This window comes from Astatotilapia calliptera, chromosome 7 (assembly GCF_964374335.1).
Source record: "Astatotilapia calliptera chromosome 7, fAstCal68.1, whole genome shotgun sequence".
NCBI classification, from domain to species: domain Eukaryota; kingdom Metazoa; phylum Chordata; class Actinopteri; order Cichliformes; family Cichlidae; genus Astatotilapia; species Astatotilapia calliptera.
This window is the reverse complement of record NC_137428.1, coordinates 10184441-10244497: the sequence shown is the minus strand read 5'-3', so window position 1 is coordinate 10244497 and position 60057 is coordinate 10184441. Positions and strand designations below refer to the sequence as shown.

The window sequence follows — 60057 nt, the reverse complement described above, 5'->3', positions numbered from 1 at the left end:
AAGGTCTCAGTTAGACTAGAAAACTGCTATATAAGAACCAGTTCATTTACTAGTGTGTTTTTAGCTGTCACTGTACAGGGATGTAAAAATACAACAATACTGTTGACCAAAATATCCTATTAGAGTGAGTAATAGACTCCAGTTTGTGCATGTAAATGGAGAGTCCTCTTCACACACTGAGGTTAATTATGGAGTTCCACGTGGTTCAGTGCTAGGACCAATTCTGTTTACATTATACATGCTTGCCTTAGGCAGTATCAACAGAAGGCATTGTGTACATTTTCACTCCTATGCAGATGACACACAGCTTTATCTATCCATGAAGCCAGATAACACACACCAATTAGTTAAACTGCAGGAATGTCTTAAAGACATAAAGACCTGGATGGCCTCTAAATGTTCTGCTTCTAAATTTAGATAAAACAGAGGTTATTGTACTCGGCCCTGAAAATCTTAGAAATATGGTATCTAACTGGATTTTTACTCTGGATGGCATTACCTTGGCCTCCAGTAATGCTTGGAGTCATTTCTGACCAGGATATGTCCAGTGCACATATTAAACAAAGATTTACGACTACTTCTTCCATTTGTTCCATATCCACACTGAGAAACTAGTTCCCATTGTATCTTAATGACCTTGTAGTACCATATCACCACATTAGAGCACTTCACTCTCACACCGCAGGCTTACTTGTTGTTCCTGGAGTATTTAAAAGTAGAATGGGAGGCAGAGCCTTCAGTTTTCAGGCCCCTCTTCTGTGGAACCAGCTTCCAGTTTGGATTCGGGAGACAGACACCATCTTTACTTTTAAGATTAGGCTTAAAACTTTCCTTTTTGCTAAAGCATATAGTTGGAGCTGGATCAGGTCACCCTGAATCCTCCCTTAGTTATGCTGCAATGGGTTTTTTGCTCTGCTGGAGGATACATTTAGTATTTCTTCATCATTCACCCTTCTCACTCAAAATGTGTTGATAGACTCCTCTGCATTGAATCATGCTTGTTATTAATCTCTGGCTCTCTTGCAAAGCATGTCTTTTATCCCATCTTCCTTCTCTCACCCCAACTGGTTGCAGCAGATGGCTCCGCCCCTCCCTGAGCCGGGTTCTGCTGGAAGTTTCTTCCTGTTAAAAGGGAGTTTTTCCTTCCCACTGTCGCTGAAGTGCTTGCTCATAGAGGGGTCTTATGATTGTTGTTTTTTCTCTCTGTATGTATTATTGTAAGGTCTACCTTACAATATAAAGCACCTCAAGGTGACTGCTTTTGTGATTTGGCGCTGTATAAATAAAACTGAATTGAATTAATCAGAGTGTAGCTTCAAGTCAATTAAACTTCTTGGTTATTTAGCTGGTCAGTTAAGGTGCAGAAGGGGTTGTTATTCAGTTTCAGCTGTTTTGATGTTAATGAAATTAACAATAGGTGCACTACAGGTAGAACAATGAAACAACCCCCAAAACAGGAATGGTGTTACAGGCCACTGACTTTTTACCTCTTTTCTGTTTTTCACTAGTTTTGCTTTTGTGTAGAAGTCCAGAGTCCGGGTCACTACTTGTAGCATGAGGCGAGACTTGGACCCTACAGGTTGCAAAGGTAGTTCAACTCCTCTAAGATTCCTCTAAGTTTGACTCCTCTCCTGGCTGTAGCTCAGGAGGTAGAGCAGGTCATCTACTGATCGAAGGTTAGTGGTTTGATGCTTCAATAAGATACCAGTGTGCTTTCTGATGCATCCATCGAAGCAAATATTAGCTAGGAAGCACTGAAAAGCATAGAAGAAAGTGCTGAATGGGTGAGTGTGGCATGTTGTATAAAGTGCTTTGAGTGCTCCAGGAGAGTAGAAAAGCGCTATATAGGAATCAGTCCATTTACCATAGCAACATGTGCCACTGCAATAAGGTTTGCTGAGATTAGTTACCCTGGGACCCTGTTTACTAGAAGGTTTTAAAATTTCTGTACTTTTAGGTGACAGGAGACATGTGGCCTGGTCAAAACACAGAGAGCTGCACTCTAAAAGATCTTTAAACATAGTAAACATACCTTGTGTGCCACAGACTGCTCCCAAACACGAGGGGACAAGTGATACCTCTAAAACACTTAAGTTGGCTTTATTAAACATTAGATCTCTAGCTGGGAAAACATTTTTAATTAATGATTTAATCACTGAGCACAGCCTTGATTTTATGTTTTTAACTGAAACTTGGTTGGACCAAAGTAACAGTGGAGCTGTTCTCATCGAGACGACCCCTCCTAACTACAGTTTTATCAGTGAGGTCAGGGCGAGCAGGAGAGGAGGAGGGGTTGCTGTCTTATTTAATGAATCATTTCAATGTAAGCAGCTATCTCCTGGAAGTTTTCAGTCTTTTGAATATGTGGCTTTACAGCTGAAGGCCCCATCCAAAGTTGTGTTTCTTAATGTTTACAGGCCTCCCAAATACTGCACAGACTTTTTTAATGACCTCAGTGAACTGCTGTCTGTGATCTGTGTTGATTTCGACTGTGTAATTATTGTTGGGGATTTTAACATTCATGTGGACAACCCTCAGGACAAAGGGACTAAAGACCTGAGTAACACTCTGGGCAACTGTGGGCTGACTCAGCATGTAACAGAGGCCACACATAATAGAGGACACACTCTTGACCTACTGATCTCCAAAGGCCTGAGCATTTCAAAGGTTACTGTGTCTGATGTGGGCCTGTCTGATCATTACTGTGTTTTCTTTGAAAGTAAAATCTCAGCCCACACAAATATATCAACAACAGTGATCACAAAACGGTGTATAACTGAACACAGTAGTGCAATTTTTAACCAGGTCTTCCCATTAACACCTGACCTGCCCAGAGGGTCAGTCAATGAGCTCGTCAATAGCTTCAATGCTAACATGTTAAATGTAATGGACACTATTGCTCCCATTAAGGTGAAGGTTATCTCTGGAAGGAAAAAGTCTCCATGGAGAAACTCCACACTGGTGAAAAATGAAAAAAGAGAGTGTAGGAAAGCTGAGCGCAGATGGAGAAAAACAAACCTCCAGGTTCATTATGACATTTATAAAGAGAAACTTCACAATTATAATTTACAACTGAGGAGTGCAAGAAGGTCCTACTTCTCTGACATCATCACTAAAAACAGCCATAATGCTCGGGTCTTATTTTCTACAGTTGACAGGCTAACAAACCCTCCTGTGTCAGTGGCAGCTGAACTTCATTCGACCATGGCCTGCAATGACTTTGCCAAATTCTTCACTGAAAAAATCCAAAAAATTAGACAAGCAATTGGTACATCAATAGCAGATCCAGGATATGTACTGTGTCCACCAAAAAACTGTTTAAACACCATGAAACAGTTTCAACCTATTAACAGCAAAGACCTGGAGGACATCTTAGGTCAACTGAACTCCTCCTCCTGCTGTTTAGATGTCCTGCCAACAAGTTTTTTCAAAAAGGTCTCAAAGACTTTAGAGTCAGACCTGTTACAGATCGTCAACTTTTCTTTATTATCAGGTGTGTTTCCAGAATCACTAAAAACTGCTGTAATCAAACCTATACTGAAAAAGGACAATCTTGACAAGACACAAATGAACAACTACAGGCCGATCTCAAATCTCCCGTTTTTAAGTAAGATCATTGAAAAAGCAGTTTCTCAACAGCTCAGTTACTTCTTAAAACAGAATAATTGCTACGATGCCTTCCAGTCAGGTTTTAGACAGAACCACAGCACTGAAACCGCTCTGACCAAAGTGTTTAATGACATATGTCTGAATACAGACAGTGGAAAAATGTCAGTCCTAGTTTTACTGGATCTCAGTGCAGCATTTGATACAGTTGACCACAACATATTACTCAAACGACTGGAGAACTGGACAGGTCTTTCAGGAACTGTACTAAACTGGTTCAAAACATACGTAGAAAACAGGAAATACTTTGTATCAATAGGTAACTTCACATCTGAGCAGACAAGTATCACATGTGGAGTTCCCCAAGGTTCCATCTTGGGACCCCTTCTGTTTAACATCTACATGCTCCCACTGGCACAGATTATAAACAACAACAAAATAAACTATCACAGCTATGCAGATGACACACAAATATATATCACAATGTCACCAGGAGACCGAGGCCCTGTACAGGCTCTTGGTAAATGCATTGAGGAAATCAATGACTGGTTGTGCCACAATTTTCTCCAGCTAAACAAAAACAAAACTGAGGTAATAGTCTTTGGCGCCAAAGAAAAACGATTACAGGTCACCAGAGAACTTCAATCTATACATCTAAAAACCACAAACCAGGCGAGAAATTTGGGTGTAGTGATGGATGCAGACCTAAACTTAGAAAAACACATTAAGACAATAACAAAGTCAGCTTACTATCACCTCAAGAATATATCAAGGATAAAAGATCTGATGTCTCAACAGGACCTGGAAAAACTAGTCCATGCATTCATCTTTAGTAGGCTTGATTACTGTAACAGCATCTTTACAGGTCTACCTAAAAAATCAGTCAGACAACTACAGCTCATTCAGAACTCTGCTGCTCGAGTCCTCACTAAGACCAAAAAAGTGGACCACATCAGTCCAGCTCTGAGGTCCTTACACTGGCTGCCTGTCCGTCAGAGGATAGACTTTAAAGTTCTGATGCTGGCCTATAAAGCTCTGAATGGTTTAGGACCAAAATACATCAATGACCTCCTGACCCAGTATGAACCTTCCAGATCCCTCAGGTCATCTGGATCCGGTCTTTTATCAGTTCCCAGAGTCAGAACCAGACACGGAGAAGCTGCATTCAGCTTTTATGCTCCTTATATCTGGAACAAACTCCCAGAAAGCCTCAGATCAGCTGAAACACTCAGTTTATTTAAATCCAGGTTGAAGACTCACCTGTTCTCAGCTGCATTTGAATAAAGCACCAAATCCACACTTTTAAGCTTAAATTTCAAAACTTACATTTAACTACTGATTTTATCTACTGTTCTGATTTTATCTGTTTTGATTTTATATACTGTTTTGTTTGTTTGTTTGTTAATTAGTTAGTTAGTTTATTTGCTTGTTTTAATCAATTTTAAATCATGCTTTTTATTTGTTCTTGTTTCTAATGTCTCTGTAAAGCACTTTGAATCACCTTGTTGTTGAATTGTGCTATACAAATAAACTTGCCTTGCCTTGCCTTGCCTAAGAGTAGTGGACTGGGCTATAGAAGGTCCTTGTATAGAATACTAGAACTGGCAAGTCCTACAGCAGTGATGGATGCGAGAAGCTGTGGAGAACATTATGCTGCGTAACATCACTCATATTACATGACTGACCCACTGGTGGTGGGTTAGTAATGTTCTGGGGGAGAAATGAACAGACTTCTACAGGCCAGGCAATGGGACACTAACTGGATATCAGGATGAAGTCCTTGGATCCAGTGCTAGACCAACACTGGTGCAGTGGTACCTGACTTCCTCCTGGTGCACCAGAATTGACACCATTGACTTCCCCCACACCTGACTTAAGTCCAACAGAACACATCTGGGATATATCACGTCTTGGTCCATCTGACGCCACCAAGCTCAGAGATGCTCTGATCCAGGTCTGGGAGGTGATCCCCCAGGAAACCATCTGATATGTCGTTAGGAGCGTGCTCCAGTGTTGTTAGGCTTACATAAAAGTATATGGGGTCCATACTGAGTACCAGTTTAAGTTTATACAACGAAATTCCAGCAAAATGGACTAGTCTGCCGCATAATTTTTTTCATTCTTTGGGTTTCAGGTTGTATTTAAATTCAGCTATGTGTAGTTTGGTAATTTAAATTTCCATCAGTCACCATGACAGGCATCCATTCCTAAAGCAGTATTCAGTCCATAGCAACATAGATATTAAGCAATTTTCCCCCCTATTGAGATTTGATATTTTCAAAGTGTTCATTTATTTTTTTGAGCAACGTCTTGTAATAGTGTGTTCCAAAAAAGGTTAACTTGTGGCAAAACCAAAAATGTAACACACTGTTGAGGTGGTAGGAGGGAGTACAGTGATTGATTTTAATGGCTTCATAAACAACTATATAAAACAGTCCATAAAAATTCATGCATTTTCAGTGTAAATTCTTTTGGAAATATAGAGAAAATTTATCTACAACAGAGCGAACTGTAACAGTGACTTCATTCAGTTGGGTGGTTCACCACAAATATACTTGGCTGCATAGAAAGATTATTATTGCCTACAAATAAACTATGAAAGGTAAAGAAAAAAAAAGTCATGTAAAAAGCATATTTTATTTAACATCTAACAGATGCTTCTATTTTCCAGACTGTGACAAGTCAGTTCCTGCCAACTCACTCATTTCACGACAGAGATCAAAGAACTAAGCACTAGTGAATGAACACTGGGTATGCTTAAAAGACCTTTCCCTTTACCAAAAGTTACATTCTTAAAGAAATATACAGAAACTCATTTATAGAATGACAAAAAGCCTGAGTTGATGGGGTAAGCCAAGTCATAATAAATTCAAAGAGCCTGAGGAAAAAGACCATCGATTTACTATTTTACAAAAAATTTACAATAGTAGTATTTAAGGAAAACAAACATGATAGCTAAAAAAAAAAAAAGGGAAAAAAAGCATCCATGTGTTTTTTGTTTGTTTGTTTTTTTACAGCTAAGATGTGTTATTAAATAATGCATGCCTTATGTGGGGGAATTACAAAAACACACACACAAAAAGAAAACTGCTGAGGAAATGACAAATGCTGTAAATGAGGTACTTCAGGTGGTGAGCCTGAGTCCAGACACCTTAAAAATCACCTTATAACATTATTCATGTGACAACCAACTTCTTGTTCAGTTAACACTTAAATAAGGTAGATAATCACATTAAGAATGATTGAGACACAGAGACAACTAACAGTCAAATACAGGATCCAGTGTCATAGGTTGGTGACATATGAGGCAGCACTCAGGGTCAATTGTGTCCATTTGTGTAAAAAAAACGTTTTATAAAAATAACAAAAATTGTGGCGCATGCTGTTGAGCATACACGACACTACAGCTTTAAACTCTTAAATACAAAAATAAGCTTTGATTTATTTATTTTTCTAATCTGTTGCCTGCTTTGAGCCGCTCCCTGCCGGGTTCCCGAGATGAGCTGCTGCTGAAGCGAGGAGATGACAGTCATGCTGAACTGACTGATACGCAGTGCTTCAAACAGCTTCAGGTTGGAGTCCACAGTCTGTGTAAGGCATTTGCTGTGTTTCCGAGTTTATGGCTGCTACTTGCAGACCTGGGCAACTCCTGTTATGTTTTGCGGCTGCTCCAAATCTGCTCTGGTGTGCTCTTGTGGTCTGATGAGTAGTCAAAAGGTGAGCGGTGCCCCAGTGGTGACCGGGAGTCGTAGGGTGAGCGCTGCCCACTGGCTGAGCCTCGCTGCTCTGTCTGCCATTCTGAGTGGTAGCGGTAGGAAGAGCGGTGGTCTGAGTGATGATCCTTCATGTCCAGCCGGTGGTCTCGGCTACTGCGGAATTCCTCTAACTTCCTGTGCTTGCTGTCGTCATAGTATCTGCGCATACATACACATTAGTGTCAGTATGGCTAAACAACACAAACGGCCACTTCTTTCACTATGACCTTAACTTCAGTCTAATTCCAATACAAATCAAAGCATTTTAGTGGTGTTTTCCACCTGGCTCTCTTCCTCCCTGAATATGAAGGTCTTGCAAAAGCAATTCTGAATTCTTTAAAACCTACTTGTGGAGCATTTCATGTTTGGGCCTTAAAGAACTTGTGTAGCCTGTAAAAATCAACTGAGGACATTTCTATCTCTGGAAGAAGAACTTTGAGCAGTTCTCATCCCTCACCTGTCCTGTTTGTCTCTATCCCTGCTGTCTGGTCTGTAGTGGTCTCTGTGGTCTTTTCCATTGCTGAAAGAGGAATACGGTCTTTTTCGGGACTCTCCAGCTGTGGATTTCCTGTGGGAGTCAGAGCTGTGTCTCTCCTTACTGGTGCTGCTCTCAAAGTGTCTTCCTGAAGGCTGATGCCTGTCAGAGCTGTAGCTGTCCCTGCTGCTCTCGTCCTGGTGAGAGCTGTCCTTCAGCCTTTCAATATCTGAAGACAAAGAAGGGAAAAAGTGACAGCAGTGTCAACCTTTTCATCCTATTCTGTGTGTGTGTGTGTGTGTGTGTGTGTGTGTGTGTGTGTGTGCGTGAGACAATAGACTATACCTGCATGTCTGTAGCCATGGGTGTTTATACTTCTAGTGTTCTGCTCCAATGCCTAAGAAAAATCATCACCATCATCACTGTGGATCTCTAACGTCAGTAGAGATTATAATTATAAGAAATGACAGTGCTTTTACATACCTGGGCATTCTCTTGCCTTTTCTTTACTGCATGCTTATAAAGTTTGTGTAGTTTTCTTGCATCAAACTCAGTGAATTTGGAAACAAATATCCACAAGTTTCTGGAATAAAAACAAAAAACATTTCCATCTGCTTAGCAAATATAAATTACTCAAATAACACTTGTGTGAGACATTGAGTGTAACAGTGTTTATGACAGTCTTAAAATGTACAAAGATGCCTCATTTATTTAAAAAAGAAGAAACACGTCCACATCTATTCAAAGCTACAAATCTACCATGCGGGCATGTTACTTAGTGAACAGACCCACATGGTACATTCATGACAAAGTGTCCAAGGTTCAAATGGCATTAGTCAGCTGCTTAACTTGACATGTTAATCAAGACTTTAACTAGAAGAGGCCACGTAAACTAACTTTCTCCACTGTTTGATCAGGTCCGGATTTGAATACTCCTTCAAACACTCGGTTATGTGGTCTCCTATCTTTATGAGGCACTGCCGTGTGTGTTCGAGCTGCTCGCGCTCCGACAGCCCTTTCTCCGGTCTGTCCAGCTGCTTCAGAGCTGCTTTTACTGGGCGCATCCTCTCTTTACACTGCAACACAAAAGCAAATATGCACCTCAGGAAGTGAAATCCATGTTGTTGCTGGAATTGAATTATGCTCATCTGTTAATCCATGACATTAATCATGAAACTATTTTCTATTTAGAGATTTGATTATTAGCCCAACATACCACACTAAAGGTCCTCTGATCCAGTTCCTCAGAATCTTCAGCTGCTTGCACATTCTCTCCACTAGCCGTTATGTGGACCGGCGTGTCATAAGTTTTCTTTGTCCGTTCTCGTACCTCATTTTTGGCTTCATTCTGATTTAAAAAGGTTCTGAGAGTTAATTCTTGACTAAATTACAATTCTATTCTTAGTATAATTATCAATCAATAAAATATAAATCACCTTTTCTTTGCTTTCCTCTTGTTTATGTACAACCTCAAGAGGTTTTGTTTCTTTTTTCTCTTTTAGCTCCTTTGTGTCCTTAATCTCAAAGCTTTCCTCCTTCTTCTCCTTTTTGATTTCTTTTTTTATCTCCCTCTCTTTGACTTCCTGCTCCCCTGATGAGGAAGCTTCCTGCTCGCATTCCTCATCATAGTTCTCTTCCTCGTCGTCTTCCTCGTCATCCTCCTCTTTAACCACCAACCTGTCTGCTCGGCTTCGTCGGTTTGGTAGCTTCATAGGTGCCAGATCCTGATCATTAGAGCATGTTAGCAACTTATTTTCAAACTGAAAATTCAATATATTCATCTTAGGCACAGCGCACAAAAAAAAGCAAAATAGATAAATTAATAAATGTACCTTGTCTGTCTCCATTTCATCCTCATCATCTGACCTCTTGTCTGATGGGAGATCTGAGGATGGGCTCTTAACCATCTCATCTGTCTTTGTTGACTTTTGAGTTTTGCTCTTTTTACTTCTGGGTTTCCTCTTTCGTGAGCTGGCCTAAATACAAAGAAGCATTATAGATTCTGGAAAACTTAATTGTCCTTCCATCCATCCTGAGGGGTTGGGGGGCCTTGAGCCCATCCCAGCTGCCATAGGGCAAGGTACACTCTGGACAGGTGCACTAATTTAGAATCACCAACTGCCCTGATCCAAGTTAACATGTCTTTGGACTGTGTGAGAAATTCAGACTACTTAGAGATAGATATAATTAATCTATAAAACAATTACAAAAAAATAAATAAATATCAAGATACACAGATGACATGTAAAGTTATATGAAGACTTACATTTCCTGCTTGTTTCTGTGCTTCTTTTTTGGCCAAGTCCTTGCTCAGTAACTTGATGAGGTAGTCTGCTCTGGTCTGTAACTGTTTGGCTTGTGGTTTCTTGTCAGGGTCATCTGGCAGGAGCTGTTCAACAATGGACACAGTGAAATATCCCCAGTGAAAACTGCACACTGTTCATGTTGTCACACTTTTTAAACACATGCTCCTTCTAAATATGTTTGTATTGCAGGTCTGTTTTTAGAAGCAAATGTGGGTGAAACACTTTGCACATTGCAAAGCTGTGTATTAAATGAAGCATCGAAGCAAATACACGTATTCCTGAGCATCTATGTATTCATAAATAATTATATACATGAGATTAGACATTTATTGTGCATGGACTGACCTTGTGTGTGAGATTAAGGTCTGGGTCCATCTTAATCATCTCCCAGCTGCCATAACCATACTCGTAGATTCCTATGAGGAGGCTGGAGTCGTCTTCCTTCCCCCACTCAATGTCAAAATGTGCTGCCTTTGAGTGACATGGAATGACATACCTATTCAAAAATATAAAATTAATATCACAGAAACAGAAATATACAAATTCATACAAATATACAGTTAGTCACCTCTAGGGGCACGGTTGGTGTATGCAGAAAAACCTGTTAGAGAATTTGTGTGTTACTGATTTATTTTTGATGTTTAAAAGACCAACAGCTTAGACAGCAAATCAGACTGAGTCATACTTCTGGTTTGACAGTAAAACTGCCTAAATGTGCAACGTGGAGATTTTCCCCCCCCTGTGGACATGCAGATGGTTGTCAGAATTTTCGCATTTAACTGTTTCAGTAAGAAACAGAAACTTAACTGTTTCAGTAAGAAACAGTTATGTTTGTGGTGTGATGTGCATGTAGTACTGTGATGTTGTAAACTGTTTGGTTGTGCTTAGGAAACAAGAGACTGTTTTATTGAAATGGCACCGATTGCATTCTGCAAGCATCGGCTCTGCCAGCTGATTGCGTGGCTCGGTACAATCAGCCAGATGAGGAAAATCCGGAGTGTAAGACTCGTTGGTCATTGTTCTCTTTTATAAAGTGCTTTACGTATGCAAACATACAGTTATTACTATTAATACAGTTATTAAATAAAGAAAATAGAAATATTTAACTTATTTTTTGAAATCCATAAGTATGTAGATCTTTTAAATGGAACCTTTTATAAAAAGAAAGATACAGCCAGTTTGTATCTAGTTGGATTGGTTAAGTGAACTGTAATGTGACATTAGAGATCTGAAAGATTTAAACCTGTTTTTATTTTTAGAAAAACAACGTGATTTTGGCAGCACTATTGTTGTAATAAATCCATTTCTTTATGGGTCATTCACCCATAGAGTGGTGGCTAGTAGGGGTGGGGGAAAAAAATCGATACTGTGTAGTATCGTGATATTTTGCTTGCTAATAATGTGTCGATACAGGGACAGCAGAAATCGATATTTTGTTACAAAAAAAGGTTTTTGTGCTCTGACTTCAGAGCATGTTGATCCTTTTTCTGAGCAAGAATCCTGACATTCCTTCACTGTCCAAATGTGTTTAACTGTTTTTTGGCAGCAATAAACATGACAGTTTACTTATTTTAATTTAAGACATGTTTTATTTTAATTAAGTTTAAAACTTTTTTTATTTAATGTAAAATTATATTTTGTTTTAATTTACTTTCAAATTCTTCAGTTGCTGAAGGGGCTGCATAGTTTTCATAAATAGCTATAATTGTACCAGATGGTTGCATTCAATTAAGTTGGACTAGACTGTAATACAAACCGTTCAGTTTGTCAACAGTAAAACTGACTGAAATGAGAGAAAGATTCAGTGCAGACTTTGATATTAGATAAAATGAATATTGATAAAGTTTACCTTTATGTACAGAATCTGAATATTGCAAAATATTTTAAAAAATTGCAATAATATCGTATTGTGCGTTAAGTATTGTGATAATATCGTATCGTGGGATGTATGGTGATTCCCACCTCTAGTGGCTAGGGCTCTGTTTTTTGCTGTGGCCTGTTGAGGAGAAGGTGTCTACACAAAAGACAAGAACAGCGTGGACGAACTTATGAAGAAGGCAGAATTATCAAGGTGATGGAGAGAAGAATGCTCTGAAAACTAAAATCAGTTATGATCAATCCTGCTGATCATAGTTGATTTCAATTATGTATTAATCACATCTTAATGCTGATGCTCTGGAGGTTAATACCTTTAACATTTTCAGTTGAAGACTGACTGCATACTGCACTGACTCCACACTGGACAATAATACATACTGATATGTGACACATACGTACACACTTTGCAGCAAATGATTTTTTCTAAGCTTAGCTGCCTGCTCCTCCAGTCATCTTGATTATGACTTCTCTAGTGGACGAAGCCTTGCAGACTTGATCAGCTAATTGGACGGGTAATGACTGAAGCCCTGGTCCTCCAGTCCATATATGAAATGTTTTTGGGAAAGATACTGAGCCCCAAGGTTCTGAACCCTGATGTTTGCATCAGGAGTGAGCGTGACAGAAAATGGTTAAAAGATACAGTGAGCAAAAAATTACTAAATAAAATTAAATAAATAATCAGTCTTACTTCTTTCTCTCCTCTGGGTCAGCAGGAATAGCCTTGTGCAGTGGAGCCAGCTCTTCCTCATGCGAGATCACAAGCTTTGCATTCACCTGGACTCCAGAGATCCTGAACGTAGGGCCTTTCACCTTCCCTCTTCTGCCCCCTGATAATCAAAGAAGCGGAACAGAAACTATTTCATCATTTCTTCATCTAATCCTGTGTGATGCCATGTAATTTCAATGACAAGAAGTTAAACTGTGGCTAAACAAAATAATAACTTGTACTGAAATCCTAGCATAGCAATTTCAAAATAACTTGTCAAATACAAAAATATCTGAAAGATCCCGCATAGCCCAGCAACGAATATTGTGCAAATTTAATCTGAATGCAAATATTTTCTTAAATTATTAGAGCACATCTGTAATTTAAAACCACAACACAACTCCCAAGATTAGTACTGACACTTGACACAGACTTCAAATTATAACCTTATTGCTTGGAACAAACTGAAATTTCAACAAATGACTGGAAATTAATAGAAACGCGGCCATGTTATCATTACAATAAAAATATACCACACATATATGCATTAAATGCACAGATTAGGGATGTGCGCGATTAATCAACTAAATGATGCTGATGTTGCTAGTTGGCACAACCCGCACTAGTCAATGAATGTAGTTGTTGAGAGTGAAGTATTGCGTTCTAAATGTCATGCAGCCATCTACTACTAGATGGAGTGGCAGTCCAGGAAACAGCAGAATAAACTGGCATATAACCACTCAACAGACATGTGGATGTTAATTTGCATGGAAAGAAGACTTCTGATGCTAATGTTAGCCACCTCAGAAAACCAGTATGACATCATTTACCCAAAGGTGCTATGATCCCGCTCAGTTTAGAACAAACAAACAAACAAACAACAACAACAAACAAAAAAAAACAAACAGCTCATGACAGCAATGCAGAAGATATTTCAGTTTTGCTCAAGGCAGAAATATATATATTGAGCCTGAATACACGATTCCAGGGCTCAAAATGACCACATCATGCTGTTGTTCATGCAGCTTTGGAGATTGTCCATTAAAGGGGCCCCAAATGCAACTTGAGTGTTATTTTTAGACTAGTCAGTCTCATTTTTCAACCCCAATTAGTTAAACAAGAAATTTGTTGGCAGTAACATCCCCAGCACAGATATTTTAAATGAAATTCACTCAAACCAAAGCTACTTATTTAGTTCGTATCTAGGAAAACACACACAACAAATGTTAGTTTTCAGATTTAAATCTTCCTGTAGAGAGAAGTAAACTGTTTTAGAACTTGAAATTATTTGGAATAATTGTCTTGTTTGTAAACCACACAATACTGATTTGTTTAGTCTTTGAAATTACTCCTTTTTTTGGTGAATGTAAGTATTTTAATTTGTATTCTAATATACCTTTTTCATATAAAGGTCTTGTTTTAAAAGAATACAGATGCCACATGTCCACCAGAGGAATAGACATTATGATAAGAAGGACGAAAAGTTTTTTTTTTAGTTACCTGAATTTTTCTCTGGCCCAGAGGGGTTTTCTCGTAGTGTTCTCAAACATCCATTGTGAACAGTCTCTGCCAAGCGTTTTAGGTCATGCTCAGACTTATCCACGAGTTCAGCATCACGAGCAATCGCGTCCAACCTAAAGACAGCACATGTTGAGCAGACTGCCATTTATGTAAACAAGATGAAAGTGTAGCGCACTCTACCTTTCCAGTGGTCCTCCAAATTTTTTGTAACTCTTGACAAACCTGTCAATAGTGTACAGATATGTTAAAAAAAGGAATGTGTCAGGCTGATTAGATGTACACACACACACACACACACACACACACACACACACACACACACACACACACACACACACACACACACACAACATAGTTAACATAGTTACCTCCGGATCTCAGCATCACTAAAACCTTTGATATTTTCCCTTGGAATGGTTCTGGGCCGCCCTCGTTTCTTTGGCCTCTTTCGATCAGATGTGGAGTCACTGTCGGAACCAGAGTATCTCCTGTTTCTACTTTGCCGGCCCTCATTTGCATTCTGATAAATCTGTTCAAACAAACCATTAAAAATCACCTGAATTTAATTTACAGTCTCATATTGCAAGCATAACAGTTCTTAACAGTTTGATCAGATTCGATACGAGCATGTCTGAAAGATTTCAGCGTAAACGCATTCTAACTTCTGATCAAGATAAAACATTGAGTATCTTATGTGATCCCTTCCTTTTTTCTCTCTCCAGCAGTATATAGTGTATTTGTTGTGACTCCTTGGGTACCTGTTTGGCACAATTCCTCATGCGTGGTAGCATATAGATTTCTTCCAGCTCTTTCTGTCTTTCCTCCTCTTCCATTCTCCTCCTTTGCTCCTCTGGAATGATATCATCCCAACTCCGCTGACTTCGCTCAGAGTCGATGTCTATTTCCTCATCCTCCATCATGGAGAAGTTGGCCACCTGCACAGATTTGCACAAACTAAATACACGGACCACTTTAATAATGTAACATATTGAACACTGGTTATCAAGTTTCTGAAAGGAGAAAGACAACCTCCCCCCAACCTTAAACTGAGACAACAGTTCTTCTCCAACTGTTGAAGGTCCGGGGTCATTTTCCCTGGTCTCAGCTCTTTTGAGGATCTCATCAATGTCCATTTCCTAGAGAGTTGATTACAAGAGACTTCAATTCAAATGAATTTATATAGTACCAAATCACAACAACAGTTGCCTCAAGGTGCATTATATTGTAAGGTAATGACACATTTTGGAAGGGAGACAGATATTAATAATACACTGTCTGAATGCAGAGTGATATATAAAACCACAGTGAGTGAGAAAGGTGACTGAAGAAGAAATACTCAATGCATCATGGGAATCCCCCAGCAGCCGACACCTATTGCAGCATAACTAAGAGAGGATTCAGGGTGACCTGATCCAACCCCAACTATATGCTTTAGCAAAAAGGAAAGTTTTAAGCCTAATCTTAAAAGTAGAGATAGCGTCTGTCTCCTGAATCCAAACTGGAAGCTGGTTCCACAGAAGAGGGGCCTGAAAACTGAAGGCTCTCCCTCCCATTCTACTTTTAAATACTCCAGGAACAACAAGTAAGCCTGTAGTGCAAGACCGAAGTGCTCTAATGTGGTGATATGGTACTATAGGGTCATTAAGATAAGATGGGGCCTGATTATTTAAGACCTTGTATGTGAGGAGCAGGATTTTGAATTCAATTCTGGATTTAACAGGGAGCCAATGAAGGGAAGCCAATATAGGAGAAATATGCTCTCTCTTTCTAGTCCATGTCAGGTACTCTTGCTGCAGCATGATCAAGAATGGATCATAAAGTGCTGTGCATGTGTATAATGGACCAGTTTGGAATCGTAAATTAATGTAAATCGTAAAAAAAACAAACTAATCGACTAATTCTGGTCTCTGGCCAGTTGATAGTTGGAGTAGGTCAATGTACAAGTGTACTGGGGCAATAAAGATAAGATAAATAACCTTTATTAGTCCCACAGATGGGAAATTTGTTTTATTTAATTAAATTAATTAAATGTTATTTTAAAGGCAAAGAGTGTTAACATACTTTTGAAATATTTTTTCTCTTTTTGATGAAATGTTTGTTTCATGCAATGCTTTTTAAATACATTTAGACATTTGCACTGTGGTACAAACCTGAGGCTCTTGCTCCTCCCCCTCTTGTTCTTTGAAAAGCTCCTCAGCCCCAAACTTCAGGATTGCAGAGAGCTCCTCCTTGTTGAATGGTGCTGAACTGTATGCAGTAATGCACACACGCACGCACGCGCGCACACACGCACGCACGCGCACACACACACACACACACACACACACGCGCGCACACACACACACGCGCACACACACACACACACACACACGCGCGCACACACACACACGCACACGCACGCACACACACGCGCACACACACACACACGCGCACACACACACACACACGCGCACACACACACACACACGAGATTAAGTCACTCAAATTTTGGGGTGAAATGGACTTGGCAGCGCTGCCAGAAACAATATGGGAACAAGCACATAAAGTTACTTACCTGGACGGAGCAGATCCTGTGTGGAGTACAGTTTTCCCAGTCGTATCCATCCTCTGAATAACAAGATGGTCTAGTACCATTTTCTTCTTTGCCCTCTCAATGATGTCCTCCTCCACTGAACCCTTTGTTACCAGTCGGTAGATATTCACCTGCCGGTCCATAACAATTGGTAAGATAGGCAAGATAATGATAAAGAATAAGTGGACTGGTTTTGTATTGTGCTCCCTTACGCTCTATATAACATGCCCCACAAACACTTTTTTCCTATGCTTAAGTAGCCATCAAACATTCACACACATTCACATTCTGGACACAGAGAGTAACTTGGGGTCACAATCTTGCCAAAGGGTATTTGGCAAACGGACTGGAGCAGCTAGACATCAAACCAACAACCTTCTGATTAGCAGATGACCTACTGTACCTCCCGAGTTCACTGATTCATATACTGCACGAATCAATGAACACTGTTTTTAATTCACTAGTAAATTTTCAGCAGTTGCAGCTTGGTGTAGACTTAGGTCCATTAATACTGATTAATACTAGTGAGAGTGTACGAAACTCTACAAATGCAAATACAGTTTAAAAAATATAATGAATTTGAATGATTTAAGTTTCTTCTTACCTGTCTTTTCTGTCCAATCCTGTGGGCTCTGGCTTGCGCCTGCAGGTCATTTTGGGGGTTCCAGTCTGAGTCAAAGATGACCACTGTGTCAGCTGAAGCCAGATTGATGCCCAGACCTCCAGCACGTGTAGATAACAAGAAGCAGAAATCCTGTGCATAGAAACTGATATTAGGTACAGGCCTTCCTAAACAGCATCTAAAATAATTAAGAGTTACTGTACCTCTGAACCCTCTGCATTAAAATGGTCCAATGCTTGCTTCCTCATCTCCCCTTTGATGGAGCCATCTAATCGCTAGACAAATTTACAACATTCAAAATTATTAATATATTTAGAATGGATATACAAATTTTATTCACAATTTTTATGTGTATGTAGTGTTGTGGTCAGAAGTTTCTATACATTAATCATGGGAATGGAGGTCAAGCCATGGCCTCAATTGCCTTAAGGCAACTGTTGTTGTGACCTGGTGCCATATAAAAAAAAATTGAATTGAAGTTGAACCGAATTCGACCGTAGACTAATTTTTGCACAATATACATGGGTGCATAATTCAAAAATGAATTTACACATAAAATAAACTCATTTCTAATCCACACAGGGTAAAAAGTATACATGCAGGTTCAAATATATACCTCTATTACTACTGGTTACATATTGCACCTTGACCAGACACTTTTGGTAGTCTTCAACAATATTCTGGCATAATTATGACTGAATATTTGATCAGTCTTCTTGGCAGCAGTGGTGCCGAGTTCACAGTTAAGCTCAGGGCTTTAGGCATTCCAGAAGCATAATACTGGTATGTTTAAGCCATTGCAAAACCAGTTTTGATATGTGCTTGGGGTCCTTGTCCTGCTGAACACCAAGCTGTGTTTATGTTTTAAAAATCTAGATGTTGATTTGAAGTGATGTTGAAGAATTTTGGCATAGTGCTCCATCATTCAGTATCTTTGTGCAATTCACTAGAACCAGCGGCAGCAAAACATCCTCAAAGCAGGATATTGCTACCGTGTTTGACAGTACAGTGTTCTTACTTCTTAGGTTTAAAAGCCTCACCTTTACTCCACTAGTCTAAGTCTTATCTGACCATGAACCATCCTCTCATCTGAGGTTGACAGTTTAGGTCTTTTTCCAGACCATGGCAAAGTCTGGAAAATTTTTAGGCTTTGCTACAACTGTATGAGCTGATGATCTTGGAATCTGCAGTTGTTTGGAAATGGCACCAAAAGACCTTCCAAACTTGTGTGAATCTACAGTTCTCCTTGATCTTTCCCATTATTCTGACTGCTGGTCAATCAATTGAGTGCTTTTAATAAAATCATGCTTATGCTGGCAAAGAGACTACCAGTTGCAGTCAATCATGATTACTAATTACGTTAACCCACCATAGCTCTGTCGAGAAGGAAAAAAAATGACACTGTGGAACATTCAGCACCACTTATTGAAAGATTTAAGTGAATGTATGTATATATTTGAGCATGCATGCATACTTTTGACTTTGTGTGGGTTAGAGAAAAGCCAAAAATATTGAAACTTGTCCACGTAAATCATGTTTAAAAAAAAAAAAAAAAAAAAAGTCTTTAAAGATGCATGCTGTGCAATCATTTCATCTTGGAAAGAGAACTGTTTAAATAAAGCATTAAAAGCAAATTACCAAATTACCATGGCACGATTAATGACATGATATGTCACTGATGTAAAGTTCTGACCACAACTGTATCTACAATATGTATTATGGTATTGGAAAAACAGCATATATTTACCTGAAACAGGAACTGTCTGCTCCTCAGATATTCAGCCAGGATATCAAGCATTCGTACCATCTGGGAGAAGATGAGAACTCTGTGTCCCCGTTCTTTCAAACGCACCAACAGTTTGTCCAAGAGAACCAGCTTTCCACTGCTGCGGATCAGATGCTGTAGGAGGACAACAGCGCTCAACAGTCATGACATAAACTGAATATATAGTAGGTAACGGTTTACCTGATACACTTCTGGAGCACACAACACAAAATAGTTGTTATTTTTATTCTAACATGATCACCTTAAAAATAATTTAAAATGCATCCTGTTCCATACAATAATAACTTAAAAAAAAGGTATTACGTATGTTAAGTTGCAGAAATTTGACCTCAGTTTTTAAGAAAGCAAAAGAAAATGTGTAGCATGATATTTTCCAATTATTCACATGCAAATATAATTAGATATAATTTATATATCTAACATATAATATAAATGTTAGAGAATTTGTTTATAGAGAGAACCAGTCAACCCTCAAATGGCAAAAATGGTTTTTTGCACCGCTGACAAAGCATATAGTGTTAAATTAGAGCAGCGTGTCCATTTCTTCTTCACTTTTGCAGACACACAATCTAAATCTGGTTTTGAATAGAATTTATCATATGAAATGGACAGCTAACATTTATTGCAGTAAGCATGATTCTTATTTGGGTTTCAAAAACCAAGAATTGAATGATTAAATGTGGTAACACATTTAGGAAAATTAAATACATTTAAATATTGTAAATGTATTTATTTTAAATGAGTAAAACCTCAGCATCAATATTAATATTGTTACTACATAAAACATACCTGTAAAGCTTCAGCTCTGTTAAGGAACTCATTGTCCTCTGGAGGTTTAATAAGGTAACAGTGATTACAGCACTTCTTCAACTCCATCATGATGTTGAGGAAACCTGACGTGCTGCCTTTGGTACCTTTACTCAGAGCCTTGTAGTTCCTTGTTAGGATCCACCTGAACACAAACAGGCAAACAGGACACATGCATATATTACTAATGCTATAATATTTTTAGTGATGCTTAAACTTTGAGCCCAAGCTACACATCCCTGCCCATGTTTCTTGAAATGCAGGCACCATCCAGCTCTTACTTGTAATACTGTTTCTGAATGGCACTCATTTCCACTCTGAGAATCTGCTCCACTTTAGCTGGAAGAGATTTCTCCACATCCTTCTTGACACGGCGCAGTAGAAAAGGTTCCAGCTCTTTGTGAAGACTGGTGTAGCCAGAGTCTCTACCTTTGCCATGTTCATCCTCAAACAGCTCCCACGAATGAAACCTTTTGAAATGACAAATTTTACACAAATCAACTGACTTATAGTGATATAGAAAAGAAAAACAGGAACAAACTGGTTAGGTGTGATTATTCTTCATTTCTAAATGCCTTTAAATTTTTATCTATTGTGTTTTTGTTATATTATTATACCACTGTCAAAACTATTTTGCCCTGTCTGTCACCATTATCCACTATTTTGCTTTAATGTAAACAAAGAAAAAAGTGCATAAACATTATCTGCACATATAACTCACACCTTTGCCTATGCAGTTAATGTAAATGAACAAATTTACTGGTACTGACATACTAATTCAATTCAAATTCATACTTAACATACTAAGAGTTATTGCTTGAAAGTAACATTAGCCATGGCCTACTTTTCAGGCATAATGAAGTGCAGCAGGGACCAGAGCTCTTTCAGGGAATTTTGCAGTGGTGTTCCCGTTATCAGAAGCCTGTGATTGGACTTGAAGTCGATCATTGTCTTGTAGAGGAGGGAGTCATCATTTTTCAGTCTGTGCGCCTCATCCACACCAATGAAGGCCCAATTAACACTGCCCAAAAATGACTGGAGACAAAAGTTGTTTAAAAAAAAAAAGTAAGTAATTTTAACATCTTCTGAGTCGAGCTCTATCATTTCATGTGTTATAACTATAAAAATGGGCAAAATACACAACCTAGGATCTATAATGAAGTAAGCCAGCTGACCTTGTCTTTGAGGAGAATCTCATATGTTGTAAGGAGGATGTTAAATTTCAGTCTCTTGCTGTGAGAATGCATCCACTCATGTGTTCTGATCTATTCACAAAAGAAAAGGAAGACAACATTAAATTGTAGAATTAAGACAAACAAACAATTGCTTTTCTCTGATAAGCCCCGTTTAACAGGTGTTTAAAACCACAATACCATATTCCTGCTGCTGATGTCTCCCAGGTAGACCACAACATTCATTTGAGGGGCCCACAGCTGGATTTCTCTCTGCCAAGATGTTAGTGTTGAAAGAGGCACAACCAGCAGGAAGGGCCCATACAGTTGGTGCTCATTAAACTGGTAGTTCAGGAAGCAGATGGTCTGGATCGTCTTCCCTAACCCCATCTCATCAGCAAGGATGCAACTGTTGCTTCTATGAATTAAGACAGAGCAGACCAATAGAACATTCAGCATGTAAGAACAGAACATAACCCAATAAAATTTGGTGGGGATCTAGGAGAAACCCCAAAATCCAAATAATGACAATGTTTTCTTGGATATTTGTCCTACTTGCACCAGGAGTGGGCCATCCAGTTCAAGCTGTCTAACTGGTAGTCTCTGAGCTCCAAACCATCACCTCCTATGTAAGCTGGTTGCTTCTTCATGGGCACAAATCTAGGTCTCTGTTTCAGCACCTAAGTGACAGAACAGAAGTTGGAGAATTCCTTTCTGAACCAAAACTCAAAGCTCAGTATATTTCAAATCAGAAAATGTAAGAGAATAAAGTTTGGAGTAAGTTACCTTGCAGTCTCTGAATGGAATGGTCTTAGATTGGTTTCTGCTCATGTAATCATCGATGCATTTCTGGAATTTTTTAGCAATCAGACAACCATCTTCCCAACTACACTCAGAGTATGGTAAGCCCTGCCATTTGCACAGGTAGTCTGGATAACCAGCTGCTGACTTCTGGTTTGAATGTCCTGGTCAAAAAAAAAAAAATCAGACTTATTAAGCTATACACATCCAGTGTTGCAGATTATATTGAGAGCAGAGTGCTTTATATATGCAAAAATACCTATTATTCGCTCTACAAGCTGGTACTGAGAACGCAGGTCATCCATTAATTCTTCCTGACAATTGAAATATTCAATATCCTCTGGAGATGCTGCCTTCAACCTGGTGACATGGAAAAAAATAAAATTGAAATTTAACAATGTATGTATTGTTTTATGTATTATTGTAGGGTCTACCTTACAATATAAAGCATAAAGCAAAATAAAAGACCGCAAATTTCTGCGAGCAGTGTTAATCCCCATAGAAAAAATAAGAAACTTTAGAAAGTTGATATAGTGCTGTGGCAACCCCCACAATCTGCAGAGCTGGTGGATTACTGTTATTTCTAATAGTTTCCAGAACAAGACAGCAACTAATTTTCTTTTTCTTCTCATCCTAGTTAGTGCTAAAGTGTTTGTATTCCTTTCTTTTGGGGATTTTTGCCATCTTTCTGACAGGTTTATTTTGAATTTTCAGTCCAATAACAGTTTCTTTCACTTACATTATTGTCTTTTATTCAATAATATGATTATGACATTTCCTGCTGCTCAATGTTTAAAACACTTTAGCATGCAAAGAGCTCTTTAAAAGCTTTCTTAAATCAGCAGTGCCAAGTTAAAACGCTTACCATTTTTTCTTCTCCTGGTCCTTCTTCTTAAAATTGTCCAATTTCTTCATGCCCTTGACATTCTGTAACTTGAGTGTCTCCTCAGTCTCCCAGGTGTTATGGATATGGGCCCAGTTCTTCCACTTTATCAAATACTGGATATCACCAGCTTCTTTGTTGGGATCAAAATTTGCATTTGGATCTCCATCTGCCTCGATAGCGTATACAGTTGTTGAACTGCCCGTTGCTGTTAGGAAAAATAAAGAAACAGTGCTTAAAATGTATTTACTTAAAGACTTGAATAGACCATAAGGAATGTTGAGCTGTTTGTGTCACACAAAGATCAAAATAATAAAATTTACCTCGTTGACTTTGCACCTAAAACCACTGTGATAATTCTGGGCGATTCCTATTTCAGCGTCAATTTAACCAGAATGTATGACATATTTGATCTTGACTCTGTTTCTTACCTTTTTTCCTCCCTATCCTGCTGTCCATTACTCTCTCCAGTGTTTCAAACTCATCTTCTTCAGGCTGTGGAACATCTTCACCCATAACTTCAACCAGATCATCTGAGTCAGTCTTCAGCTCCTCGTCCTCCTTATAGCTAATGTTGACCGTGGCTTGCCGCCGTGGCCCTCCAGATGTAATTTTCTTAAAGTTATCATCCTCATCGTCAGATGATGAACTTTTCTGGGCTTTTTTTCTCTGGGTGTTGCTTTTTTTTCCATTTCGAAAGTTCATCCTGAGACATGAATAATAGATAAAGAGGCAGTGAAGTTTAACTCTTTACATTCCTTCACAAAACATCAGATCCAGAGCTAAACAGCTGAAGTGAGTTACTGTGACGAAATAGTTAAAAGAATAGTATAAAATAGCGTATCTAAGCAATAATTAAAGACCATCTATCAACTCACTTGGTTGGAGGCTTCCTGCTTTTGATTTTGTGACTTGGCTCATAGTCTGATGCTGTTTCAGACTCTTCTGCTGATGAGTCTGACCCAGAACCACTACCAGATTCTGAACCTGATCCAGAGTCAGAAGAACCAGATTTTCTTCTCATTTTGGATCCACTGGAGGAGTCCGATTCATCACTACTTGAAGAGTCCTGGAAAAACATACCACAAAATATTAAAAAAACAAAACAAAATGCATGAAAAGTCAGATTATGATCATTTGACTTAGGTACACTTTTGCAATATCTAATTGTTGACTAGCTTCCATTCAAATAGCAAGAAAAATGTTTTTGGGGAAGGGTTAGGGTCTATAAGAGTATAAAACAAACCTCATCCGATCCACTATTTGATGAGCTTTGTCTCTGTTGTTGTTGCTGCTGCTGAAGCTGCTGTCTCCTGAGCATAGCAGATCTTTGCACTGCTAGGATACTTGGGTTCGACTTCCAGAACTGCAACCAATGAATGCACTCAAAGATTAGCAAAAACAGGAACAGTACACTGCAAATGTGCCAGACCGGTTAAATAAAATCTACGTTTTATTGAAAGGTCCAGGGTTTTGCCCAACCCTGCTGTTCTAAGCTAATGTGTAATGCAAGGGTCAGAGTGTGGTGATATACAGCCATAGCCCTTTTCCATGAGTACCTACTCGGATTGACTCAACGCGACTCGTTTTTCATTATCAGCTAATGTGAGCACGGTCAATATAGCAATGTGGCCAAAAGTCTCAGGGTATCATTTATACGGTACACAAACACATGCATGTCAAAGCAATAGTATACACTACTTGGCGTACGGCTTATTGTCAGACCCAAGGACCACAGGGGTGTGTTTTGTCCGTATTGTTGGGTTTTAAGAATTGCAGGTTTAATTTTAGTGAAGGAGTCACTTTAATGACGCATCAAGTTACGCCATTGACTGGCCAATCTATAGCAAAGTGTCTGTTGATGTCAAATTTTCAGATTTCCTCAGACTCTTCAGAACCCCGACCGGGTAGGTGTTTAAAAACAAACAAACAAGCAAACAAACAAAACAAAACAAAAAACAAAAAAAGACGACAAAACTGGTACCAGATACCATCACCTAATGGAGTCGAGCCGAATAGGTACTACGGTAATGGAAAAGAGTACATCTATAAACCACATCAACAAGGCAAGTTGTATGAGATCCTTAAGATATGATAAAACCTTATTAACAAGACTTTGTTTGTGATATTGATTTTGGGTTTAACATGGAGAAAATGAAAAGAATATGGAAAAAAACTGATAGCACCCTAGCACAGGCCTTTTAAACCCACTGAATGCTTTTCAGGGAGTTTTTAGAACAGTGTGTTAGTAACTTTGTTATTAACACACCATTTTTAAATAGTTTTGAGACCGGATGCTTTTAACAATAAGAAGACAGTGCTAGTCTGTTTTATGTGCGGGTTAAAGGAGATATCTTAGCCAAAAATGACTTCAAGGTTCCTCCCTGTAGTAGTACAGGCCAAGGTAATGCTAGGGCCAAATATAACAACCTCAGTTTTTTTTCAAATTTTAAAAGTAGAAAATTACATGTCATCAAGTGCCTGCAGCACTATTTTCATCACTATTTTATTGGCCTGTCATGTCGTCTGTCAAAACATGAATAGATTGAGTTCTGTCCAGATTATATTGATCATGTCTCAGATTTATATGAAGGAAAAGTTATTTAGTGATAATTATCTTTATCATTTTATCGCCTAGCCCAATGCTGTACTAACCTCTAGTAGGACAAGCACAGAGACAAGTCCACTGTCAACGGTCATAAAAAGATCATACTAGCACTGTATGATAGTATGGCAGTAAGACCTTCACTAGTACTGTTTATGTGCTATTAAAATGATTTTTAATTAACAAAGACAGCTGGATGATTTGTCTTTTCAATCAATGCTTTAATTGCAACCATCTATTAAACTGATAATTCTTAAAACTCAATAAATAGCGATCAACTTCACTTTTAAGTAAACTTGACAGTGGGAACCAAAAAGCTTAGGCAACATTTTTACAAGTGCTTCTCTAAATAATATCATGTTTGTACATATGCAATAGAAAATAGCAGCCCACCTTTTGGGAATTTAAAACTTTATTTTTACCTCAGCTCCATCAATGTTTGACTTATTTGGTGGTTCGATCTTCTCCTTTGACTTTTCTATGTCAGAATCGGATTGGCTGCCAGAGTCTGAGCCACTTCCTGAGTCACTGCTCCCTGATTGGCTGCTGCTGCTGGAAGAGCTGGAACTCGAGCCTGAGCCGGATCCTGAAGCTGAACCCGATCCAGAACCGGATTCATCATCAGAATTACTGTTACATATAAAGACATTAGTAATTACTAGATGAATCAAGTTCTCAAAGCAAAACATTACAACAGGTTTTACATACTTGAGCAGAAATAACATAACAAAAGTTGGGTTTCCCATATCAGAAACAGAAATCATTTAACCCCTTGGAGTCTCAACTGCTCACTCTCCAACCCCTCTCCTGCTCAGCCTGAAGGTGGAGATTGACACATGACACATAGGTGTATGGAATCAAAAAGAGGTGCAGCAATGCCTTCCAAAGAATTCTATATTTAAAAATTCTTGCTATACCATGAATGATTTTCTATGCAAATATAAATAAGACTATTTTGTCATAAACAGCAATAATCAACTGTTTCTCCAGTAAATATATCATGTCACAATATGAAACCACCTGCATCACTCATATCTCCAGCTTTAGAGAGCCATTAGTGACAATAGTGGAACAGTACAAGAAATCCTGTCTGTGACAGGGATGGGCATCGGGATTTTATCATTATCAATTCTATTTATCAGGGTTGTCACATTATTAGAATTTAAAGTTTGATACCAATACCCAGGAAAGCACACGATTCCATTTCCAGGGCAAAAGTATCATAGCATGCTGCTAACATGGACACTGAATGTAATGATGTGAATGGGGACAGGACAATGACCAAGAACACAAAAATGAACTGCTATGAGACAGCCCTGATGGATTCTCATGGACTTGTCAAAACCAACAGACTTAGACAAAAACTTTTTTTTTTGTTCAGAATAAACAATATAAATTGACACAAGTTGTTTGTTTGTTTGTTTTTTACCGTTAGGAACTGGAACTCAGTCAATCCTATACCCATAGACGAGAGCTGTGGGGAATTTGTAATTTGATTTGATATACCTTTATTAGTCCCAAGGGGACTAATAAAGTAATGCAAGTAAGAAAACCTTTTTTATACAGCACCTTTCACAGGTGAAAAACCACAAAATGCTTTACAATAAAAACAGGCATGAACAAAAACACAGAAGATTAAAACATAAAACAGTATACAACCTGAAACTAGTTAAAAGCCAGTCTAATTAAATCAGTCTTCAGCTGCTTCTTAAAAGAATCAACAAAACAGCGCAAACACGGAGGTAAGGCATTCCACAATCCAGGGGCCACAGCTCTAGAGGATTTATCCCCTCTGTTCTTAAAGTGAGTTTGTGGGATCATTAACAATCTTTGACTGGAATATCTCAGACTGCAAGAAGAGTAAGGACTAAAATGTTTAAATTAATTCTAAAACGAACCAGTAGCCAATGTAAAGAGACTAAAACTAGAGTAATGTGCAGTCTCTTTCATGTGTTGGTTTAAAGCCTAGCAGCAGCATTCTGTACCGACTGGGGACGGTCACGTAAACACGTAAACAGACTGTCACACTAACCAAGACGAGCTGAAATAAAGGCATGGGTAATCATCCTTAATTCAGCTTTTGACAGAAGAATTCAAAGCTTAGAAATATTTCTCATTTGAAAAAACAAAACAGTTTCAAATTGATCCACGAGAATGGCTCTCCAAAGACATGGCTAAATAAAAAAAATAAAAATAACACCAAGGTTTCTGAATTTGGATGCTGAGGGATGACTATAACGTGTGGTACCTTTAACAACAATTTATAACCAACAGTTATAGATTAGTATTAGGGAAATGCTATACTGTCTCTATGTAGCTTTAAGTGCTTCACTGCAGCTAAAGCTAGCTAGGTTTCAGGTATTAATTTCTCTACTACTTTCTACACTCACATATACAGGATTTTATAAAACTGAATTATAATAAATGTGTAATTGTGTACATATTTTTCAGTTAAGTAAAAAATATAAAATGCATAACAAATGACATAAACATTTGTATTGGCTACTGACAAAGGGCCTCTGATGGTGTAACATTTGACACATTTGCCTGGCAAGCAAAAAATTGCTTTTGATTTGATTGGGGTTGCATCCAGAAAAAACTGTGCCAAATCAAGCATGTGCTGCCACCTTCTGTGGCAACCCCTTGTCACAAGGGAACAACCAAAATTAGATCTCTCCATCACAGACACCTTTTGACGGTTGTTACTATCGGTCAGGTGTATGGTGACAATCTAGTATGTAAGGTATGAGATGATGTTCTAAATAAGTAAACAACAAACTGTTATTTCTATTTGTGATAAAAAAATAAATAATCAATACCTGGATTCTCCACTGCTGTTGCTTACACTTTCATCCTCACTGCGTCCAGCCATGCTGAAGTCAAAAATATATAGACTTCAACCTGGCAACCTGTAGTAGTACGGTCCACGTGTTTAACCTGTGAGCAAAAATACACACAAGTTTAAAAAGAACTGTATGCTACAAATGCTACAAATACTTGGGGTTATATTATTACTCGTTGAAACAAGAATAATATCAGGAATAGAATTTCACAACAACATGCATTAAAATATCTGATTAGGTGGAGCTTGATAAAACTCAGATCCATATGGCAAAGTACAAGCTTAGTGTACCACCCGTGACTGACTACAACCAATGCATCAAAGCTTGTCCTGTGAACCATGCAAGCAGGGACGCAAATATACTTTCGCTAAATTAGTTTCAATTGAAACCATTTCAAGACATCTATCAGGTCTGTGGTTTCATCCTGAGAGAAGTGAACCGCGTCTGAAACACAGATAAACGTGTTGAGATATGACTATTTCAAGTTAAAACTAGAAAAGTGTGATCTGTGTGGATGGCTGTCACTACATGCTACTTAGCTGAACGTCATTTATCCCACACCGCAGAGGCCTATCAGGCCTGCACTATACCAGCGTGTTTTCATGTACACATGAAGCTCCGTGTGTACCCGAAGAAGATGAAAAACTAAATAAATAAATAAAAATAAAATCAGAATAAATAGTTTCAGGACACCCTCAAGTCATCACTTGGGTACACTATCACTATGGTTACAGTTTAGCAAGTAGCTCAAGCTAACTAGCTATTACCGGCTAACGATGGCAGTATTAGCGATTGGCGGGTAGTAGTAGCGTATGCAGACATAGCCAGCTATAAAGAACAAATATACAAAATAAGATTCAGCACAAAACCTGCAACCACCTGATTACCTGTAACCACTTTGCTATGTTTATCTAGCTACAGTTTGCTAGCCGCTTTATGCTGTGCTATTGTTTTCTGGATTTAAAATCCTACACGTGACAACTGTGAACTTTATACCTTTACGGTATGCACCGCAACCAAGTAGCTCAAACTGTACGTACCTTTGGTACTTTGTTTCATTTTGTGTCAATGTGGGTGAAATAAACATGAGGAGAACTGGCTCACAGGCCATCACAAGGGCTGTCAAGGCAAACAGCATTAGCTAACGCTATGAAGCACGAGGCTAGCACAGAAGCTAACAAAATGAGAAAACTTTGCTCTAATAGGAAACCAATAGAATGATAACTTTAGAGTTACAGATGATACTCAAAGTTAATCATCAATAATATTTAACTATGTAAATATATGCGCAATCAGTGGATTGGGATGAACAGTTAAACAAATTTAGTATTCATCATTAAACCCACAAAACCAAATTAGCTAACCAACTTCACCCTCTCCCATCTTGTTTTCATTCGCTGTTCACTTCTCGCGGCTTTTACAACATCAACATGCAACGTTAGCTTACTTTTCGCTAGCGTAAGGACTAAGTAACTAAATGATGTGTGTTACCTGTCTTTAGTTTAGGTTACTCGTGAAACTCCGATAAAATATTTGTCTAAACCAGCCTTTCCAGTCCAGGGGTCCTTTCTTCTTTTATTTAACTGGCGAGCTAGCAGCTGCTGGTAGCTAATGCTACCGTAAACTTGCTAGCTATCTCCCGGTTAGGGAGCGCAGCCCGAAAGACTCCGGTCGATAGAACTGGTAGAATGTTGGTTTTCCTCTTCTTAACCAAAGTCCCGTTTGCCGTTTTAGAAGTTACAAAAAACAGTGCCCGTTGATAAGCAGCGACTGTAGAAAGCTAGCATTTCAATCCAGTGTCTTTCCACAACCGGCCTCCGCCATGACGCCGTAGGGTTCACTTCTCCAGGAAACCCCGGACAGTGACGTAACGACTCTGCTCCTTACTCCTCCACTGTAGCAGCAGGAAACGTCGGTTTCTCATAAGTCGTCTTTATCTTTATTGGAACAAATGGAAATAAAGCTAGTCTGATAATTTAGGTCATCACAACAACAAGGTTATACATATACAAGGTCGTACATAAAAGTCCGTCTTGTTTAAGGAATTACGATAGCCGTCAACCATAGTTTTTGTAGTTTGAAACGTACAACCCTTCTCCAGACCGTGTGTGTGTTTGATCCACTTAACGTGCTTTCTCTGCTCTTGGCGAGTGTTCCTTATATATAAAAAAATGCATTTTGAAAAACAAGTACGTGAATCCAATACAAACTCACACGTACAGTCACCTGGGCTTTCAGAAACAAAATAGCTATTTAGAATAGAGATTATTTTAAATAAGCATGCCTGTTTTAGAGGCAGTGACAGCCGCACGCGCGCTATCTGAAAAACTATCCGCAAGCAGCAGAAAATTAAACCCTTATGTAGCAACATCACCACCTGCTGGCGACATTGTCTACTGCATGCTGAATGGACCTCATTTTACTTCTGTAACAAATTTGACATTAAACAGATATGAATTGGTCGATAGTGCATACACTGATAGAAATATGACAGATATGCCTGTTAACTCTGACAACAAGATGATCTGCTTCAGGGAATAAGGGGGCATTAGGTCGGCAGAATCACTGCATGTGTTTGTGGGTATGGACCAATAGGAGGTGATCCAGGGATGGCGAAGCTCCGGAAGCTCATATTCTGCATCTGTAAATATTTCAAAGCAGTAAGGATGCTACTGATGAGCTCCGAGGATACTACATTTGTGTCCACAGATCGCCATCAAATTTATCCAGCATAGTGATGTTAAAGTTATAGGCGACCAAACAGAATAAAAGCAATGGGGTGACTGATGGATAAGATAAACGGACTGTGCTCCAGAGGGTGAGTATATGACCGCAAATATCGATTCATTTCGCCGCATCTTTGTAACAGCTTCATTTAGATAGAATTTATATGACAGAAAAAACATGAGTTGACCCGATGATAATGTTCCAGGACAGGAATTAAACCTTGCAAATGATGCGGATAAAATGTGACACAGAGGCGTGTCCCAAAAGATCACTGGCGTGAACCCTTCTGTTGCAGGGGCAAGCATATTATTCGCTATGCTCTGTCGCACATGTAAGGATATTTTTATGATTAAAAGGCACGGATCACAGTTTAGCTTTAGCAGAACACACGTTACAAATGCAAAAATGGAGCTTGTGTTCAGCAGTAACACAGAAGTGAACTGTGGGCTCCTCCACTGCGCATGATTTGCTGCTTCTCCGTATAATCCGTTTATACCACAGTATGACACAGTTGTGTCTTAATGGCCCACTTGGGTTTTTTTCTGTTCTGGTGTGTGTGTGTGTGTGTGTGTGTGTGTGTGTGTGTGTGTGTGTGTGTGTGTGTGTGTGTGTGTGTGTGTGTGTGTGTTACAGATACAGAAGTAACAAAATTAAGGGAAATTTTGTGGAGAATACTAACAAGAGTCATAGTAAGAACACGGTATGGTAATCATATTGATGTTGATATTGATCATATTGTGGGTCAATTTACACATTCTCCATTTTATTTGGTCATGTTTCTCCTGTTTTTGCCTTAGTTACAAGTTGTTTTTGTCTTACAGATGTAACAAATTAAGATTCTTTCTTTCACTTTTACGATTGCGTGTTCTGGTCTTTGCAATTTATTTTTATTCTATGGAAAGGAAGGTGTGGATCAGTTTTGGATGAGGTGGAGTTAGATTAGGTAAATCAGTAAACACCTATAATTTTTTTTAAACATTTAAAATCAAGTTGTGAGACAGTAAAAAAAAGGTTGGGAATAAATGATCAACACTGCTCTTAAGAAACACTGTTCTTTGATCTGTTTCTGAAAGTAAAATGACTATAAGAAAAAAATAATATGGTGAATAATGATCATTTAAATATGCAGCATACAGATGCCTGAACAGAAAAGGAAAGAAATGTATTTAAGACATGGTGCAACACACCATTTGAGAATGTTTAATTATAGAAAACACGAACTTGATGGAAACAAAAAGGAGAACATAATTACAACATGAATACGGCAGCTCTACTGCAGTGTGAACATAGGCAGAAGAACTCAATAAGCATTTATGCCATATACAAGTTAAGCACACCCACACTAGCACTCGTCCATGAAAGTACAGTTTAAAATAATGTACAGAAAAGTACACAAGATACTTGATAGTACACTAGGAAACCATCAGAAGAAGCAAGTGGTAGACACTATTTATATTTAAAGTAGAGACCTGCTGCCAGTTCATTTTAAATTTCTTTTTATTTTTATCTGACCAACCTGAAGAATATGAGTATGTCACTGTTCAGATGTACTGGTTAAAACATTAGTATTTTAGACAGATATTAAACATTTAAAGGTTTAATCTGAGCTTTGTTTGTGGTATTTATAGATCATATAACCATAGCATGTTAAGCTAACCGAGTGTGCACTATTATTTTTTCAGTGTAGTGCTAACGTGTATGATGGTTTTTAATCTAAAGAGTATACATCATTATTGTAGCATATATGAGGTTTGTGCAATGTTGAGATGGTATGGCTCTCCACAAGGTGGAGCCATATGGTATATACCGGTAGGTAAATGAAATCTTCCAGTAGTGATGCTTATGTTAACAGAATTTTGATAATCAAACTTTCAAAATAAAACCTTTAAAAAAATTCTCCCAACTGTCACTAAAATTAAAAGTGGTCAGAATGCATACTAAAGCTGTGTATGTGTATGTCACTGCATTTCAGAAGGTACCGGTGAAGTCACGTTTGTATTACCTGACCGTTTTGGATACATGCAAGCACTTAAATGTTACTCTTAATATTTAATTTACACCCAGAAGGTAACAATTAAAAGTTGTGTAAAAACAGCTGAGAAAGTGAAGTCAGTTCACTTCCTCCACAGTGGTAAGACACATAAGTTTGACATAGTTGCAATAAGGTTACAGTACAAAGACCACTAAATGTACAATTGACATCATAGGTTGAGATTTTTTCCATTCCCCTGAGCATCAACTCCAAAGAAACCTTATCCTCCTTAGCCCTGAAGTTAAAGTTAAATCTGCATAAAACAACTTTAGCTTGAAATGTCAGTGTTACACAATCTCTTTCATGCCCTTCTCTCTTTTACTTTTACTCAGACCCAGTCACAGAGATTACTGCAGTAGGATCAAGTGATTCAGAGTTTTTTTCTATACTTGTAACATCACAGTTTTATTTTTAAATAAAATCCTTCTTTATTTGGCTATAACTATCTGAAATTGTAAAAGCAACCCAAAACAAAAACGAGCCTTTTCTTGATGAAAAAAATAATGTCTGTTCATTTTAATCATGACTGGTATTTTTTCAATAACTTCAAAAACACTCTTGAATTTCCTTTGTACTCACTTAGATACATTCTGATATGTGCTATCAAATTGTAAAGAAAGAAAAAAAAAAAAGCAGAGATAAAGATCATTATGATAAATAAAGGTACTAAGTACTAAAACAGTAGTTAGCTCTGTGTTTTGATTTTCATGCATAACTGTGTTTTCAAATTATTTTGGTAACCACCCAGTTACAGTCTAGTAGAGCATTAAATGTATTCAGAATTTAGTCATGTTTGCAAACGATTTACTGTAATGTACTGTAAAGTTTTCATTATGTGTGTAAACCATAACCCACTAAGAGTCTGAGATATAACTCTACACACCAAAGAGTTTTATAACCACATAACCTCATAAATTTACATCCTTGTTTAATAATGTTTTAAACTATAGATGGATATTTCATTCTGTTCCAATTAAAATCCACAGGTCAAACAGGATAGTTAAACCAGCCCATTTTAGAGATGAAGAGAAACGTAAGTATAAGTAGTAGGTGAGAAACTTGGTGTGATCACACTATACTTCTGAAAGGAAATGTTTTAAACGGTCTTGACAAAGTTACAGAAACACACCACCTCCTTACAGTTGTAGTTCATGCATTTTACATTTTTGTGCAATTTTCAGCTTACTTGCAACTGATTGGAAACATTTTGGCCATGACCACATCAGCCAGAGCTTGCAGCTTCAAGGACGATCGAGGATGTACATATGCATGCATGTGTGTCTTTGTTTTAGTATGTGACGAGTTTTACACACACCAAAGCTAGCTGGCGCTTCCTGAGTGGTAAACACGAGTGACTGACTGTCCCTGTCTGCTTTCCACCACCCTGTGCTATTTTATACTGACACACACACATCGAGAGTTTCAAAGTGTTGATGTCAGAAAACTCGAAGTATCACGTTTATTACCTGTTTTTAAAAAATACATAAAACTCTCAATTGGGAACACAGGTAACAGTAAATACATGCAGGTAACAGCCAAGCTCACTTATGAAGAAATATTTATATAATATTATCCAGAATAATTTTTAAAACTAAAGATGATGAGATTGAAGATAACATGGAACAACATGACTGACATAAACATGTTGGAGACCCACCAAGCTCGGAAAAAACAGCTCTAAAATTCATTATAAGATTAGAATTTTCGAGATATGATAAAACATGTGAAATACATCATAGCACATACCAAAAAAAGCCAAATGTTAACATTTTTTTAAATACAAGAAATAGATGAAAAAGAACTATATTTAACAAGTACATTCTCTTAGATAATCTCACATTTTTTACAGGCCAGAAAGAAAATATCAAACAGTAATTTCCCCCAAAAAATAACGTTCCACCCGAGTTAACGATGAATTTGAATTACACATTTTATTTGTGTTTTTGGTGTTGCCACATCATTTCCTGTTGTCTTGTTGGTCAGTGTGCAGATTAAAAAAGGGAAGTATAAGAGTTAAATTGTCAAGGAAGTCGTTGAAATGAGGAAGCTTCAGAGCTCCACCGCTTTACTGTGTGTCAGTACTTAAAGTAAAGGTTAACCTGCTTCAGCTGGAAAACACAACCAGGATACCCGTGAGTGTAAGCTCCCTGGTTTTATGAGATATTGACAGCACTTTTTTTTTTTTTTTTTGTCAGGAGCTGACTGAATTTAAGATGACCTGTTCATGTATTGCTCAGACTGTTGGAAGTTGATATACTGAAGGGCTGAAAAACTCAACTGGGCTCTGAAGTTGAACAGTGGAACTAGTTCACAACAATATCTACAGTAAGTGTAGTCTTTGTGTCTTCTTTCAAAAACGACTATTTAAAATTTACCAGTAAGCTACATTTGACTGTCTCGTTAACGACAATAATTATACTTCCTCTTTTTTTTACTGTCTTATCGAAGCTTACCATTTCTCACTAACTGCTGACTTGTTTTTGATCAGAAAAAAAAATCTGCCCTACAGTGTGAGATCATTTTCATTTGTTCATTTGTCACTTGCTGCTGTGCTTGTTTTGGGAAGTAATAATTATGTTCAATGAATAACACATTTAAAATCATTTAAGTGATTTGGCCATTGTTTTCTTATTTTACCATTCTAATAGGGTTTTTAAAGAAAAGAGAAAAGAATGTTCTGGATCTCGTGTTATCTACAGTGTCAGATTATCAGGAGGCACTTTTAGCATCTTTTTTCACCTGTGGAAAATAATAAAATACATTTGACCAAAGTGCTTAATTCCACTTCTGAGCCTAAAAAAAACACCAGACATTTCAAATACTCAGCATGATTTCACTGAAACAACTGCCTCAGCTAAAAACTGATCAAGAAATAAAAATAATTGTGTCTAGCATAGCATTTTTTTTTCTGGCACGTGTCTTTGGGTTCTTTCCAACTGCATAAGCCATTGAATGACACCACAGAGTTTGGGTGTGACACATTAAAGGATGCCCAGTACTGAAATTTGGATTTAAAAAAAAATATCATCAAATTTATCTGTAAACAAAAGTGTTACAGTTAACTATCTGAACTGTCTTCAGAGACAGTGACAGCATTTTAGTCTGACATATTTATGACATGAGATCCGGGACAGCTTTTATACAAAAGTACTCTAACATTAATTCTATTTTTGAGGGAAATTTATTTGTAGTCCTCGTGTTTCGTTAAAGAAAAGGAAAACCCTACTCCATTTAGTAGCTGTTCTACCATATATCTATCTCTACGTGTGAAGTTATGGATGCTAGATTTAATTGTTTTTTCTGCACATTGAAAGCTATTTGTACATTCCTGCTTAGCAAGTAAAATGATTAAAAAGGATTAACTGCTAGTGACTAGCATTTCATTGAAAACAAAAAATACAAAGTACAACTCAATCAAAAATAACATCAAACAGTCTGAAAGGAAGGTAGATTCTCAAGGAGAGCAGAGTTCAAGAGGTCTGTAGTGTGATGACATTGTCAGGAAATACCAGAAGCTGCTTATTTTAGGTCACAAATGTGCAGCTTATTCCCTTTTAAATTTTTATTTTCAATGTTAGACTGTTGTGCATTACAAACAGGAAAGATTTTGTTAACTGTTAAATGGAACAATGGGGTCATAAAAACAAGGTCAGTGCACTGTCTTAATATCTGCAACAGTTAAAAAAATGTCTAAACCTTGTATTTATTTATTTATTCTTTTATTTAATCGGTTAATCTAAGGTTTCATTTTATAATCACTGTGGTCACTTTACTTTAAGAAAAGCTAGAATTGTCTTGCTGAAACTAATCATGCGCACAGTGATCTGAAAAAAAGGCCTACCAATGATGGTCAGGTTTTTAAGGTCACCATCCTTGCAACTTTTCAGCTGAGTTTTAGTTTTCATTATGTGTACATTAATGGTTGTTGAATTTGAAATGGTTCTGTCTAACCAGCAAAAAAATGTCATACTTTCAGTTGCAGTCTGCATTCAGCATTAAAATAGATTCATATTTCTCTCAAAGAAGGAAGTGGTTTGTCAAAGTTATTTTCTTCCCAAAGTTGATCTATCACTTGTTGGTGTCCAGGATATACTTTGGTATCTTTAAAATGTTAGTAAAGGCAAATGAATCCTTATATTTTGGTGACTTGATCAGGTTAGTTCCACATAAGAACCTAAAAACACAGTAAAGACAATAATAGGTGAAAAAGTCAGGAACCTGTCTATGTGGTGTCTTTATGGCTAAAACATGGCCAAAACCTTTGACAGCTCAGACTTATTTCTGACCTTTGTGAGTTCAAAAAGCAATGCTGCTGAAACCCAATGATAACTTGCTTTATGTGCTTTAGTTTACATTGCAAAGCAGGTAGGCAGCTCTACACGAAAAAAAAAAGTATCCAAATTTTATAAACACTATCACGTCATGTCTTCTGGGAACTTAAAGTGAGCTTGAGCCATTTAAATATTGTGCTTCAAATGGTTAAAGTTATTGTTTTTTCAGATTTTAGTTTTCATGCAAAAGAGCAGCTGTGCTGTGCAAATTTAGACAGAGTTAAAAATAACACAAAACAAAAAATTCCCCGGAAACAAAAATACTGCTGTGTTTAAACAGGCAGAAACCATTTTTGCATTATGAAAGACTCAAAACACAAAATGGAATACACATTTGCAAACTAAGAAAATCATCACACATGTTGACTTTTCAGTCACCATATGCTGGGATTGTTTATTGTTTGTGATTCGATTGTGGGATTCAGTGCTAAATGATTTATCATGTCATGCAATTCTACTTGAAATCTGTCTCATTTCCTATTTGTTTCCAATTTTTGTTTTTAGGTGAATTTCATCCTAGTGGAAGAAGTTTGTGAAGGGACTTCCTTAAAGGGAGCCACTCACCAAAAGCCAGTATGGCTGACAATGTAAATTCATTGCCATTCTTTTATGGCAATATTACCAGGGAAGAGGCAGAGGACTACCTGCGGCAGACAGGCCTAAGCAATGGCCTGTACCTCCTACGCCAAAGCCGAAACTATCTTGGAGGCTTTGCACTGTCCGTGTCAAATGCAGGCCGTTGTTACCACTACACAATTGAAAGACAGCCCAATGACATGTATGCTATTGCTGGTGGTAAGAGCTACAGAAGTCCCGTTGATGTGATTGACTACCATTCCCAAGAACCAGACGGTCTTGTGTGTCTGCTGAAGAAGCCTTGTAACAGGCCCAAGAACATGCAGCCGAAAGTTGGGCCGTTTGAGGACCTGAAGGAAAAACTCATACGGGAGTATGTAAAGCAGACCTGGAACCTGCAGGTAAGTTTCAGCTCTATTATATAATATAAGAAAACCATATTTGAAATGAGAAGTCAGAATTTTATGGAATACCATAGCAAACTAAATGATGGTTTTTTGCAGTTTGGGCTTTATTTACATTCATGATAAAAGTCACCAACATAATTGTTGAGATGTTAAAAGTGTATTTTACATTTTACACACATTAAATTTTGTTAATAAACCCTAGGCCTAGAAAAAGCATATAATTGCAGGAAGTAAAGAAGGTCAGAGGAAAGTCACTTTGGTCTGTCTCCAATTTTGGTAATAATGTTACTTTGACTTCTTTTAAATAATGCTACTGTGTTACCATATCTTGATCAAAAGGCTACCTTTAAAAATTGTCCTCATTAGTAGACCAGACCAGATAAGACCATCATGGACTCCCAGTAATGTTGAAGGGACTCAACAAAATTTCCATTTAAGCATTGCTCACTTCAGGAGGCCCAAATAGCAACTGATAGCTCAGGTTGTGTTGATGTTCTAGTATCTCCACCACAACAATAGTGGTATCCAATCTGTCTCTTCCATACTGAAAATTCAATAATGATGGATTGGATTTATATAGCGCTTTTCAAGGCACCCAAAGCGCTTTACAATGCCACTATTCATTCACTCTCGCATTCACACACTGGTGGAGGCAAGCTACGGTTGTAGCCACAGCTGCCCTGGGGCAGACTGACAGAAGCAAGGCTGCCATATCGCGCCATCGGCCCCTCTGGCCAACACCAGTAGGCGGTAGGTAAAGTGTCTTGCCCAAGGACACAACGACCAGGACAGAGAGCCCAGGAATCAAACCGGCGACCTTCCGGTTACAGATACGCTTCCCAACCCCCTGAGCCATGGTCGCCCAGATAAATGGTTATCTCAACTATTCCTCAGACTCTGCTGCTTGTGCGTCACCTCTTGTTCTCAATTGCACATGGATGTATGTACAAAACCACTTCTTAGACAGGCGCAATATGTAAGTCAGCCATTATACCTGGATAAATCTAGAGTTAAAGTGAGTTTTACGAGTGTGCTCTGGGTGGACGTAGGCAGCATTAATCTAGCTTTATATTACAAGTGCAGCTAAGTGTGTTGCCTGTTTGCAGGGTGCAGCTTTGGAGCAGGCCATCATCAGCCAGCGACCTCAGCTGGAGAAGCTCATCGCTACCACTGCTCATGAAAGAATGCCCTGGTTTCATGGAACAATAACACGAGAAGACTCTGAGCCCAGGCTTCAATGTGGCCCGCGTGCAAATGGAAAGTTTCTGTAAGTATTATATTAATTCTCTTTTTATTAAATTATTTGCTGTGTTTGCAGGCAGTAGTAGAAAATCCTATAAAAAGCCAGAAGAATAATATCATTCCTCTCATGGTAAAATTTTACACTGCGTCTTTTGGTTCTGGTCTGAAAAATAATTGTCTTTTCATGTTTCATGTTCATGTTTTGTTAGTCCTGATCAATAAATTTTAGAAAACCAGTTAAAACATAGTTTTAAAGAACTGCTTGCGGTTACTACATGGATTGAATTTGAGTTCTATCTGACAGGGTAGAAAAATCTAACTGAAGAGCATTTAGAGTTATGGCTTGGAAGAAAACCTCTTTATGGACTTTACGATTCCATATTTATATTCATAATTTTTCTATTCAATAAAATGAATCACTTGTACAAGTTTAGCTGGGAAACCTGCCACTGATAGTGTGTGCAAATAGTGTGCATTGAATTGACACAGCTGAAGAGACCTTAACCATGATGGAAGACAAAATATTAAAACATCTGTCTGACTCTGGACTAATTGCTTTTAAAATGGCTTTTTTTTGTATTTTTCATACAGTGATTCTCGTGCTGAACTTCTACATTCTTGCCCGTGACAAAATGGCCCTCATGGCACTAGAAAAGACCTTGAAAAATGTAACGAGGTGTTGTTTTACAAACAAATGACATTGGTTTAATGTGGTTTTAATATTTCAGTTCCTCTTAGCTTCACTTTGTAAGAAGTTAGCTGGTAAAAAAATATTATTCAACTACATTTGCATTTTAAAAATATTTTAGTTTAACGTTCACTATGTTCATTGTGTTCATAGCATTCCTAACTGCTAAATAGGATAAACTAGAGTAAAAAAACATTACCACATTGGTAGAAATGTGACAAAACCTACAAGTGGTTCATGCACAGTAAATGTATTAATTCACTCAGAAAAGGATGCTTTTGGGTTTTTTGTTTGTTTGTTTGTTTGTTTGTTTGTTTGTTTTAACCCTGTAAAACAGTGAAATCAGACTCAAACGTTCAGCTGTTTCAATGACAGTAGAAGTCTTATTCAGATTCATTGTCTTACTTCATATTGCTGAGGTCTGGCCAAAACAGTAAATTAATTCATTATACACACAACACTGCAACATCACCTGGAATTGGACTGAGTCAGTTATTTATTTCACTGTTTTAAAGACAACATCAACAGAGTCTTTTCATTTATTTTCAAGAAAGCCATACAATATTCTGTAACCCAAATCCTCGCAGAACTTGACATTTTAATAATCTCATGAGGTTTCCATTTGGTTTGCCTCTATTTTAACTAACTTAACTATATGTTTATTTCAGAGGAGACAAATGAAAGACTATGGTGAGCAGCAAAAGTAAAGTAAAATAGTAATATTATCTGCAGCTTTACAAAATTAGTGAGCAAAAGAATACAGTCTCAGACAACTTACAACATCCAAATACTGAAGAAACACAATAACAAGCAGGGCAAGTACAGGACTGAAACTAGAACTCCTAAGATTGTGCAGTGTCATCCTTTTTTGTTGCATTTTCTGAGTGTTATCTCAAGAGCTGTGAACTCAAGATCAGTGAAGTGAGAAAAGAAAAAGCAAAGAAATTATTAAAGTTGAGGGTAGCTTTTTTCCCTCCAGGAGCTTCTGCCTTTCAGAGATAGCAAATGACTAAACTCTCACAATGACACGAAACTCAGTTCAGTTATGTGTCTGAGAAATAGGTTGGGCAATGAAAATATTTAGAAATTTCCTTTCCTCTGGGGCAGAACTCTTGAGTATTTCCTATTGAGTAGTTCTCTTATGTAACTTTTATTCTCAAAAAGGTGGAGAATAGATGAAGACTGAAAGATACATATTATGTCAATTTGTTCGTTGTTAAAGTATTTTTTAAATATGATTTTCTAATATGGTTTTGTAATGTAATTAATACTGGTTCTGCAAATGAAAAGAGTGGTTGTAAGCTGATTGTTACTAACACACACACACACACACACACACACTACCAACAACGATTGTTCAATTTGATCTTGAACAGATGTTTGCAATAATTAATTTACTATATTGTTTTATGCTCTAAACATTAACAATAGTGACTTATTGCGATTCAGACCATGTCAACAGCAGACCCCAAGCAGAACAATGCTGTGTTCCCTCTACACAGCAAGATTTTAGAATTCTAGGTTACAAGTATAAAGTAACTGTGTGAGTAGTGAAATACATCAAATTCTACAAATGCAAGCAGTCTAAACAAACACAGCTATGTTAGCACTGTATTGCTTCCATTCCATCTTATTACATTTCATTTGTCAAATGCATAAAATGTCTTTTTGCTTTGAAACCACTGAATAAAGTTTGTAAAGTATTTATAGAACCTCAAGCTTCAGTTGAGCGGCTGTGGTCTCGCTTGAAGAAAGAGAGGAACATACACATGCACACACACATACAGACACAGAGAGACACAAACACACAAACACACTGTGGTTTCCGCTCTGGCAGTTTGCAAAGGACTTCCTGAAGTAGCCAAACAAGAGGGAGACTAACAGCAAGGCAAAATGTAACTGTTCTGTCCCTTCTCTCATGTAACATCTAGCAGGAAACTTACTTTCCACTGAAACACATCATCATGTTATGCTTATGTCTCTAAATTTTATTGAAATTTTGTTAAGAGTGAATCACATACTGCACACATAGCATTCTGGAGCACAGTTATTGATAATAGCACACAGGCTATTAGTTTTACTTCCTGTTTAGTTCTCCTTACTTCTTATTTACTGTAATGTCTCCATGTGATGAGGTTTTTTTTAAAATGCAAGTCTATGAAAAAAGTTGCACTTAGCCACAACTTATCACATCTGACACAGTATGTGGTAATAGGCGGGGTAACATGATTTCTCAATTGAAAATTCAGACTAATATTTGGTTTCATTGTGCTTAGTGAGCCATCGTAGATAAATAAAAAGCAATACAGACGCAGCAGTGGAAAATATTCATAATTTTCTGAATTAAAGTTGTAAATTTGCAAAATAAATAAATGAAAACAAACAGAAAAATGTACAAATTCATGAGCTCATTCATGAGCACTAGGATTTTAGGCCAATTCAGTTTAGTATTATTGGTATAGCTTCAAATCGCAACAGTTGCCTCAAGGTGCATAAGGTAAAGACTCTACAATAAGTAGGATTTTTTTTACATTTATAGACATTTTTTCTTGTGACCTTGAAGTATTGTGCATGAATAATGTTAATACATCTTGAAACTGTAAAAAAAGATATTCATTGCTTTTGCGTTCCATAATAGCTATCAGATGAGTTGAAAAACCACCTAATCACTGATTCACAGTTTGCAGTCAGATGTGAACATTTTTGTAGTTATTTAATGGTATATATGTATATAATGAACTATCCATCCATCCATCTTCATCCGCTTTGTCCGGGGCCGGGTCGCGGGGGCAGCAGCCTAAGCAAAGAGGCCCAGACCTCCCTCTCCCCAGCCACCTCCTCCAGCTTATCCGGGGGAATACCAAGGCGTTCCCAGGCCAGCTGCACTGTAAACCCGAATAAGTTACCAGAACTCAAAAAAATTGAGGCAATCGATTGCCTCAATTTTTTTGAGTTGATCAACTCAAAAGTCAAATTTTTCCAGAACATAAAAGTTTGGATTACATGGTACTTGTATCTTTTGAGAACGGTCAACTCAAATATTTGCAGTTAATATGACTTAAAGTTTCAAGTTTACAAATTCAAAGAAATAAGTTCACAGAACTTATAAAAAATAAGTACACAACCACAACATTTTTATGTTAAAACTCAAATGTTTATTAGTTTGTGTTGTCATTATTTTAAGTACACGTTAGTCAAATATGTTGACTACTTGATACTTAAAAACATGTGACCCAAAACTTAAAATTTTTGAGGCAATTGATTGCCTCAATTACACTGAGTATCGGTAACTTAATATGCAAAAGTCATAAACATCTGCCATTGAACAGTATCTTGCCTGCTCCCTTTTAGCACTATGTTGAAATTAAATACATTAAAAAAAAAATTAAATTAATTAAAAATAATTAACAAAAACATTTATAAATTAAAATAAGTAGACCAAAAATTGTTTAGTCAGGAAAACTGTCAGAGTAATGAAAAATAATGCCAAATAATAATTAATAATATCAAAATGTGCTTTTGGCTCTCTGGCTAATATCTGAATAAGACAACAAGGCAGCAATTTGAGTGAATTACAATGCTATTTGTTTTACATTAACTAGTATCAAACAGTGAAATTTAGGTCATCTTGCGCAGCCCACAATGTTTTGGAAATAGTATTACGAAAAACATTAAAACATACAAAACATTAGTGTTGCTTTGCATTATGTTAATGAGAACAAAGGCACATTGTATAGTTTGGACCTATTGGCTGAACACCTGTAGAGTAATGCAATAATGTTTTGAGGCATTATTTAGATGAAAGAAGAGAACTTTGAACTAGCCTTTTATAATGCTTCACCCTGCATCCTTCTTTCAGATGAGTTCCTACATAACCAAGTCATTCTTGAGGGTCTGTAACCTGGGTGACAGTTTACCACTTTCTAGACCAAATAAAATCTTTTGAGTAAATTCTAAAGTGTTGGTCAGGCCTTTGGGGTAGCTGAGGTGAAGTGCATAGATCAGTCCAAACATTACCAGGAAGGCTTCACCAAATCTGGGGAGACTGAACACGGCATCACTTACAATGACGACAGAGATTTTCACAGGTTGGTAGTGAACTGGACTTGTTGTGTCATGGTCACTGATGACAGTGAAGAGGGCCACTTCAACACCATCAAGCTCCAACTCATCAGATTCGTCCTGAATTAATGAAAAAGAGATACTAATCACAATCTAACCCAAGAAATACAACAGACGACATATAATTTCTCATTTTACCAACTCCCACTGAGATCCAATACCTCTTTTACAAGGGAGACCTGAGTCTCACTGTAAGAGGTGAAAAACAGAAGATCCATGTTCTGCACACATAAATCAGCTAATTCACCAGATAATCAAGTGGTGTGAGATAGACTGAAACTAAGCTAAAGGAAATACACAGGAAAATGTTTTACTAAACATCTTATCACTTTCAACAAAACACCAATTCAGTTCATTCGTAGTGAGGAGACAGAAAAGACCATACATGGAAACCTTATGGGTAGACTAAACAAAGATAAGTCCAAACAGTGCATCAAAATACATGTTTGTACTTTGATGCACTGTTTATATACACAGTAGTATCTGTTAGATACTTAAGGACACTCACAGTGCAGGTTCTGAAAAATCCAGAGACATCCTCACGCAGATAGACAGGAAGGGCGTGGAGAACGGTAGTGCGCTTGGTGTGGATATCATGGATTTCCTATTTCCAGATAAAAACAGAATTGTATATACTGGTGAGTTTACTGAACAACAACAAAAACAACAGTCAAATCAGAACATATGTCCACAAATAACCTGTTCACATCTTTAATACAGTCAGACAAATAGCAAACACAAAGTGGAGTAATAGCAAAATTCAAAAAGCTCATTTAAATCATTGAACCTGGTTCAACCTATGAAATGTGTAACAATCTATTATTACCTGTTCATTGTGAATTCTTAGAATTTCAGCCAGGGCATCTGCTGTCTTCCCAGTTTTTGATGCCCTGGCTGAATAAGGTCATCAGTCGAGGAAGATGGCGGTCAAGTTCAGCGTAGAATGTATTGGGCAGGTTCTGATTTGTAATCCGCTGAAACTCTGCATACAACTACAGCAGAAGAACAATACAGTTCAATTTGAAGAATCTCGCACATCTTTATAAAGCAGCAAAAATCTGCCACATGAGTAAGAATTACAATTTTCATTTTAAAGAGAGCTGATCCATATTACCTCAGACTCCATTTTTAGAGCAGGCCAGAGGTCCAAGAGCTCCTTCACAACCCTAACCCTGAACATATAGTTTAAAATATAGCGTTTCTAACAAGAAAACTGCTTGAAAGCACTCTCACTGCAGACAGGCATCTCCGTTGTGTAACTGCAGGGACAACGGGCTTGTTTGGACCTAACTATTCTGAGTCATGAGAGGGGGTTTAAAAATTTAGAGAGATTAAAATACTTTGTTTTATACTAGGCGACCAGGCGCCACCTCTAGAACAAGTAGCATCTAACTTTTTAAACAGCCTGCGACCCTCATTACAACAACTTAATGCTAGCTCTGCAAGCGCAAAGTTTCCTTCGGGGAGAGCAGCAAAGCACATAAAAAACACGGACCGACATTTCTGCTATTCTTTTCGACACGCACCCAAAATACAACTAAATATTCGTATTTTAACAATAAACTAATATCAACATTGAAAACTTACTGTAAGTCCAGTGATGCTAGTTGCTGCCGTTAGGTCCAACTTTCTCCAGTCGTCCGTGTTGCCTCTTTGGTGCTGTTCCCGCCCATATACCTTCACTTCTTCTGTGTTTCGTATTAATGCTCATTAGCGCCGCCTTCCGCTTCGGAGGGTGAATCAGAGATTAACTCGGAATAAAAATTGATTCCTGCAGCTGCTCAACACTTACGGAAAAAATTAAAAATATATATGTAGGACACATTGATAAAACAATGAATATTAAAATAAATACATTTTGTCTTCCACTAATGCATTTAAGACAATTTGATTTTACTTATTTGGTGAAACACTTTGAGATTTTATTGTATTTTAGCATGTGCTACATAAATTAAGTTTATTATTAAATCCTACTTGAAACAACAAAAATAACAGGACTTTACCATTCTTATATGTCCTAACTTAACTGTGTTACGTTGTGCTTAAGTTATGATTTTAAGTGATGCTTACTTAATATAGAAATAGTTCAATTCAATCAAATATTATTAGTTTCATTTACTCAAAAAGAAGAACATGTTATACGAACTTGACATATTTAAGTTAACAGAACTTTTTAAAAACTTTGAGTATACACTACTTAATCTGTTTAATTACTTTGAACATTCGGGTTTACAGTGTGAGAGATATAATCTCTCCAGCGTGTCCTGGGTCTGCCCCGGGGCCTCCTCCCGGTGGGACATGCCTGGAACACCTCACCCAGGAGGCGCCCAGGGGGCATCCTTGTCAGATGCCCGAACCACCTCAGCTGGCTCCTTTCGCTGTGGAGCAGCAGCTGCTCTACTCTGAGCCCCTCCCGGATGGCCGAACTTCTCACCCTATCTCTAAGGGAGAGGCCAGCCACCCTTCGGAGGAAGCTCATTTCTGCCGCTTGTATCCGCGATCTCATTCTTTCGGTCACTACCCACAGCTCGTGGCCATAGGTGAGGGTAGGGACGTAGATCGACCGGTAAATTGAGAGCTTCGCTTTTACACTCAGCTCCCTCTTCACCACGACGGACCGGTGCAGCGTCCGCATTACTGCAGCTGCAGCCCCAATCCGTCTGTCGATCTCCGGCTCCCTTCTCCCATCACTCGCGAACAAGACCCCGAGATACTTGAACTCCTCCACTTGGGGCAGGAACTCATCCCCGACCCGGAGTGGGCACTCCACCCTTTTCCGGCTGAGAACCATGGCCTCAGATTTGGAGGTGCTGATCCTCATTCCCGCTGCTTCACACTCGGCTGAGAACCGTTCCAGTGCGAGCTGGAGGCCCTCACCCGATGAAGCCAACAGAACCACATCATCTGCAAAAATCAGAGATGAGATTCTGAGGCCACCAAAGTGAAAGCCCTCCGCCACTTATAATGAACTACAGAAACAAAAACTGTTTCAAACGATTCTCCCTTTTTTTTCTATGTGAAGGATTCGGCAGAGAGATGCGAATGGATCTTATGCTCTGTGTTTACTGCATGAAGGACAAGTCATGCATTATCGTATTGACAAGGACTCGGCTGGCAAGCTCTCCATTCCAGAGGGCAAGAAATTTGACACCTTGTGGCAGGTAATCCCAGTGTGCTTTATATTTATGGGCTACTTAGAACATTTCAACAATCTTAATCTGTTTGAAATTGTATAATGTATTACAAGGTGAGGTGGTAAAACTTATGTGTGTACTCTGCCTACACCTCTGTTTAAACACAGCTGGTGGAGCACTACTCATACAAACCAGATGGTCTTTTGCGAGTACTAACAGAGCCCTGTCCAAGGCCTGATGGAGATATTGGTGAGAAACACAAACACAACTAATCGAAATGTGTTTACAGGAAGACTTTCATTGAAAGCAAATTTCACTGCATGTTAACTAATATCTAATAATCTAAATTATAACACTGTATACACAGCTGATTAACATTTGTCTTATTCCATGTTCACAGGGCTGATAGGACGGCCTTTTCTTCCACCGGGCCATCCTAGACTTGGTTCTGCCATTGTAAGTTGCATCTATGTGCATTAATACATTCAACTGAAACAGAAATGCTGGTTAAATTGGCCTCAGCAGTCAGCCTGTATGGGTTACCATTAACCATTACGACAAGGGTTGTTTTTTATTATTAGAATGATATGGCTTCTTCAGGAAGCCCTGTATGGTAAAACAAACATAGAAATGTTTCTTGTAATGTGTAGATGAATGTGTGTGTCAGACGACTTCACACATCCTCGTTTGGAGCTATTTTTCCCATTAATCTTTTTCCTATTGTAATAATTTCATGCATGATTTTAATATTACCATTAATGATAACCTCTCTGACATTTTGATTTTTAGCAAAGTGCGACAGATGGATTTTTCACCATCATCAGTAAAGTTCCCGGCATAAAAAAGGTGCATTACACACATCCTGTTTCCTCAGTCATAGTTGCTCACAGCAGTGTGTAACCTCCACCTTCCTTCTACCTCTGCACTTCTTCACTAATGGAATGTGGATTTCTATTTACTAACTCTTTCTTGCAATATTAGTCCTTTGAATTATGTCCTTTCTAATCCCTCTGATAGATCTCACATCCAAGTAAATAATGGATGTCAGTGCACACAAGCTTGTTGAATTGGTGTGACATCTTAGTTGGTGTATTTGTAATTATGTTTTAACACCATCCAGAGGTTACCCAGTGCAATTACATTATAGAACCACAAGCAGCCATTTGGTAGCTTTCTATATGTGCTTGTGATAATATTGTCCACATGTTCCATCCTTTAAAATCCCTCTGCCATTTTTTCTTTTGTTTTGTTTTCTTTTTTATTCTTGTTTTTGCCTGGCTTTGTTACAGTTAAGTTTTGGATCAGATGTCTTTTTTTCTTCCCTTTTTGAATCCTGCAGTTTTATCTTGTACAGTCTTCTTCCTAATTTTTTCTGAGATTTTATGCTTGAGATGTTTGAGAGTCAAAATACCCCCTGACTGTAAACTTGTCTTAAACCCCTTCTTTGAAATCATGTGTTCACTTATTGCAGGTTACTTTCAGCAGTAAGTGCTATTTAGCTATACTTCATGCATTCTCATAATGAATGTTCTTTAACACTGTCTCCTCTGATGATAACAGAACCGACCATCTCGTCCCAGGCCTCCAGATAACTCCAATCCTTATGAAACTAGGATACCCGGTAAAGGTAAAGGTAAGACTGCCTTTGTCAAACCCTATATTGATGTACTGTTGTTCAATTGCTAACTTGCTTGTGCATGTTCCATACTGTGTAAATATTATTTAGCATAGATTCTATGTCATGTTGGGTGTAATCTGGATTGCAGAGAAAATGTACGCCATGCCTTCTGATGATACTGCCTAAAGGAAGCATGTATAATGTAAAAGGAATTAATCTTAGCATGAAACCCTGTGGAACTCCATAAATAACCTCAGTGTGTGAAGAGGACTCTTCATTTACATGAACAAATTGGAGTCTATTAGAAATATATGATACAAACCACTGCAGCATAGTACGTGTAATACCTACAGCGTGCTCTAATCGCTGTAATAGAATATTATGGTCGACAGTATCGAACGCTGCACTGAGGTCTAGCAGGACAAGCACAGAGATGAGTCCACTGTCAGAGGCCACAAGAAGATCATTTGTAACCTTCACTAAATCTGTTTCTGTGCTGTGATGAGCTCTGAAACCTGACTGAAACTCTTCAAATAAACTTTCCCTTTGCAGATGATCTGTTAGCTGTTTGATAACAACTCTCTCAAGAATTTATTTGTGATGAAAGGAAGGTTAGAGATTGGCCTATAATTAGCTAAGAGAGTTGGGTAAAAACTGTTACTATTTTAAGTAAAGGTTTAACTACTACCAGCTTGAAGGCCTGTGGTACATAGCCCATTATTAGAGATGGGTTGATCATATTTAAGATTCAAGCGTTAATTAATGGCAGGACTTCTTTGAGCAGTCTTGTAGGAATGGGGTCTAAAAGACATGTTGATGGTTTGGAGGAAGTAATTACGGAAGTTAACTCAGAAAGATCAATTGGAGAAAAAGACTCTAAATGAATACCAATGGTACTGAAAGTAACTGTAGATAATATTATGTCTGTGAGATGGTTACAAGCAATATTTCTCTAATGGTGACAATTTTATTTGTAAAGAAATTCATCAAGTCATTAAGGTTAAACGAATGGTTGGCTCAAAACAAACTTGTTTTCAGCCTGTGCTTAAGAGAAACCTAAGGTTGTCCTTATTTTCTTCAACCAGCGATGAATAGTAAGATGTTCTAGCTTTGTGAGGGCTTATTTTTAAATAAAGCAGCAAACAATTTTTCCAGACTACGTAATTATTTTAATATCTCTAGCTTACTAGTTATTGGTTTTAAAGGTGTGTATTGAGAATTATACCAGGGGATCAAGTATTTCAGACTCCCTGGTATATTTGAGGGGTTTTTTTCTGGGGAGCTACAGTATCCAGAGTTGTATATCATGAAGATGTAAAGAAATGAAAAAGATAACTGACCTCTGTGTGAGTACCGTTCACGTAGCTGCTCTGTGTAACAAAAGCATACAACAAACGGGACAAAACACAAGCAGACAAAAGATAATCACATGCAATATTGGCATATGAATCTATAGAGAGTGAAAGGAAAGTACTTAGTGCTGTCAGCAGAATAGACCTAACCAAGAGAGCATCCAGGTCACCTGATCCAGACCAAAAAAGGAAAGCCTCTCACTACGACTCCATATCAATGAGACAAGACAAGGGATACTTTTAATTTTTGTTTGTTTAACAAAAACCAAGACTATTCCTTTACCCTGAAAATGTAACTCGAGATGACCAGTCTTCAAGGAAAATTAGGATGAACTTTAACTTGAATCTGTCAGAAATGACAGATTTTTTGGATTACAGTAATCGGATTTAAAAAATGCATTTCTTTTCACTTTCAAATGAGTGATGCTAAAGGTACAGTACTCCTTCAATATTTTTTCCAGTACAATGTTTTTCAAAAATAAGTAAAACCAGTTTTATGCTTTCATATAGGGGACATACTACACTGTTAGAGAAAACATCTTAAAAAAACAGTAATATTCCGGCAGCTGGGGCGCCAAAATAATACCGTAAATTAACAGAAGATAACTTACTCATAAAAATACGGTTATTTCCATTAATGAAAATACAATTTGTTGCCCTAATTTTACATGGGATTTTACCTTTTTCAAGTGCTTTGAAACATTAAATTTGGAACAATTTAATGAAATTACCTATAAACAAGGTCAATTAATGTGGCAATATGAATAATAATATTTAAATATACAGAAATATACACTTAACAGTTGGTTTAAATAATAATGGACTGCATTCATATTGCGCTTTTTGAGACCCTCAAAGTGCTTTACAATTCTACTTTATAATTCCCCTCTGGCCATCACCAGTGAGTGGTAGGTGAAGTGTCTTGCCCAAGGGCACAACGACCAAGAGTGTCCGAGCCGGAGCTCGAACCGGCAACCTTCTGATTATAAGGCGAACTGCCAACTCTTGAGCCACGATCGCCCTAAATAGCAATGATAATAATAATAATTTGATGTAAAAAAAGTTTATAAGAATCATTTTATATATTTTTCCATAGCATTACATTTGAATTTAACAGTTCAATCTTTCAAATAACGGACAAATATTTGTGAAATCATGATACATTTGTGAATGTATTTTAACAATCTAAATATGCATATGTACAGACAAATACATTTAAAAAACAAGAAAATTGTGTTTTATTACATTACAGTGATTTTACGTTAATTTACACTTGAAATGTGAAATCACAGTCTATTGATGTAAATTTAATGATATTCTAGAAGAACAGTACAAAACTGTAAAATACACAGTAAAATCCTTTTATATTAGGATTTTCTTTTACAGTGTAGACAGATAGATTATGATAAATCTGAATAGGGAAAATCTACCTGAATAACGAGCTATTATTTTGGCTAGAGAACATTCCAAACTTGTAAAATCCAAATTCACATGTTTTCATTTAATATTTCACTGCTTCCTAATTTTGACATGTTGAATTCTTCATCAGAGGCCATGCCAATGGACACAGAGGTATATGAGAGTCCTTATGCGGATCCAGATGAACTGCGGAGTTCTACAGTGGATCGCTCACATCTTTTCTTGGAGGATGGAGAACTGGGCTCTGGGAATTTTGGTACCGTCATGAAAGGCACCTACAAGATGAGAAAGTATGCTACATTAAACCATATTACTACATACAAACATTGCACCACAATGCTTTGTTAAATGATCAGACTTACAAATTTAAAATATTCTCCCTATTATAAATGATATTTATGATTTGCTGACTGCAGCAGGCAAACTCACTGTCAGTGATTCACTGATATAACCCAAAAAATAAAACATGAGTTCAGCACATCTTGTTTCATTGTTTTCCCAAAGAAATATTCAATCGGTTATTCAAATTCCAAAAACACACAGCTCATATCATACAAATCAAAACCAAGCAAAGTCCACAGGACACAAATATCACAGTCTTGGTCCCTGCAGTCATTAAAAGATGGCTTCATTATAGCACCCCCCCCCCCCCCCCTTTATACAGAATGCAAGTGTATACTGCTTTTGTCTTACTGGTTTACTTTATTGACAGTTGTGTCTATTGATATCCGTACCACTATGTTGTTTTGCTGATGATGAATGTTGACTGTGGATGAGTCAAAATGTCTGAAAAATGCATTTCTGTTGTAGTAACATATTAATACTTACACTAATCCATGTTGCATATCAGGACAGAGAAGACAGTTGCAGTTAAAGTCTTGAAGAATGATGATAATAACCAGTCAGTACGTGACGAAATGCTGCGGGAAGCCAATGTAATGCAGCAGCTGGACAATCCGTATATTGTCCGGATGATTGGTATCTGTGAAGCAGAGAACCTCATGCTAGTTATGGAGCTGGCTGAGCTGGGACCCCTCCACAAGTTCCTGCAGAAAAATAAGTATGTACTGCGACTTGGCCTTGCTCTTTCCTCAATTTGGTTTGTTTGAACATTGTTTTTTTTTTCTTCACATTAATGCAAGTACATTATGATAGAGTCTGAATTTTTATTTATAAAGGTACTGTTTTGTGGTAAGTTACTTGAGTTATTCTACAAGTATCTACATTAGCTACAAAAGAGCACTACACAGTAGCAATTAGAGCTTGCAATATTCACATCAGCTAAGATATGTGCAAATGTCTGTTGAGAAACACATCCTATCCAATGCCGTACTTCTCCATTCTCTGTTTCAGTGTTCTCTGAAACACCTACACATCCCATTTCACTCTTAATCAAAACTCTAGTATTGTGGTCAATATTGTAATCTGCTAGTTTAGGAGATTGAAGTGACAAATCACTTTTTTCTAAATGTGAAGTTATTTATAAGTTTTAGTTTCAAAATAACAGTATATAAAAAAATCAAAGATTTCAAAATACAGTTCTCATATTGTGTGAGGTTTATGGTGGCTTTTAGAGTTAAAGTAACAACAACTCATCTCCAGGCAAACGGCCATAAAGAATATCACAGAGCTGGTCCATCAGGTGTCTATGGGGATGAAGTACCTGGAGGAGCATAACTTTGTCCACAGGGACCTTGCTGCAAGGAATGTACTGCTGGTCACACAGCACTATGCCAAGATCAGTGACTTTGGCCTCTCTAAAGCTGTTGCTGAGGATCAAAACTACTACAAGGTAACATATGGTATAGGATGACACGTCATCTGTCCTTATACTCTCAAAAAGCCTTGATGGTCCATCTCTATGAACGTCTTAGATTTTTCCCAAAAAGTTGATTCTGTTCGTGAGGACGTAGCGTTTTCAGTGAGAGAAACATTTTGTCTAAAGAAGTCACTTTGATGACTGACAAAATATTTCTCCCACTGAAAAAACTGTCCTCATGAACAGAATCCCACAAACTTTTTGGGATTTCCTTATCTTCATGATTGAGCATGCATCAACACTCTTAGATTTTTGTTTAAAAGTAAGTCACTCTCAATGAAAGTGTTACTGTAAAGCAGGGGTAGGCAACTCCTGGCCTCAAGGACTGTCCTGCAGGTTTTAGATGTGTCCTTGATCCAACACAGCTGATTCAAATTGCTAAATGACCTCCTCAACATGTCTTGAAGTTCTCCAGAAGCCTGGTAATGAACTAATCATTTGATTCAGGTGTGCTGACCCAGAGTGGGATCTAAAACCTGCAGGACACCGGCACTCGAGGCCTGGATTTGCCCATCCCTGCTGTAAAGCATTAAAATAACTGTAACACTAACACCAGTCAATCTGCCTTACTTGTATCTGTTATCATATTGTGAACACTACTGCCAGGAACCAGTCCTAATCATTGTGTTATTTGAAGCTGCAAAATGACCAGTGTGGCATGAAATTAAAACTAGTTATGTTTGCGTGTCTCTCCCTTTAGGCAAAAGGTCATGGGAAGTGGCCAGTGAAATGGTACGCGCCTGAATGTATAAACTACTTCAAGTTCTCATCCAAAAGTGATGTGTGGAGCTTTGGGGTGCTCATGTGGGAGGCTTACTCCTATGGCCAAAAACCATACAAGGTATTATTATTATTGAATATAAGGAGTTATGGTGACACATGTAACCTCACTCACTCACACATTGTGTTTTTGTTTGAATATTAGTTTAATATTCAAACAGCTGTTGCAGCCTTTATTTTGTTAATTTTTATTCTTTATAGTTGCTGTCTTATGTAAACTAAATGACTACAAAACAAATGTTTCAGATTTGTTTAGTTGTAATTTATAGAATAATTTTGTGATGTGTACTCACTGTCTACCTATGAAATCTTGACCTATGAATTGCATGTATCATAATGATCTTGGCACGGTGGTTAGCACTGTTGCCGCACAGCAAGAAGGTCCTGAGTTCAATTCCACCATCAGGCCGGGGTCTTTCTGTGTGGAGTTTGCATGTTCTCCCCATGTTTGCGTGGGTTCCCTCCGGGTACTCTGGCTTCCTCCCACCGTCCAAAGACATGCAGCTTGTGGGGATAGGTTAATTGGATAATCCAAATTGCCACTAGGTGTGAGTGTGAATGGTTGTCTGTCCCTGTGTGTTGGCCCTGCGACAGACTGGCGACCTGTCCAGGGTGTACCCCGCCTCTCGCCCTATGACAGCTGGGATAGGCTCCAGCGCCCCCCGCGACCCTGAAAAGGATAAGCGAATGGATAGATGGATAATAATCTTAGTGTGTGACTTTAGAATTATGTACTAACCTTCTTATTGCTATTAAAAAATAATGGTTGCAACACAAAAATTATGACTTTGATAATCTCTATGCCTTTACATTTTAATTTATTTGATGGCGTCTTATTTGTTCTGAATTTTTAACTCCTTACAGGGAATGAAAGGAAATGATGTCCTGCAGATGATTGAAAGTGGTAAGCGTATGGACTCCCCAGAGAAGTGTCCACTGGAGATGTATGAGCTCATGAAGACCTGCTGGACATATAAGTAAGTAACATGTTCATCATAAGGCATTAGCTGAACAAACAGCAAACCGGTTTATGTTTTATGGACATCTTTTGTGATTATTGCATGTTATTTTCATGTCTTCCAGGGCAAATGAGAGGCCTGGATTTAATGTTGTTGAGCCAAGACTACGAGATTATTACTACGACATTGCACAGTGATTGCTCACTTGAATGTTATGAGACTATGCAAACTAGTGGCTGATGATGAAAATGAGCTTTTACACATATTGGTTCAGAGATTGTTATGGATAATAAATGCTGTAAAATATAGACTTTAACTGGAATATATTCTCTTTTAATATAAACTCTGATTATGCAAATATAATTCCTATTACATTTATTTGTTCTTGAATGTAAGCCATATGAAAATGATAATAAACTGTTACAAGTCTATCTTATTTCACGGCAATCACTGATGTTATACCTAAAAACTACATAACTTACTGTTTTCCTATAAGCTTCCTAATATCAACATACAATCCGACCTTGTTTAAGCATCTTCAGCACTCTGAGTTTCTGTACTTGCATAAACAATTCTAAGATGAATAAATTACATTCATATGCCTTCAAATTATTTTATATATATACATTGTCAAAGTCAGTGACCAAGTGGTTGGTTGACATATAAAACATTAGAGTAACTCAAAATCTGACGAAGGATTTGCTGCTATTTTGCGCTTTTGGTTACCTCAGCTAAGAGCAATAAAGTAGAACAATTCAAATGGATTGTTGAGCCACTTCCTGAACAGAAAAACATCGGCAAACAAATGACTAGAGCTAGAGCTTCATAAATGCATTACAAATCTTTTTCAAAAGTAAACCTATCTATTTAGGTACCAAAATCTTAAGCCTCTATACCTGGTACAGATGATTGTAGCAAACCAGAACAAATTACTCTAAAGAACTGGTGGAAATGAAACATGGCAGCAACACATCACACAACCCTAGGATTCTGATTAAAACAAGATGTTAACAAAGGTATCAACAACTCTCTCTGTGCCACAGAGATTGGAAGTGAAGAAAGATGATGAAGCAACTACAATGCCATCTTATGATGTGATATTTGTTTTTTTTCTTGGTTACAAGTACAGTTTTTGGTAGTAAAGTTATATGTAAATCTGTAACAGTTCAAAAAGAAAAAGACATGGCATCAGATTCAAATCTGGAAGTTACTGAGGCCTTTTTAATCAGAGAATTAGAGCATTGCGAACACAAATGACACCAATAAAAGCCAACAGAGGGAGATGGTTAACAGAGGATTGGAATGCTAAGAATGTCTGCTTATATTACCTACAGATACATACTGTAATGTGAAAGACAGACTATCTGCTCTCTATCTATATCAAATGTTTAAACTGAGAAACGCTAGGTCAAGGACATGTTTATCTTTAGCTCCACCTCCTCTTGATCTATAAATATCAGTGAACTGAGGAGACCAGTTGCTGGAATATTGGCAGAGGAATATTGTTCTGATATACGATTCTAGCTGCTCAACAATCCCAGTTCTTCCATTTTTGTATCATGATACACCAGATGTTTTCCAACTGGTGAAAGGTCTGGACTGCAGGTGGGCAAGCTGGGTACCCAGGCTCTTCTACTATGAAGTCAAGCTGTTGTTATAGATGCAGTATGCAGTTTATCATTTACTTGTTGAATTATGCAGTGCCTTAAGTATATGACCATAGGTTTACAAAATCACATCTGGCAAGGTTCAAGGTAAATAATCTTCCTGTAAACAACAAAGATGACTGTTTTCAGATGGTCAGACAAGGTAGATGAGTAAGCAACCACACTTTATTGTGTACCATGTTGTAATCCACTGAGCTCCTGAGAGTGACTTGTTCTTACACAGGAGTTTGTGGAAGCAGTCTGCATGCCTAGGTGTTTGATTTTACAAAGGCAACCAGGCTAAGGGAGGGGCAGCTATCTACCACAGCCAGTTAGTGACTTGACAAATCACTTCAACCTGGAGACTACATTAAAGAGGATGCACAATACTGCCATCTTGTTTCCAGAGTTGGCTATTGTCGCTGAAAGCTGCATTTATTTTACGTTTCATCTCATAGCTCTGGCATCTCTGCCTCTGAGGGCTTGCTGTCGGTCTCCTGTTAACAATAACTGGAGCTAGGCAAGCTGAGAGATCAGCAGCTTGTTTTTGGTGGTTTGCGCATCCACATTGTGGATAACCCTCTGGTGTTTTATGGTAGACTGATGGGAAAAGAGAGTGCCAGGCAAGCTGCTGCTGGTTTCCTTTCACTGTTCTGTCATCAGTTACTAGCAGTGTGGAAACACAGTAGCAAATCAACAAGTTTCAGAAATCTGCCATCATAACAGATGAGTTTCATCTTGTTAACCACATTGATGGAGCAGGAAAAACTTGTTGCAGGTCCAGGCTCATCAGCACTTTCAGATTAACAGATTAATGAGAATGACTGAATGGAATAAGGGGTAAGTTGAATCTGAAGATCCTTAAAGCACGGTCAAATGTTAAAACGTTTTGTGTAACTATTTATGGAGTAAAACTGTGGAATAGCTTTACTGCAGAATTACAGCAATGCTCAGGAATTGGCAAGTTCATAAAGACACTTCAAAAATTACTTTTGGATATGATATTGAAAAAGACAATCACCCATTGTATGTATAAATATGTCAACTCGTATTGAAATTATAAATATCGTGCCAGCCTTGTTGATATAAGTTTTCTTGTGTATTGTGTGGAGTATGTGATGAGGAGAATTAGGTAAATATGTGGGATTAATAAGATGTCGAGCAGGGGTAGGAGTTAATAAGTATGTGCATACTTCTTCCTACTCCTTTTCAGATCAAACAACTGTTATCTCATGTTAGACGAATGTGTTTTATTTTATTATATTTCTTTCTTGTTTGTCTGTACAAATACATGTGTGTGTGTATATCTACACATATATTCGTATTCGTAAATGAAAATACATGTAGACGAGTATATAGTTTTGTTTTGTTTTTTTTTTATTATGTCTGAAATAAATAAAGATACATACATACATACATACATAAGCTTAACCAACTGTTTTGGCAATTTTCATTTATATTTTGAATTCCCTGTGAATATTAACCTGTGGATACTGACCACATCACTCATTCCTCATGCCATTTAATTCAGCTGATTTTTTAAAAATTATATATTAACATACTTTTTGAAAAATCAAGATGTAGACCTGTGTTTCTGAGTTCATGAACAACTAATTCTTTTTCACAGATATTTGGTCCTTAAAGGACAGTCACTACAAATGTGATATTTAGAATATGATGCTCAACATTAAATAGAAATAAAGTATTTAAAATGGAATTAAACTTAAACATAGCACAACAAGCAGTAATATTAATCTGGCACTGCCTCAGGATATCACGTTGCATGCACTAGAATACAAAGCAATATCCCTTTGCACTCTGGTGAAATGGACTAATGAGGTACATACACCCAGAGTTTTGTCATACTCCATATGCTGCTTTTGAGTTTTAGTGAGCCAACTGAAAAATAATTTCCCAGCAGCTTTTTGACACCAACAACTGGGTATGCTCATCCTCTGTGTGAGTGTCATGACTCACTTAATATAGTCTGTATAATATAATATATATAATATAGTCATTAAGAGATTAGGAAATATCAGTGCTACATTGGGGTGCACTATTTGGCCATCATTATTACTTAGTCAAAGGCTGAGTGTAGAGCATGGTCCTAAGATTGGTCCAGTAGAAATATTTTCCAAGGAGTGAACCAGCAGGGGTCTCCTGAGAAGGGCTCACCGTTTCCTCCTCCCCTGAGTCAGTGTCAGACAACCCCATGTCACAGCTGAGTGCAGCACAAACATCACATGTCCTTAGCAGTTATGAGTGCATGCCTAAATAATACCCCATTAAATTATTATTAACTTGTTGGCCAAACTATTCCCAGAATTAAGGGATGTGCCAGCTGGGAGCTAACCGTGCCACTATAACACTTATGACTACAAAGGGAACCCAGCAGAACACACAGACAGAGACTCTGAAAGGGAATTTAATGCAGTCTATTTGCAATGGTTTGTCTTTGTGAGATTTTGTTTCCTAAAAGCTCTTGGCTGATGATTATTTGTTTGCACGTATGGCCTAATGCAGTTCCAGAGTTGTTCGTAGAGCACAAACAAATGAATATAAGAAAATACTGATAAATCGTGCATTTATGCATGAAACATTCATATGTAAAGTTTGCACACACATTTGTGCATATGCACTGTTAGTGAAAGGCGAATTCTGGGATTAAATGGGACTAATGCAATGGTGATGCAACACTCCCACCATCAGGTCAAAATAAAAGTCAATATTGCGCTTACATCAAAAGGTTTGATCAAATCTACAACGCGATTTTTTCAATATAGTCTGACAAAAGAGTGTTTTTTTTAAAGACCTCTGGACATTTTAACATTGTCAGTGCTCTCTGTATAGTCTCTAGAAAACTTTAT

At 37.8% G+C, this 60057-nt stretch overlaps 2 protein-coding genes and 1 long non-coding RNA gene across 4 annotated transcripts; 1 reads left to right on the top strand and 2 right to left on the bottom strand.

Moving 5' to 3' along the window:
* Positions 1–5976: 5976 nt before the first annotated feature.
* On the bottom strand, positions 5977–30202 carry chd1 (chromodomain helicase DNA binding protein 1). The gene is made up of 36 exons (XM_026172991.2): positions 29830–30202; positions 28315–28432; positions 25918–26125; positions 24137–24256; positions 23769–23959; positions 23322–23596; positions 22873–23098; positions 22267–22367; positions 21993–22171; positions 21762–21886; positions 21408–21624; positions 21210–21299; positions 20879–21069; positions 20316–20504; positions 20017–20179; positions 19189–19341; positions 17645–17716; positions 17424–17573; positions 16802–16950; positions 16398–16494; positions 15288–15383; positions 15006–15182; positions 14616–14776; positions 14428–14469; positions 14227–14360; positions 12709–12847; positions 10488–10638; positions 10103–10225; positions 9669–9812; positions 9273–9560; positions 9053–9184; positions 8734–8912; positions 8320–8419; positions 8182–8233; positions 7819–8065; positions 5977–7520 (listed from the first exon to the last, which is right to left on the bottom strand). The coding sequence occupies exons 2-36, from the start codon at positions 28365–28367 to the stop codon at positions 7259–7261; spliced, it is 5376 nt and encodes a 1791-aa protein (XP_026028776.1). The 5' UTR covers positions 28368–28432; positions 29830–30202; the 3' UTR covers positions 5977–7258.
* Positions 30203–35171: 4969 nt separating this feature from the next.
* On the top strand, positions 35172–55980 carry syk (spleen tyrosine kinase). Its single transcript, XM_026172994.2, has 14 exons — positions 35172–35422; positions 37933–38405; positions 39518–39678; positions 47486–47624; positions 47765–47846; positions 47998–48053; positions 48387–48443; positions 49158–49230; positions 52117–52276; positions 52837–53046; positions 53589–53778; positions 54506–54646; positions 55450–55562; positions 55669–55980. Exons 2-14 carry the CDS (start codon positions 38004–38006, stop codon positions 55739–55741), a joined length of 1857 nt encoding a protein of 618 aa, XP_026028779.1. The 5' UTR covers positions 35172–35422; positions 37933–38003; the 3' UTR covers positions 55742–55980.
* Positions 44385–46152, bottom strand: LOC145429945 (uncharacterized). 2 transcript variants are annotated; one of them, XR_013910297.1, is made up of 3 exons: positions 46051–46152; positions 44972–45067; positions 44385–44523 (listed from the first exon to the last, which is right to left on the bottom strand). It is a non-coding gene; the product is annotated as an uncharacterized LOC145429945 (long non-coding RNA). The 2 variants fall into 2 exon arrangements; XR_013910296.1 differs by lacking the exon at positions 46051–46152 and adding an exon at positions 45290–45427.
* Positions 55981–60057: the final 4077 nt, after the last annotated feature.

Bases quoted from the DNA above. Each gene is read 5' to 3' on its own strand.
- chd1 (XM_026172991.2), bottom strand. From the start codon at position 28,367: ATGGCTGGACGCAGTGAGGATGAAAGTGTAAGCAACAGCAGTGGAGAA. The intron at 26,126-28,314 runs GTATTGATTATT...TATATGTAACAG, and splicing joins AACAGCAGTGGAGAATCCAG to TAATTCTGATGATGAATCCG. The intron at 8,066-8,181 runs GTATAGTCTATT...CTTTGTCTTCAG, and splicing joins CCATGGCTACAGACATGCAG to ATATTGAAAGGCTGAAGGAC.
- syk (XM_026172994.2), top strand. From the start codon at position 38,004: ATGGCTGACAATGTAAATTCATTGCCATTCTTTTATGGCAATATTACC. The intron at 48,054-48,386 runs GTAAGTTGCATC...TTTGATTTTTAG, and splicing joins CTAGACTTGGTTCTGCCATT to CAAAGTGCGACAGATGGATT. The intron at 54,647-55,449 runs GTATTATTATTA...AACTCCTTACAG, and splicing joins ATGGCCAAAAACCATACAAG to GGAATGAAAGGAAATGATGT.